The sequence below is a fragment of the Cornus florida genome, unplaced genomic scaffold, assembly GCF_030987335.1.
Source record: "Cornus florida cultivar Cherokee Brave unplaced genomic scaffold, ASM3098733v1 CherokeeBrave_3.0.0_Hap2_Chr04, whole genome shotgun sequence".
Taxonomy (NCBI): Eukaryota; Viridiplantae; Streptophyta; class Magnoliopsida; order Cornales; family Cornaceae; genus Cornus; species Cornus florida.
The window spans coordinates 60050108-60122196 of record NW_026775574.1 but is presented as its reverse complement, the minus strand read 5'-3'; the positions used below and the strand labels follow the sequence as shown (position 1 = coordinate 60122196).

The 72089-nt window shown below is 35.3% G+C and overlaps 1 pseudogene; it reads left to right on the top strand.

The window, feature by feature from the left end:
* Positions 1-25311: 25311 nt before the first annotated feature.
* LOC132305022 (coiled-coil domain-containing protein SCD2-like) lies at positions 25312-64854 on the top strand (annotated as a pseudogene).
* Positions 64855-72089: the final 7235 nt, after the last annotated feature.

The following is a 72089-nucleotide window of genomic DNA, read 5'->3' as shown; positions in this document are numbered from 1 at the left end:
AGGTAACCCCAAGTAGCTTCTCCCTGAAAATAGGGTCTTAAAGGCAACCACACCTTAAAAAATATGGATTACTCACTGAGATCCATCACTCAGATTGAAGAAAACCAATCTTTACACAAAAATACACATGCATATATATAAAAACACAAGCAACATATATATGTACATATACAAACACAAACACATGTAATTAGACTTTGAATTGAAAATTTAGAAAAGTAAAATGGCTTAAAGAAAAAACTTTTTTTCTCTATCAAGAACTTTTTGAAGCAGAACTGGCATTTTAGCTATGCAATCGTCACTGCCATTATGGAAATTAAATACAATAATTAAATTTAGATCATTAAAAAAATTGGTCATAAACAAAGACCGCAATATGTTTAGAAGATGGTCTCATATCAAGAAATTCAATCAAAGATTGTACGAAGAGTGAAATTGACCTTGAGCTACAATTACATGAAGTAGAATGTTACAGGTGAATACATATGTAACTTAAGTCAGTTGTAATCAAGTGCATGAGCACATCAGACAAACAATAAGTCCGTATCCCATCTTCCTTCAGGACCTCTATAATGAGCTTGCAATCCAGTCTTAGGCAATCTTTCTGTACATAGAAGCAAGCTTTAGCCTCTGCACCAGTACACATCAAACTTCTCAATGTGGCAATTTTTCTCGTACAATATTAAAGAATGGCTTGATTACAATATACAATAGCAAACTTCTCTATGGCAGCTATTTGGGTTTAAAACATATGCAAGGATCTCTCCCTCTTCTATATCAATCACCTTATCGTCCTCGTAGAAATCATCCTTCTTAAGGAACAAACCAAACTCCTCCAATGGTTTAGTTGATCCAAATACACTTAGATTCTCAAATTAGTTGACAATTTGCAGATTGTCCTCAAACTGAACAGTCTTCTTCATCTGAAATGAGGAGGGGGAAGACGAGTTAATTTCTTTTTAAGAAGCTCAAAACCAGATTTAGAGGTGTACATGAGGAAGCACAAAAAAAATAGAATATAAAATAAAATAAGATAAGCACAAACCTTCTGCAGAGAAAGTCGGGTTGCTTCTCTATTCCTCTCCTGCAACATTTGTCATGCTTCTGCTATCATTTGTGAAGCAGCTTCATCAACTCTAATTTGGGCTTCAATTCTGCCCTTGTTTGTAAACAATAAATTTACTAATTCAAATATACATTAGAAACATTTTGATATTTCGTTTTAGTTAGAGGAAGAGAAAAATGAACCTATTGTGATATAACAGAAACTTATTTATCTAAACCGAAAAATTAATACCAAGTTTGTCCATGGAATAGTAAAGAATTTATAATCACCTTTATCCTGCAGCATTTCCCTGTCTTTCCTTTTCCTGCTGCATTTTAATCCGAGTAGCTTTACCAGCCCGAAGGAATAAACAACAAGCTTAATGAGAACATCTCAAACTTGATTATTATGTAGTATACAAACTCTTAATCACTAGATGATAGCATCATATTTTTGCACTCTGAAATTTATATGAAAAGTTGATGTACATACCTGATTTAGCAATATCTCGTGTTGTGCTTTCAAGATAATGCCAGCAAACTATTTCTTTAGCATTACAACATAGATAACCGCATTTGGGGACAATTGAACATCTATAAGGGGAGCCCAATCAAAACCAAATAATCAAACGGAAGAATAAAATTTCATAAATATTAAAAGTGTTGCTACACTATACACATTTGAGTCAAACATTACTGATATACAAGTTATTTGGAGAGCCAAAATGCAGAAATCATGCATCCACCACTTCATACCTTTATAAACGATTTTCTATAAGGACCGGCAGCCACAAGTTTTTGTCATTTTAGTAGGCTTTTTCCTGAGTAAGGAACATATACAATTCAACCAGTTAATATAAAGAAACCTAAAAATTCAACTAGCTTTAAGAGAGTGGATTTCTCACTGGCAATCTATAAGAGCATTACGAATTCTGGAGCATTTGGTTGAACCAGATAGCCAACGCCTATATGATTTATATCCATTTCAGGGTCAGTCATACCTATATACTAAATGTTAATCACTATGTATTCCTTCTATATGTTACATGATTCCTAGCATATACCAGTATCTTCTGGTTTTTGATTATCACAGCCTTAACCTACAAACTTCAAAAATTTCAAAATAAGTGTGTTCCTGATTAATTGCTCTGGGATTAATGAGGCCATTACCTATTATAAGAAGGCTAAATTGGTTTGCTATACTTGGCTGGGGAGGTTCAGAAATTAAATAAATTGCTCTTCAAGAGTGGCAACAAATTTGATTTCTAAATCAAATCAAGAGTCTTACAGTGTGCGTAGCGTTAATTTTTTTATTCACCAAAAACCTGATTTTCTGAATGGTGATTTTGAAATTAAGGTGAGAATCCATCATAGCCTTGTATAGAAGATTCTGTTAGAACAAAATCATCTTGAAAGTATCCGAGTGAGGTTTTATTGATTCTTGAATTGCAACTTCAAAAACTCAAGAAACATCTCAGTTCTGCTCTAACAGGAACTAGCTTGTACCTCCGACAGGGACAATAGTAATAATTTATGAAAACTGAACAAAGTAGATGTGAAGTTTAAAATTTTGAATTATGGTTACATTTTTTTCCCCCTTTTTCTTAGACTATGTATTTTATCGGAAAAAATAACCCAAGTAACATAATGCAAATAACATATATATATACTGATCTATAACGACAATCTCATCCATAAAAGTATTCAACCATACATGATTAATCCAATCAACAGAATGTCATAACAATATAAGAAAAAGAGAGATAAACAGATAAAAGGTAAAATGAAGTGTTAGAATGAAAGAGTAAATCATTATAATTTTCTTAAAGAACATACAACTAAATCAAATATTAAATTTAAATATAGAGAAAAACATAGGTAATAAAATTATATATATATATATATATATATATATATATATATATATAGCTCCCAATAATGTAAGCAAGTATATACTTTCATAGCCGTTGCATCTAAACAACTTCTGATCAGTCCTTTCAGCTCGCACAAAGTTTTATCATCTCATTCTTCAATATTCACTTTGATTTTTCGTGCTTTCTGGTAGCTGAAACCAACCTTTTGAAGGAAACCCAGACAGAGAGCTTCGCTAAGTGCAAGAGATTATGGTTTTATAGTATCACTGATTCACCACGTTTTTTCTTTCTATGGATTTTATTATTTTGGCAAGTAATCCCAGCAAGCAGTTCTTTGGCGCTATTTATTCAAAATAAATCTTGCTTCAAGTTAAAGCTAATAATACAAAAATGACCGTGTTACCCTTCTATAACTGTTAATGCTTCTTTATTATTTTAATTTTTATTTATCATTCATTTTATTTTATTATGAGTAAGTTTGAGAATGAATCAAAATATATTCTAAAACATAAAAAAATATATTCCCTCTGTCCCAATAAAAAAAATATATCCACCTTTTTATTTTTGGTTGTGCAAAAATAAATGTCACAATTGAAGAGTCAAAGTACTTTTTTTTTTTAAACATTGTTAATTTAATCTTCTTGTATTAAACTTATAAAAGGTAAACCATTATAGGATGGACCATTATGGATAGATTCAGTAATACATTTACTACTAATACAATAAAAAAATACTATAATTCATCCACTTAAAAAGTTAGATTCCCAAAAAAGAACCTTTTTTTTTTTTTTTTTTTTTCTGGTACAAATTTGATATATGTGTGCACGTGTTTTACCATACCTTATACCTATTTCATTTTTCGTTGTCACTCTCTCCAATCTATCTACCGAGGCCGCCGCTTAGGTTATGGCTACTCAGCCTTTGCACGGCCGACAATGATGAAGACGAGGACGAGGACTAGGACGATCAAGATTTAGGGTTTTGATTCACTGCTGCTCTGTGCATGCAAACTACAAGAATTTAGGGTACTAGGGACAAAAAAAATAGTCCCAAAAGGTGCCTATTTTTTATTTTTTTTATATGGAAAGATTTTATGGTTTGACAGTGCACATATATATATATATACACACTATATATATATAATCAAAAGCTCGTTCACAGTTTTACACTTCCCCACAAAATATAATATTTTTTCTACTTTCCTAAAATATTATATTCTACTTTCCCAAATAATATGATATTTTTTTGACTTTTTCAAAATATAATATTATTTCCCACTTTTTCCAAAAAAATACAAGATATTATCACATTTTTAACTTTACCATAAGCAAATGCATTGTTTCCATTGCATTTTCAATTTTTCACTCTTCAATATTTTTTTTTCCGCGAGCCTTCAACATTTCACAAATTCACAATCCAAAAAAGCAAGCGGAGCAAGCATACTACTTTACCAGTAGACAGAGACTCAGTAAGTCGTACTATTTTTTTTTTTTATATCATCTAAATTTATAATTGTAATTTGGTATTATTATTTTAATTAGAAAAATTATTAGTTATTTCTATCAAAATTATTTTAGGGCTTGTTCTTTCGAAATTTAGTTTGTGTAATTGTATTTTTTTTTAATTTGCAAGCTTGCAGCCCAAATCAATGAAATCACATATTCACTTACTTTATCAAATTTTTCGATTGATTGGATTATATGGTTTTAACTTATAAGGTTAGTTATCTTCATATCTTTGTTTTTTTATTTTATTTTTAATATGAATGAATTTTTATTATGAGTAGATTGATAGACATGGTAGTTATTACTTATTAAGAATGTTTGTTAACATGAAATTTTTTGGAATGAAATTGGTCATCAATTATCTTGTAATTTTATTTTTAGTTATTTTTACATATGTGATATATAATATATTAGAAAAGTAAGATTTAAGTAACTATGTTATTTTCTTTTTCATATTTTATTCTTCATTCATTGAATATGATTGTTTTTTTTAGTATATTTATTTCATATATTATTTTGGTTCAAAAATTATATATATATATATATATATATATATATATATATATATATATATATTATTGCTATTAAAAATTGCCCCCACTGAAGGAATTTCCTGGCTACGCCACTGGATGCAACCGTCCCAATATGTGGCGTCCTAAAAGCCAATTAGGGACGGACCAATTGGGACGGAACAACTTTTCGTCCCAAATAGTCAATTGGGACGAACACTAAACTTCTGTCCCAAATTATCATTTGGGACACAACTTTTTTCTGTCCCAAATACTCATTTAGGACGGAAATCAAATTTTTTTTTTTTAAATATTATTTTATTTTATTGGTAATATGTGTACTTGCTATTTCTATTTTCATTTATCTGCTCCGTCCATTAAAACTAATAAGAAACTAGATATCATGTAAGCGCAAATAAAAAAAGCTAAATTTCACGTCTACACAAATAAAGCTACTAAATTTTATTGGCCATTAATTAAAAAAAACAATGTACAAATCACACTTACATCAATTCTGCTAAAAACATTACCAAATAACATAGTATCTAGACATCAATGTTTGAAATACATTTATCCAATAATAGAAGAGTAAGCATTGATCTATTGGTGAATGTGATACCCCTCGATTCTAGAGCCACGGGTGATCAAGTCCGAGCACAGATCCGAGGGAATATCAAACAATTAATATTTTTAAAGCGAACACAGATGACAAAATGAATTTAATAAATAAAGTTTAAGCTGGAAGAAACTAAAAGTAAAATCTTTTATAATTAAATACTTAGAATCTAATAATCCAAAACTCCATCAGTTTAACAACTCGGGAATCCATCTCTAGTAGACCCCTAATAAAAAAAAAAATCCCAAACTGAATGAAAGTAAAAACTGAAAATAAAATCCAAATCTAATATTTGGAAAGAAGTCCTACGTCGTCGGTAGAATGGAAGATCGTCTCTGCTCAGCACGAACAAACTCTAGACTGGAAATGTCCGATACCTGAAAAATGATGAGTGGGTCAGGCCCACATGCAAGTTCTATACTACTACTACCCAAGCAGAGACGCGATACGCATGTACATCCTAACCAATCCAACAATAGCTAATAGTCCGTAGAAAAATATATATATATAATCACACTACAGGACTCTCACTGGACTACAGGCCCGTCTCAACCTGACTAGTAGGCACCATGCGAAAACGCACCCAAAGGTGGGCATGACTACCTAGTCTTAGCAAGGTACACATCTAACCATCATAGCCAGTTATGCATCCCAATGCATATACGCTCCCTAACTAACGACTCTGAGACTCAGGCTCATATCGTAGCATCATAAAAATATATTTAAATTCCATTCCAAACCAAAGTGTCACTCAATTATTTATTGATCTGACACAGAAGACAGGTATGACTTAACTTTTGTAGTTAATCCATCCCTTATTCCAGAGTAGGTAGGACTTAGCATTTTTAAGCTAATCCCCCTAGTATGTCACCGTCCAATATCGGTGCATACAAAACATCCATCCAGAATTGATAATATATATATGATAGCATATCATATCAATATCAGCATGCCCAATCATAAGCATAACAAGAATGTTTAACCAGCATGCTTGTTCAATATATCCAGTACCTGATTCTCTAACAAATTTTAAATGCAGAGAATAAATATAACCATCCTGTAACTCACAATAAGCATAATAATCACATTAACAGTATCTACATGCTTACTTGTAATTAATCCACAACATCCCACAAGTTAACATAAACAATTGTTTTGGTAACCATCAACTAGTTCCTTATTAAGTATTAACTGAATTTATATTAGTTAATAGGCTTAATCCCATACCCCTGTTATATGATTTACTTATCAAACTCCTAATTCAATTGCTAAACTAAAATTAAACAACTTGAATCATCCGCACAAGGCAACCATGTAAACTTTCTTAATAGTTTCATAACGTCCCTTCTGCTAACCTTCTATAGTATAATATGTATTTTCATGCCTTCTGAAGTTTTAGTAGAATTTAAACATCACTGAGAACCTCTAATTAAACTCTCAGTTGCCCCTGGAAACCCATTAACCCAAGCACAGTAGCTAGCAGTATCGCAGAAAACCAAAAAAATGAAAACCCACAAAGGAGCCAGCTCCACCCAAAGTGGAGCCGCCTCCACTACCAAGTAGAGCCAGCTCTACTACAAAGTAGAGCCTGCTCCACTTTTTAATTGAGCCTGCTCTACTTGAAATAGAGCAGGCTCCTTCCCCTGTGCGTCGTTTTTCCAATTCCGGCGGTGTCCGGCTGTGTTGATCCTCCAAACCAAATTTCTTGCTGATTAAAATTAAGTCCTTGGGTGTTCAAAAGTTAATTAACTTCCTTGATTAATAATCACATTCAGTGGGAACAAGAATTAAATAAAATAATATAAAAACGATTAACATGCACCTAAAAGAAAACATGCTGTTCAACTTCTTCTCCAACTCCGGCAACTTTGTTCCTCTAACCCAAGTTTCTTGTTGATTTAAAACTAAGTCCTAGGGTATTCCAGAGTAATTTAAATTCATCATTCATTAATTGAATTCAATTGGAACAAGAGTTACACAAAACAGCTCCTAAGTGGATTAAAATCCATACAAGAACACATACTGTTTCAGGTATCTAGCCCTGCGTCCCAGATTAATTTTAAGATTTCCCATTATGTTTTAGAACTATTAAAATTCTTAATCCATTAATTGACATCATTAAAATCATGAATTAAGTAAAACAAAACAGTAAAACAACAACACTGTAAAACAAACAATTTAACAGATCATAAACATATGTTTATTAAACAATGCAAGCATGCGAACCAGATTTGTTTTAATCCTTATTTCATCCTGAGATTGTGTTAGGGATGCAAAGTTTACAGGTCAAAAAGGTAGAGCTAGTTATAAAACTTGCCTGTGAGACTCGGTTCAGAAATCTCAACGTCTTTCTTCTAAGTTTTCATGCGAACTAGATTTGTTTTAATCCTTATTTCATCCTGAGATTGTGTTAGGGATACAAAGAACACAGGTCAAAGAGGTAGAGCTAGTTATAAAACTTGCCTGTGAGACTCGGTTCAGAAATCTCAACGTCTTTCTTCTAAGTTTTCCCGGCGCCCCTTTGGTTTTCCTCCTCTCTGTTTCTTCTATCTCCACAACGTGGTTAGGGTTCTAAACCCTTGTTAGCCTTATACAGATATATTTATAGGTTTATAAGTTTACACAAAACCCTAGTTTAATTTAAACCCTAAACTAAATCCTTAGTCAGCCCATATGAAACCTAATTAATGCTTAATTATGTCGGCTACATACGTGACTTCTAAAACCAAAACCCTTAATTAATCCTACTAACATAAAACTCTATTAATAGAAAATCCATTTATACTAAATTAAATCATTTAACAATTAATTCAATTTCAAGAAAAATAATTAATTCTATTTAAAGAAAACAATTACATCCAATAATTAAAACCCAATTAAATAAACAATTAAATAAAATAATCAAACAAAAACAAATCATTTAAATAATTCATAATGAAATCAACAAATTCACAACTAAATCAATAAAACACAATTTAAATAATTAAATAAATTCCAGAATTATCCTTGTTAAATTAGGGGTATTATAGTGAATGAGAGTGAAATGGTGGGTTCAGAGCATACTGGCCATACATCAGTGGCTACGAATTATTGAACAGGCTGCCAAAGGGTCCATAAAGTTACTACTACTGCAAAATGGGGGTCGATATGCGCCGAACTATGTGGACATGAATTGAGAGGACATCCTTTGATACTCAAACATACCACAGTTGCCTTAAATATTCCAATAATGGACTCCCTCGCATCCAAATTATCAAATACCTCTGATGATAATTGGCTCACCATATTGTCCTGCATTATCAAACAAGTGAATGAACGACCATCAAACAGAATAACTGAATGCCCAACCATCAAACAGAACTGCAAAGCTAAAATCTAGACAACAAGCAATACCAACAGATTATGAACATTTAAGCTAAACAGGGCTAAAAATTACAGTGACTTATCATAGAAAATCTGGCTTAGCAGCTAAAGTAAAACAACTAAGCTATATATTATACGTCACTACTAACATTTCTTTATTTCACAAACATTACACAGGCTTAACATCCATTTACACCATTATTAGATCCCAACACCCACCAGAGAGTACAAACTATGCACCTAAAACTTTAAAGCAGAAAATAAACAATCCCAATTGACATTGCCTCCTAAGCTCACATTGACAACCTTTTAGAAATTAGCATTTTCAAGGCAATAATCAGTATCATGTTTGACAATCAATAATGTAAATAGTAATATTTAAATAATCATATATCGGTAAAATACATGTGACGAAAGAAGTAACACATATGCTAGAATGCCAAAGTCAGTGAAAGTTAGAATAACAATGTAATGCAGTATTTGATAGTGGTACTTTAATTCATAAGGCAATTCAAGGAGAATTAATTTATTCATGTATTTTATAGATATTTCCTGTATATTGCATCTACAATATATAGACTTGTATGTTAAACCATGTTCCAAGTCCAAGATCAAGCAATGAATGAGTTAGTTAACAAAATAGCTCCGCCTAATAAACTTCATGCAATTTTGATTGATAATTTTTCTCAATATATTGTAAATCAGCTGAATGTGATTGCATATAGAATTTTTTGCAATCATAATTAACCAGAATGAACTCACAAGATCATTTACTGGAATGAACATAATCAGCATTCAAACCCACTCAAGCGAGTAGCATAACAAAAACTTCACTAGTTTTGAAACAATTAAATTATCACAAGCATGTAGGTCACAACCTGTCATACATAAGAGAAGAGTGAAACCTCTTCCATTTCCCAATTTTACTAAGTTACACATAGGTTTGGCAGATTTAAAAGAAAAGATAAAATTAAAATTGATTATTATCCTTACTTCAATAGAAGTAAATTTTAAAATAATATGACTAAAATAAATGTTAAAAGCATGTAAAACCAAAATATCTCAATTACTTTCTATCAAGTCTCTTTTTCTCTATTTCTCACCATATCAGAATTAAAAAATGATATGTTTATTGCTTTTTTCTGTCACTAGATTAATTCATTATCAATCAGTTGAGTTAGGAGCAATTATAGGTTGGAATGGTAGGAAAATCAAGCATTTAAGCTTTAAATCGGTGTACAAAAGCTACACAGTACACACACAAAATTGAAGACAAAAACACACGGAGACATACAAATACAAATACACACAAAAATCTTTTAAAAGTATGGAAATATTACCTCACGCACAGAAACGCCCAAAAACTAGGTTGGAGAAAACTGGTATGAGTTAACCCAACTGTAGTGGCCAAATACCCCAAATCCCATAGCCAATCACCCCTCTTCTTCGTCACATCCAGTCCCAAACTGCAGCTCAACAATGGCGAGGATACGGTGACCTCAGCAACTCTTTCTCGGCGATAGCAACACCAAACGTAGATACCCACCACAAATTCAGTTACACACGGTGACTAGACAAATGACAATTGGCAACAGCGAACAGAGGGAACGTTGAATCGGTGACCTCACTTCCAGTTCCAGCTTTGTAGAATCGGTGGCCACCACAACTCCTCTGCCTCTATCCACTTAATCCTCTTGTTACTCTGCTTCTTCTTCTTCCTCCGATATCGAAACCCTACACATCTCATCGCCGCCGCACTGGCTCTACGCAGCCTCCGTATATCCCCGCCGCCATCTGATCCACCTCCTGCTCCCTCACTTAGAGTGAATGACCTTCTAAGGCATCATTTGGGTTACACAGAGAGAGGGGAGAAGAAAGATCATGTGTGGTGGTCCACTGGTCGTAGAGAGAGAAGAGAGTGAGCGCAGAGATGGAGATGGGCAAGGTTTTCTAGAGAAATCATAGGTTAACCCAAAACGACGTAGTATTTTTTTTTATATTATTATTATTATTATCAAATTAATTTTATGGGTGTCACGTGGAAATAGAAATCTGGGACGAACAAAATTATGTCCCTAAATATGTAACAACTATACCCAAAGGCCATTTCGCAAAAATTTTCAACAAATTTTTCCCTCCAAAATGTTGGCGAGCGCATTTTTGGGTCATTCGAGACAGTTAGTCTCTTACCGTCCCAAAAACCCTACCTTTTTTGGACAGTTTTAAAACAGTCCCTAATAATCTGTTCCTATTGCCCACAATTCTTGTAGTCGCCATCTCTTCCTCGAATAGTCAACGGCAACAACATGAAGCCGGTGGCTCACTTTCTTAATTATTACCATGAAGATTTTTTTAGTAAGAAACTCACATAGTATTTATTTATTTTTGGCAAAAGAGCAAAAAAAAAATCCCTAAACTACAACATTGTTGCATAATGCACCCCTAAACTGATTTTAGAAGCAAGTTGCCCCCCCTTAACTATTAAAAGGAAGCAAAATGCCCCCTTTAATGCCATCGAAGACAATTTTTCGACCAGTAAAGCAATACAATGACTAATTTACCCTTATTTATTATAAAAAATATATAATTTTATTGTGTAAAATACCAACAATGCCCTCATATATATATATATATATATATATATATATATATATATATTTCTTCTTCAGTCTTCCCCACCTTCACCCTTCTCATCGAGAAGCTTTTTGACTCCATAGGCTGGCTTGTCCAAGGTGAGTCAATGTTCGAATTTTTTGTTGTGTTGACTGGACCTGGATGGTGAATATAATCTATTTCAACCGTCCGATGAAAAGATAGGGATCCATTGGCCAAGTAGCCTAATAAAAACCCGAAAAAGTTACTTAAAAGGCATGTTTGATTTTGTAAGAATTATTCTTGTTTTTAAGGTATGTGTTGTAAATTTGTCCAAAATCTTCCATATATAGATAGTAAGTATACTTATTAATCGGCAAACAAACGAATGCAGTGCCATTAATTTGAATTTTTTTAGAAAACAGTAAGAGAGAAAAGTATTTGTAGAGAATGTCTTCCCTGCAGAGGAAAAAATATTGTGGATGAAACAAAGTCTTTGCTTCACTATAATATTACACCTGAATCGGCTCAATCCTAGTCATCACTTACAACGCAACCTCAATCTCTCTCTCTAAAACTCAGTTTTGTTTCTCAAGGGAAATGGGTCGCCTTCTCTCTCAACCATGACCATACGGTCGCTGCTTAGGTTTTAATCGCCAGACCAAACAAATTGAGTTGCTGCTAAAAGAATGACCTCGCCGCATCAAATCGACCCTTAAGCTCGTCTCCAATGCTTGGTTGTTTGAACCGACTCTCGTCGGCGAGGAATGTGTCAGAGACGGCGAGGATCCATTCGGCGTATTTTAGGCCACTGCTCGGCCTTTGCTTTGTTGCTGCTACTGTCAAGATGCTCCATTCTCTCTCTATTTATCTAGTGGTTTAGAGAGAGCCAATGGTTGTCGGTGGTGGGTTTTGTCTATTGGAGGTTGTGTACAGTGGTTGAAGGTGGGAAGACTGGAAAAAAAAAAAAAAAAATGAGGGCATTGTTGGTATTTCACATTCATGAATTATATATTTTTTTATAATAAATTAATAAATAAGGGTAAATTAGTAATTGTATCGCTTTACCGGTCGAAAAGTTGTCTCTGATGGCCTTAAAGGGGCATTTTGCTTATTCTTAATAGTTGAGGAGACAACTTGCTTCTAAAAATAGTTTAGGGGGCATTATGAAACAATGGTATAATATAAGGGTGTTTTTTTACTCTTTTGCCTTTATTTTTATAGGAATTTAAATTAGTGTGTTCCATTTTAAAAGGTAGATGAAATAGCATTTAATTACACCTCCTTAATAATCAATTAAATCTCCATAATAAAATAGGGTTTTCCATTTTAAAGGTAGATGAAATAGCATTTAATTACACCTCCTTAATAATCAATTAAATCTCCATAATGAGTAAGAAAATGCTTCTTGGAATATTGAATTATAACTTTTTATGATAAATCAATAACTCAGTAATGCATAAGAAAATGCTTCGTGGGCCCAACATAACATTTCGATTTCCATGACTAATAAATACATTAAAATCCCTTTGAGAGAGAAATAAAAAAATGACAAAATTAATCAAACTGGGACCCACTTTTAGAGAGAGAGAGAGATTAATTGTATTGTGGAGTTAACGGCTTTAATGGAATTTCAACCCACTTCATTTTTTGTTTTGTTGGAAGTCAAATTGTTTTCTCAAACAATTCAGCATATTTTCTTCCTTTTCCCAGGATTGTGATAGCTCCGTATAGCAATCTCCATCTTCACAAAACATCCTCCACATTAATTACAACTCTTATCCAAAGCCTATGAATAAAAAAATAAAAAAATAAAAATAAATCTTAATGTCTATATAAATCATTAATCTATTAGGACATTAAGGTCATTTCAGATAATGAAGGTTAATAATGTCTTTACACTCCTTCTAAAGGGAAATTTGGTATTAATACAGTATTCATTTACTGAAATAAGCCCCAAAAAAAACAATTTTAAAAAAATGGCATTGACTATGAACGGAAGGAAGAATTTTTTACCAAATAATGAATCTTCAAAGGAAGCCAATGTTTTTTTTTTTTTTTTTTTCAAAAAAAAGGGTAAGCTAAGGAAGCCAATGTTGTATGAGGATGATCTTTATTCATAGTTATATAAATGTACTATTAATATAATAGAAAGAAAAGTAGATTTTAAGATAAAATACAGTTTTTTTGAGCAAGTTTTTCTTAAATCATAATAAATATAAATAAATTTTCATTTCTTTATGCCTTTTTAACGAAAGGCATTGTGGTCCAATAGTATGTCCACCATCTCCCAAAATGAATAATGCGGGTTCGAGTCTCCAATATGTGAGTTTCTTGGACCAAAAAAGAAAAAAAAATTTAACACCTTTTTACCAAATTCATTGACTTGGTAATAAGAATTTATACTACTATTTTACAAGGGAAAAAAAAGAATAATTTATACTACTATTAGTAGCGTGTAGATGTTATATTTTTTACATACATTTTCTATGCATTTTTTTATCAAATAATTTTTTTGATTTTTTTTTTCACTAGCCCAACAATTCGGGCAGACTAATAAATATTGCAATCGTTACACCTCTTTGAATTACATACTGAATATAATATCAAATAAGATGAAAATAAAATTAGAAGGGAAAAAAATCAAAATAAGATGCATCTACTCAAATGTATAATATTTATAAATTTAATTTATTTATTTATTTATTTATATCTATATCTATAAACACTACTAAAGTGTGCAGATTTATAATTTTTTAATACATTTTCTATGCATTAATTATTTTATCAAACAATCTTTTTGGTATTTTATTCAAGTTGTTGGATAACCCAACAAATTGAATACACCGCTTGAAATTTCCCACTTGCATAAGATGAAAATTATTTTGGGAAAAAAATAAATAAATAACAAAATGTGATGCACATTCTACATTATATACATTATTATATTTTTTTTTTCTTTTTATGTAATAAACTCATGTTTAATAACATTTACATCTTCGAGAGACACAAATAAGCAAATAAAATATTTGGTTGGAGGAGCACAACTCGTCAATACGACTCGAACACGATACGACCCGTCAACACGACACGAGTTAAGCGGATTTGTGTTAACCTTAAATGGGTTCGAGTAGTAAATGGGTTGACACGATTAACCTAATTAGTTAATCGTGTCGTATTTAGGCTTAGAGGTTCAACCCGTGTAACCCGTTTATGTACGTTTAATTATACGTTTAATAAATAAATTTCTATTTACCAAAATTACTATCTAAAATTGTCTCTTATAATTTACTCTTTTGTAAACTAGAGATTATTTAGTAATTTGGTTGAATTGAAACTTATATATTTTCTAGTATTTATTATTTTATTGAGTATTCTTAATAATTTAAATGATATAATATTTTATTTTTGTAAATAGGTCATTAAACGGGTTACACGTGTAATCCGTTTAATAAACAGGTCGGGTTAGTGTTGAGAGTTCATGACACAATTATTAAACAGGTCGTGTTCGGGTTGAGCTATTTAGTAGAACACCCTTAGGTCGACACGATATGATTACGACCCGCGAACACGAATTGCCACCTGTGATACCCCTCAACTCCGAGACGTGGGTTGATCGGGTCCAAGCCCAAACCGAGGGAAATATCAAACAATTAAGATAATAAACAAGCATAGAATACAATATTAAATAAGAATAAATAATAAAGCTAAAAAGAAAACTAAATAATAAATTCTTCATTAAAATCCAAAAGAATAATACTCCAATAATAAATCCAAATCATCTGATACCAATAACCATCTAGATTACAACTCGGGAATTCATCATGTGAACCCCTAATACAATACCAATTAAAAACTAAAGTTAAGAAATCCAACTGAAATAAAAGAAAAATCCTACATAAATGAGTAATGAAGATTGTCTCTACTCGGCACGAATAATTTCTAAGTCTCGAATTGACGAACACCTAAAAAAGAATAGTGGATCAGGCCCACAAATAAGTTATACTCTATTACAGTACAAACAGAGACCCGATACACGTATACATCCTAATTAACTCAATAATAACTAAGTAGTCCCTATATATATATATATAGATACATACTAAATGACTCTCACTGGACTATAGGGTTGTATCAACCTGAATAGTAGACAACATGCAAAACGCACATATAGTGGACATGAGTACCTAAACCTACCAGGGCACACATTTATCTATTATATCCAGCTATACATCTCAGGCAATATACGCACCATATCCACTGATCCTGAGACTCAAGCTCATACCATAGCACATATCTATACATATATAAAATACATCCTATCTAAACATAAAAGTAAACTATTCAACCATATTATTTCAATGGCATGTCATCCAACTAGTTCCGTGTCCTGACACGAATAAGTAAGACTTAATTTTTCTGTTAATCTGTCGCTAGAATGCCCCCATATTATTTTAATGCTGCATTAATCCATAAAATCGACAATTGATGCAACAAAGATAATAATACATCAATTAATCTAGAAATAAGTATAATAAAAATCAGATAAAATACGTGATCATATTATACTACTGTGATACCCCTGGATTTTCGAATGCGGGTTGGTCAGGCCCACGTCCGAATACCTAGGGATATCAAAAACAAATCGGCAATAATCGAACATAGAATACAAATATGATAAATAGGAATAGATAAAATGCTGAAAAGAAAACTAAATGATAATCCAATTATGAAAACTTCAGAGTAAATTTTCATTGATTAATAAATCCTTCTGGTACAATTAATCCTCAAAAATAATACAACTCGGGAATCCATACTATATGGATCTCTAGAAAATCCAAACTAAATAAGTAACTGAAATAATGTCTATATCTAAAAACTAAACCATAAATGAATCTCCTAAGTAGAATTGGAAGAATGAAGTAGACTGATCCCTGCTTAGCACGAACAATCTCGACACCTGGCAAACACCTGAAAAATAATGGTAGGTCAGGCCCACAAACAAGTTCTACTCTACTACAATCCAAGCAGAGATCCGATACACGTATACATCCTAGTCAATCCAACAATAACTAGTAATTTGTATAGATATCTATATATATAGATACATACTATAGGAACCTCACTAAACTATAGGGTCATCTCAACCTAAATAGTAGACAACATACAAAATGCACATATAGTGGGCATGAGTACGTAAATCTACCAGGGTACACAACTACACTATATCTAGCTACACATCCCTGGCAATATACGTACCCTAACCATAATCCTGAGACTCAAGCTCATATCATGCCATCATAACATATATATAAAGATTCGTATAAGCATAAAATAAATGACATCCATCTGATACAGTGGTCTGACACGAATAAGGAGGACTTAACTCCATGATTAATCCATTCCCTTATAAATAAATATGTAGGACTTAACTTTTTTGGTTAATCCGTCCCTAAAATGTCACCATCCCATACCGGTGCATTAAACCATACAGTCCAATAAATGATGCAACAAATAAAATAATACATCAATTAATTCAGAAATAATAAATAAATAAGTAGGACTTAACTTCTTTGGTTAATCCGTCCTTAGAATGCCACCGTCCCATACCAGTGCATTAAGCCATACAGTCTAATCAATGATGTAACAGATAAAATAATACATCAATTAATCCAAAAATAATATGATACACATCATACAGATACCCTTTGCATATATTTTAGCAAATAAAACAATTTAAATAGCATGTGGTTAATTTACATTTCAAGTAATTAACCTACATCTCAATTAAATTATATAAAGGTTCATAGCCATTATTTAAGACTATTTAGACATTAATTTAAATTGTTAGACCAATTAAATTAACTCCTTGATCCAATTAAACAACTTATAGGTAATTTAATTCTTAATTATCCACATCCTTAGCACATATAGGTATATTATGCATTCTGGGATTTTTCAAGTCCATTTAATCATTTAATAATTGATTAAAAATAGATTTAAACAAACCTGGATGCTTAAAACCAAAAATCAAAGGTCGTAGCCCAACTGAGCAGGCTTGGTTGCCAACCGAGTCAGCTCGATTACCAATCAAGTCGGCTCAATTCTAACTGAGTCGACTCAGTTGATGCTAAAGGTTGTCTTCTTCGTTGGTTCAACATCTGTAAACCCTAAAACTTCATTGTTGGCCTCTAAGCTTCAACCTAAGTCCAATAAGTCCATATTAATTTACTTTAGATGTTTTAACATGTAAAGATCAAACTTAAATATCAATTATGCATCAAAAATTCAAGAATCATTCAAAACAAGAATATAAAACTAAAATTGTACAACCCTCTATTTTAGTCTAATTAAGCATGCATAATTATTCAGTTTTAATTGTTTAAGTTTCCTAAAATCTCCTAGGCATGTATAGAACACAAATCAAAGGGAAAGAGATAGAAGAAGAACTTGCATCTTGAGGATTTTGAATAAAGCCCAACTCCCTTCTTCTTCGATAAATCCCTTGATGCCGGTAGCCTTTGGATGCCGTCGTCCTCCTCTGCAGGTTGGTCTATACCCACACGAGCAACCCTTGCCTCATTCTTCCTTGGTTCGGCCCTCTCCTTGGCCGAGACCTCTCTTCTCTCCCTCACATTTTTCCCTTCTTTTCCTTCTCTGTTACTTCTTGTTGCCCAAAGATTGACTCTAGAGGGGGTGAATAGACTCAATGGCCAATTTTCGCAATTTATAAATATGATTACTAACTAGTCTCTTAAAATAATTATGCAATAACCAAATGAACTAGATAATTAATTCAAAGCATAAAAGTAAAAGAGATAGGGAAGAGAAATTGCAAACAATGACTCGGCGATTTTAGCGAGGTTTGAAAACTCCTACTCCTCGGCTCAAGACCCTTCTTGAGACTTCCCAATCCACTATGGCCTCTCCTTACGAGTGGAAAGCAAACATTTACATGAAGCAACTCCTTGTTTCGCCTTGCTAAGAGAACAACCTTCCCTCAGTCTTCCTTTGGGTCACACCAACACGGTGGGTCAAACCAACCCCTTACAATTGATAGTAATAAGAGTAATGAAGTACAAGAAATATCTCTCAAAGATAGATGTACAAGTTTTAGCTCACAACTAGAGTATTGATGAATATAAGTGAAGCTCAAACTTTATGAATGATATGAATAGGAGAGGATGATATAAGTAAAGAATAAAAGCTCTAATGAACTCAATAGGATCTTTCAAGTATAGAATAGAGCAAAAACTCTTTGAATCCTTCGTTGAATCTCTGAAGTATAGTATATGAATGAATGGGAGAGATGAAGAGAAAATGTGAGAACAAAAGCTCTCTTTGATGCCTAATGAGGTCTCTCAAGTATTGGCTATCTTGTATGCCCACAATGTGCATACAATGTGTATTTATAGGCCCTTGGAAGAATATAGCCGTTTGGGGGCATAATGGTAAAGCCCCATGAAGTCAAAGGGTCAAAGAGCCGTTGTAGTTTGAAATCTGCAGATTCGACAAGAACTGGTCGACATGTGGCATAAACCGGTTGACCTCTTTGCATGAACCAGTTAGTGTATGCTACAAACCGGTTGACACTTTCTTCCTAAACCAGTTGATGTATGCTACAAACCAGTCGACATAAATAACCTTCTTTTTGAGATTTTGCTACTGCCTAGATACCGGTTGACATGAGCTTAGTAGGTGTCGACATGAACAAGCTTCCTCTTGAAATTTTGCTACTGGACAGAAAAGAATATGACTTTAAATGGACATAACTCGGTTCATTTAACTCCAAATGAGGTGAAATTTAAGTCTAACTTTATTGCCTTGAAGTCAACTTTCTAATGCCACTGACCTTACTCAAAAACTCCAATCACATAAATGGTTTTGGCCATTTTAGTGCAACCTTGTCAGAAATTTCGCAGACTAGAATCAGGTATCTTGTGATGGTTATATCTCACTCAATTCAAATCCTTTTTAGGTGAAATTTAAGTCTAAATTCAAGGGCTCGAAGTTAGCTTTCCAATGCCACCAGCCTTACTTAAAAATTTCAACTACAAAAATAGTTATAACATTTTTAGTACAGGCTGGTTTGGATATTTTCTAGGTTGAAAATTACTTCTTATGAGATATCCATCTTTCTAGCACATAGGACTTTGATAAATGGTTCAATTTAATTCAAGTCCTGTTTCTAAGAGTCTAAGGGCATATGAAGATGATAAATTTCAAGTGCATTGTGTCCTAGAGTTATTTACTAAATTATGCTAATAAAGGCTTTAAAGATGAAAATTTAATTTCAACGTTTTTTTCCTTTTCTTTCTAGAGACCAAAATAAATACTATGATTAATGTGCATGGTCCTAGAATTTCTAGCTTAAGTGATAAGTTCTTTCAAAACTTAAACAAGCTTGAACTAACTCATTATTTAGCAAAGACTCCACATGTCATATATGATGAAGTTCATAGTCTATTGCTAATGAATATATGAATGATAATGAAGATATGCATGATCCAATAGAGATGAGCTTCAAATAGATTCATAAATACTTTGACATTGAATCCTAAACACTCACGAATCCATCTACCCATTTCTTCAAGCTTTGTCCATGATCGTGTAGGCTTTGAGGTAGTACTGTTTTCTTCCTTCTTTTGAGTTGTTTTCTTACTTATTGTAGTCCAAGCTATCTTTGGATAGACTTTGCATTTTGTTCCTTGCAACTTCAACTCTTCTTTGTATTCATTTCTTTCATTGATGTGATCTTGAATAATGGAATACTTGGAATGATCTTTTGTGCTTCATCGAGGTCATTCTTTGAATGTGAATAATCTATATAACACTCAATGTGAACATTAGTCCTTAAACACCATTAATGGTTTGTTATCATCAAAACCTCTAGATTGTCCTTGAATGAAATCATTATGGTCAACACTTTTTTTCTCTATATATCATATATAACCTAATATGTAATATAGTCTCCCACAAAAATATACTATTATATATATAGGCTATAAAATCTAACCCTAATCCTAATTGTGATACAAGTTAGATAAAAGGGAAAACAATAAAAGAAATTCATATATATACAACTATGTCAGTATGTGATTTCATAAATATAAATATACTATATATTTTTAAACTATATATATATTTATACTTAATATTACTAACTATAAATATTAATAATTATTATTATTATATTCTCCTTATATATATATATATATATATATATATATATATATATATCACCAATCCATAAGTAATTATTTGTACCCTTTTAATCTCCTATTCAAGTAGTCCATGTGACCCAATTAAATGGTCCATTACTACTAACTATATCCATCCTTTAAAATACAAGTAAAATAAAATACATTTAAATCTTAACAAATAAAATTATAATAAATTAAAATCATTTAAGCACACAATACAAATAACACATAGACAAATAGCCAATTAAATCAAGTACCACTTAAATCAACTAAACACATAAGTAATTAGCCAAAAAAATCAATTAAACAATTAAGTCAATTATACATATAACGAATAGCCAAATAATCAATTAATCAAATAAAAATGCAATTAAAACAATTAAATAAATATCGAGACTATCCTTTTAAAATTAGGGGTATTACAACTGCTAATACATGATTAAAATCATATAACATCCATTTAAATTGTTAAAATAATATTAAGCAATTAAATCATCCATTAACAACATATAAATTTAATTAAAATTTCATATTGTTCAAGTTCTTAGCATACGAATATAGATTATGCATTCTAGGTATTTAACATGTTCATCATAGTCATTTAAATCATCTATAACAATCGAAACAACCCTGAAACACCTAAATCATCAAAAACAGAACCTTAAAACAATTTCAGCCCTACTCCCAGCAAAGGAGCCGGCTCTTTCCAAAAGAGAGCCTCCTCTCAGCCTGAGGGAGCCGACTCCCTTCTCCATGGATCCAGCTCTATCCCTAAGAGCTGTACCGAGATTTGCAGAGGGAGCCAGCTCTCTTCCCATGGGAGCCGGCTCTCAACTTGCTAATCTTCATCTTTTTCGTCTCCGACAACCTTTCGACACTCCTATCCCCTCTGTTAAGGTTCCTAAACATCTGCTCTTGGTCTCAAACGATCCCAATTAATTTTATAAAGTCCATATGCATCTTTAATTCGAATTAAAACAAGATTACATATAAGAAAACTCAAGATCAAACAAATACAAATATAAACACATAACATTGTTTTAAATCTGATTTAGCATGCATACATGATCAATTTACTGTCTATTTAAATCCTGGAATTAACTTAGGCATGTATAAAACATGAAATCTATGGGAAAAAGTTAGAAGAAGAACTTGCCTTAAGATTTCAGATTGAAACCTTAAACCTCTTTCTTCCTCTGATTTTTCAGCAATCTTGGTTGTCGTCGAATCCTTTATGTTGCTTGGTCCTAGCCATGAGCAATCCCTCTTCCTTTCTTCCTTGGATCAGCCTTGCTTCCTTGGTCAACCTCTCCTCTTTCTCTCTCTGTTTCTCTCCCTAAAGCTCTCTGTAAAATCTCTCTCTCTATGTATATAATATATCACGTAATATATTTTAAGCCTCCCACAGACTTATACTTATATATATATATATATATATATATATATATATATATATATATATATGTACAACTATCCATGTAGTCCATGCGACCCAATCAGTTGGTCTATTACTACTATCCATATCCATCCTTTAAAATAAAATTACATTTAAATTACTAAATAACTACACAACATCATATAACATTTAAATAAATAATTTCCTACAATAATTAATTAAAATAAATCATTTAAGCACACAATTTTAATTAAACAATTAATTCAATTCAACATATAAACAAATAGCCAAAAAAGTTAAAAATGCAATTAAAATAATTAAATAAATCTTGAGACTATCTTTTAAAATTAGGGATATTGCACCACCCCTAGGTGAGCCTAACCCTAGCAACCCGATTCCCGCCCGATATTTATACGGGAATGGATAAGGTCATTGAGACCATAAGAAGTGACTGGGTTTAAACTTTAAAGTCTAAATTCATTTTGGGCGGAATTTGAGCAAAGATATTAGTAACCCAAGAAACCTAAAGAATCCAAAATAGTTTATAAATTTTATACAAGACTACAAGTAAAATCAAATCAATATTAGATTATTCACTTCGCTTTGTTACTTTAACATGTTTATTTTTGTAAAGTACAAACATATAATAATTGAATTCTAGTTAAGAATACAAAATATTAAAGAATATCAAAATATTGAATTCTTTCCAAATTATTATTATGTAAACTTAGAATGATTGAAATATCTTTTATTAGAAATTATAAATTATTCATATTACACATAATTTGGTTTTTTCTTTAACATGATATGAGAGGTTTTATTTTATGTCAAGTTTATGTTATTATATACTTTAACATTTTATTTTTTACAATTTTATTTATTTATAGGTTATTAAAATTTTGGATGACCCGAGAAACTTGTGTTGTATGGGTGCGGGCTGAGATACAATGAGTTTTTTAGGACTTTGATATGGGGCAGGCTAAGATGTTAGAACCTTGGGTTTGGCGTGGGCTAACCCCTTGGTCCACCTAAGTCCTGTAATGTCCCGGATTTTTTTTGAAGTTATTTTTGTGCCTTGTTTTGCGTGTTACACGAGCCTCGAGGGCCGTTTAGATCATTTTCTTGAGCCAAGAGTTTTATTAATGTATTTTTATTTATTTTAAGTCATTAAGAGGCAATGGGATATTTTTTGAGAATCGGGACGACTTCCGGGTTTGGGAACTCTTTCCGGTTGTGCTGTTTTACATCAGGGGCATTATGGACTTTTCACCAGCATATGCATATATGTGTATTTGTATATTAGGAAGATAGTTTAGGGACCTTGTTGGCATTGCAATAGTTATAGATGAGCAAAAGGGTAAACCAACAAAAAGTGACAATCACCCACATTTTGACAAATAGCAAACTAGGGACCACAAGGTGACCAACTTATTTCCTTCCTCCTTCCCACACTCGGAAGCATCTCTCTCTCCCTCTATGTTTGTATTTTCTCTCTCTATATCTATACACGCAAGTTGGTAAGCTATATTTGAGGGGTTTAAAGGGTGATGTTGAAGAAGGTCGAGAAGGGAGTTTCATTCTACTTGACTAGTGCTTTTATTTGAAACTAATCTTGCTATCATTTGGGGGATTTTGAAATTTGGTGTGGCTTAGGGCTTGTTTGGTTATCTTCCTTTAAGGTAGGAGTTTTCTAAGACTTTCAGCTTTCCCTTTCATTAAGGATTATTGTCTTTTTTTGAATTCTATGTTGAGGCCATACTATGAAAATGTTGTTAGTGAGGTGTTAATGAGATGATTATGTGTTAAAGTATGCTTATGTGAAAGGAATGTACTATTCTATGTTGAATTTAAATGCTAGCTTAATTGTATTACCATGACTCGTGTGAAAAGCATGCTTGTTGTCAAATGATGGAGTAATGTCATGTTTATAGTTGATTTCCTATCAAATATATTGCTTGTGATTATATTATGAGAATGTCATGCTTATATTGAATGTCTTGATAATGCCATGTTATGCCATTATTGTTACATAGGCGAATTGGAAGTTTAATTGATGAAAATGATGCATTAGCATAGCATGATGGGAATGGGGAATAAGAAAGGGTTTGAAATCAAATTTTATAAAAAGAACTGGATTTCGCAAGTCCAGTGCTAACTTTGACCTAGAGGGAGTGTGTGTCGGTTTAGGACGCGTAAAGTTGATTACTATGCCCCAAATGGTCGTTGGTTTAGAAGCCAGGATAGTCATTCAATCTCGCCTCGATAAAGTCAGTTAGCGATTTTCGGTGTGAGTCAGGGTCAGTAGAGACCAAGTTGGGGATATGGTGCATTGCATAGCATTTTTATGCGTATTTATGATAAGTTGAATATTTGATGTGATGAGAAAAATTATATGACATAAATGCTATAGAAACCCCGATGCATGACTTTGGTTCCTTTTTATTCCCGCTATGTGTTTCGTGGCTCAAGAGAGTCCAAAGTTGAAGCCTTAGACAACTTTTACTGAGTCTCTGTGCTCATCCCTTCCTCTAACATTTTTCAAGTCATGGTAAGGAAGTAGTCGACGACGTTCCTCCTCAAGGGTAGTTAGAGTTGAAGAATCCCCTCTTTTGTAATTTTTGTACTAAATGGCATTTTCTGTAAACTTTGGGTCAAACATGTCATTCTTTTGTAATCGCCTAAACGGTAATGTAATTTATTCTTTTGGAGTATGCAATTATTAATCCCAAATGTTATTTTGAAATATTACTCATGGATGAATGCTTGTAAAAGGTGGGCTAGTTAAGGGGCTTTTACATCATTTCTCATCACGAATGGTTATGTATGATGTATTCTATCTTCGTTCTTTGTTCATGTATGTTTTCGGGGTAGGTTTACATCACAAGAATGTCCACAAATGAACCAAAGAAATTGTCAATGGCCTGGACATTCAAAATGCCTTAGAACCAACCCCAACAGAGACTCGGTCAACCGGTATCTCATTAATAGGAACCATCACTGTGCAGCAACCGGTTAACGTGTGGCCTGCAGACGTCGACCAAAACATGTAGTTTCATTGCTTCTTCTTCTGCCTTGTGTTGTCCTGTCCCGACCCATCCAATGGTATTAGGGTGTATTATATTGACTTGTGAGGTGCATGAATCACATTCTAACTATGGAAATGACCATGCTGCCTTAGATGACCTCGGGTTCGGTTAGGAACCCGGATAATGATTCGAACCCCCGGATTCGGGTCGTTACAAGTTTCATCCCTAGCAGAGCAGGTAAAGAGATTGCAAAAACAAGATGCTTACAAGTGTGATGTAGAACTGTAGAAGTTATATTCTTACATGCTTTTCAAAGAAGTAATCATATTCAATGTGCACCAAGGGCATTGTGGTCCAGTGATATCTCCTTTACCTCCCAAAGTGAATGGTGAGGGTTCGAGTTTCCAAATAAGTAAAGTGTGGATGTGAGTGGTGTGAGTGAGTTTGTTGACAATGACAAAAAAATAATAATAATAAATAATAAAAAATAAATATATTCGACATGCCAATCACTTATGAAACCTTGATTTCTAGCACTAGTGTACCATTATTAATTATAATATAGTCAGGGATGGATCTGTGAAGGGCACAATGGGGGCATCTGGCCCCACTGAAAATTTTTATTATTGCATTTTACACCCATAAATTTTATATGTTTTTGCATTTATACCTATAAAATTTTAAAATAGCCCCCGTCGAAATGATGAAAAAATCCCTCTATATAAATTTGACCTCCGCATATGAATTTCTAGATCCGTCCCTGAATATAGTAGACATGATTTAGTAAATTACTTCGTTTATATTTACAAATGTACTATGATCATAAATTCATAATTGATTAACTAAATTAATTCAATTTTGCTTTTATTTCTTTAAAATCAAACAAGATTTAGGAAATAATTTGAATTTCAAATTTCTTATTAAGTTAATCTTTAAGAGGATACAAGAATTCTTCTTTTTCTTTAAAGCCCTATATATGTTTTCAAGATTTGAGAAAAATAATATCTAAGTATTTTTACAAGTTTGTGCATTAATTTTTAATTGTGATTTTTGGTCATGTGCATTTCATCTGAACTTTTTACTCGTTTTTTAATTTTTATTTTTTTTAACTGGTGTGAATTTTTTACTAGGGTTATTAAAAGTACAACAATATTCTAGTTAACTAAAACTACAAAAGAATGATGAGTTTAAGATATTAGGGAATTTTTGTTAATAACTTTAAATTGGGAAAAAAAATACTTTTGAATAAATACAATTGTTGCTTTACTAACATCCTTAATATTAGGATTGTTGCTAACAGCTTACTACAATAAATGAAAATGAAGAATAAAAAATTTACAAGAAATGATTGTAATAGTAGCAATTAAAATTTACAAGTAAACAAAGGAAGAAATGATTGTAATAGGGTTATTAAATATAGTTCTAGTTAAGTAAAACTACAAAAGAATGATGAGTTTAAAATATTGGCGAATTTTTGTTAATAACCTTAAAATGAAAAAAAAAAAAAAAACAAAAATCATTTTGAATAAATACAATTGTTGCTTTACTAAGTTCCTTAATAATAAGATTGTTGCTAACAACTTTCTATAATAAATGAAAATGAAGAATTACAAGTAAACAATGGAAGAAATGATTGTCATTGCCTTATTAGTGCGTCACGTGATCAGTATATTAGTGTCTTCTGTAAATTTTGAAGTTATTGATTTTGACTCCAAACATCTATACTAATCTAACAACTAAACACTTCTTGTCTCGGAAAAAAAAAAAAGAAAAAGAAAGAATTAATTTCGGAGTACCATGTTTAGACTATTAGCATCTCTACAAATCTAACAACTAACAATTCTTCTCTTGAAAAAAAAAATAAAAAGGGAAGACACGATTGTAATAGTAACAATTAAAATACGCATCAATGATTATTCTTTTTGTAATTTTCCTGGCAATAAATTATTATTTATTTATTTTAACAACTTGACAATAAATTTATAAGTTTGTTTGTGACATTTGAACTCACTCACCTTTTATTTTTTAAAAAAATAGATGAAATACAAATCTCTTTTTAATTTTAATTAAAAATGTGTAATCGTAATTAATGATTACTTATCATTAGTCGATATTATACTTCCTAATTTCTTTCCTAAAATTACATAAATGTATAGTAGAGTATTAACTTATTCCCAACGGTGATGTAATGACCTCTTACAACACCACCAACCACGTCCCCCACTAACATAACATAACGTACATACAAACATCTGTATATACATATCTCTCCCCCTCACTCTACTAGAAAAGTAGAAAAGCCACAATATCTCCGTCAATCTCTCTCATCACACTCCGAAAATCACAAACATTGCGATCCAATGTCACACTCTATATACAAAGATCTAGGCCCTGAGAATTTCTAGTATTCTCTCTCCTCATTAATTTTCTCTCCGGTTTACGCACGCCAATGGAGCAGCGAATCGAGCGTTACCGCCGGCTCTTCTTCTCCGGCAATGTAGCCAGTGCGTCGCCACCACTCGCGGTCGTCGTCCACCACCAGCATTTCCAACATCGAGCGGAATCAGAACTTCGCCGCCAAGGCCGCCGCTCAGCGGCTCGCTCAGGTCATGGCTACTCAGGCGGCCGACAATGATGACGACGAGGACGAGGACGATGAAGATTTAGGGTTTCGATTCACTGCTCCTCTGCCGCCGTCTCTTCCCCGAACAGTCAACGGCAACAACAACAGGCCGGCGATTCCGTCTTCAAAGATCAATAGATCTTCACCAGCAGTAATTTCGATTCTCTTTAGTTTTGCCTCTCACTTCATTTTTAATTATTTGGTTTATTGCAATGAAGTCGAGTTTGAATTCAATTTTCAACAATGATAGTAACAGATTCAAAATTTGGTGCTGCATTCGGTTCTTGACTCTGTTCTTGCGCATTAAGCGGTTTGATGTTGATTGTTTACTGAACTCAAGTTTCAACTATTTTTTCAGTATAATGTAATGATTCTAATGAACGATTCATGTCATAGGTCTTAGTGAATTGTAATCAGGTGTAGGATCATCATAATGTGGATTGTATCTGTGGATGTTGCTTTAACTGCATTAATAATTGTCAAAAGAAAAATAAAAAAATAGAAGAAAAGTTTGATGACAATCATCTATCTGGAATTTATTCTGGTTTGGGAAAGATTTTGAGTTTTTTGACATGCAATATAATTGATGCAGCTATATATATGTGTGTGTGGTGTTTAAATGGGTTTGAGTAGATGGTTTAAACTAGAATGCTAATTGTTTTATCTGTTATTTTAATCAGTTAGCCCGGAACTTTGTAGAAGAAACTCCATCAGTTCGCTCAACATCAGCTGGAAGGCCATCAATGTCTATTCGTACAACTCCATCATTACCACCAGCCAGAACATCTCTAAGGACTCAAATTTCTATGCCACCAATTGATCCTCCTAGGCAACGAGAGAAATGGTAAAGAAAATTCTCTGTTATTACTTTCTCAAGTACCATTAGTCTCACAAGTCAACATTAAAAAGGAAAAAAGAATTTGGGAAAAATTTGGTTACATGCAATTGGCACATTGGATATGTCTTAAGGTGTAACACCTCTAAAATTATATCATGCTGAAAAGGGAAAGGAGAAAAATATTTCACAAAAAGTTGAATGGACTTGAAGAATTACTCCTCTCTTTCGTTTTTGCTTATTTGTTATTTAGGCTCAGTTATTCAGAATGAAGAAAAAAAAAAAATGGAGATAATGTTAAACATACCTTTTAGGAAGGATGGGTTAAATGGAGGGGTGCACGTAATATGTTGTGTGATTGGCATGTTCCGTTAAGATTGAAAAGCTAGTTATATGAATAGTTATTTGAACAACCGTTCCTTATTGGACAAAATGTTGGATAGAAAAGCTAAGAATAACATATGCATAAAGTGAGTATGGAGGGAGTGCGAATGTTGAGATGGATTTGCAGCAAGATAAGAAATGAGGCCTAGTTTGGTGCGGTGGAATGGAATGCAAAGAAAGTGGAATGGAATGGTTTTTATTCCATTCTTGTGTTTGGTGTCCAATTTTAAACTTGGAATCGTCATTCTCCACCATTCTTGGAGAATGGTCATTCCATCAAAATCATTCCACCTTTTCACAAAAGGAATGACCATTCCATTCCAACTTTAGAAAAATACAAACTAAAAAAATATTAAAGAATAAAACCTAACAAATTACAAACCCACGCATCACCATCTCCTCCATCAAACAAACCGTCGGCATCATCACATCCTCTGTCAAACCCACCGCCGGCATCATCACCTCTATCAAACCCACAGCCGGCATCATCACATCCTCTGTCAAACCCACCGCCGGCATTATCACCTCTATCAAACCCATCGCCGGCATCATCATCTCCCCTATCAAACCCACCGCCGGCATCATCACCTCCTCCATCAAACCGCCGGCGTCATCATCTCCTCCATCAAACCCACCACCGGCATCATCATCTCCTCCATCAAACCCACTGCCTGATCTTGAACTTCAAAGTGATGGACCAAGACACAATAAAAAATCAAAAGTAGATCTGAAGCTTTTTTGTTTTTTTGTAAGTTAAAAAAAATAAATAAAAAAAATAAAAAAAGAAGATCTGAAGCTTTTTCGTGATATTTTCCAAATCTGTTTACATAAGCTTTTTCATTGATTTTGTGAAAGAATTGCTGAAACCATTCTTTCCAAATCAGATCCGTCCTCACCCGATCGAAGTTTGTAAATCGGATCACCATTCTTTCCAAATCGGATCACCATTCTTTCCATCGCCTTTTCTCGCCCCAATCTCCAACGCCTCACTTGCCCAGTTTCTACTTTCTCTCTCTATCTATTGCCCCAATTTCATTCTTACATACCTATTTCTATCCACTGTTTCTACTTTCTCTCTCTATCTATTGCCCCAATTTCATTCTTACATACCTATTTCTATCCACTGGATTGGAAAAAAATTTGATATTAATTTTTTAGTTAATTTTTTTTTTTATTAATGATAAAGATAATTTGGAGAAAACAATATAAATGATGAATAAGGTAAAACATTATAAATTTAATCCATTTTTATTTTTAGTCCAACCAAACAAATAAATGGAAATTATTATTTTACTTTTATACATTCCATTCTATGTTTGCAATCAAACAAGAGAATGGGAATCATAAATCCCACTCTATTCCATTTCCATTCCATTCCTACCTCTATTTCCATTCCATTCCAATTCATTCCACCACACCAAACTATCCTTGATAGAATTAGAAACGAACACATTCTTGAGATGTTTGAAGTAACACCAATTAGAGATAAAATAAGTGAAAATTGATTATGATGGTTTGGACATGTGCAAAGAAGACCATCTAGTGTGCTAATTAGGAAAAATGACACTGTCCATAGCTGTGTTATGTGGATTCTTCAAAAGTATGTGAAATACTCGTATCGGATGCATGACACTCGGAAAAGGGAATGAAATATGGTTTGGTTGGACATGTGCCTAAAATGTATTACTCAGTATAATATACCTTCAAAATGATTTAAATGCCTATTTTGAACATTATGTTATTGTATATATATATATATATTTTACTCTATAAGATAAAAGAATAATATAAATAGTATGAATATTTACTAGTATACCTATTTCCTTCTATTTGGGGATTTGATACACCCGACACTTGCACACATACCTGCACCTGACACATTTATCCGAGTCGAGGTAACATAGGTCCACATTGAGGGCAATGCAGGGAAGGGGAAGATCAAATTTAACTTTGGTAGAGCTAGTAAGCAAGGAAATGGAAACATGTGGTTTGACTAAGGTTAGGGCCCTATATAGAGTAAAATAGGAAAATAGGATTCATGTAGTTGACTCCAAGTAGTTAGGAAAAAAGGCTTTGCTGAGTTTAGTTAAATTGGAGAGAAATATATACAAGCTGGCTGTAGGCGCTGGAAATCAAATCTCTCATTACAGTTACACCTGACTGTAACAAACCAAACAAAAACAAAAAATCTAAGCTGAATTGGTGATGAAGAAAATGTTCAAAATTGTTGAAAAGACAAGGAGACTATGACCATTACTCCCAGTCTTTGATTTCCGAAGATTTGGAGCTTCTTTGTTTGTTTAAAACATGGCTTCTTAGGCCTACAAAATAAGTTAGCAACCTAAGAAGCACGGAAACGGATACGACACGGACACGGACACGGACACGGCGACACGGTAAATCCTAAAAAATTAGGACACGGATACGGCGGGGACATAAATCCTATGGACCTCCACAAATTCTTAGAAAATTGAAGCCCAACTTTAGCCCTCTTTGAGCATCTGTTCTTGTTTCTGTTGTTGAAGTATACGCTTCCCCTTTGAACTATTCACAGGATGAGCATTAGTTCGATTGAAGCAGTATTAACCAAGGTTGTTAAAATCAGGATTCTATGTAGGATCGTTGGGGGTTCCGTAGAATCGGAATCGTAGAATTGGGTTGAGAATCGTAAGATTCTACCAAACTAGTAGAAAAACGTTTCAAACTAATATCTCTAAGATATAGCAAAGATAAGTCCAAAACACAAAACTTGTATAGAAGTACCACTCCAAATATAATGTATAAGAGAATGTAGTGCTACTAATATATCCAAATAATTCAACTAATCAAGTTTCAAACTTTCAACATCAATTCAATTAGATGTGAATTATATATATATATGTATATATATAAAGAATTATTACCAACTTAGATGCTAGTGCCACTAACTATATGAATTACTGAATTATGAACACAAAGTTATAAACATTATACACTGACCAAAATTATCAAATTTATATCCAAAAAAATAAATAGAACAGAAACATAACAGATTAACAAAGGTGCAATTGAACAAGAAATACCCATGCTTATCAATTAGGAACATCCGAACAAGAAAAAGGCCTGATGTCGAAGACCAACTGAATTTGGAGTCTTCAATGTTCACCAAATTCAGAATTTCTCTTTATCTTTACTGTTTTGGGCCCAAGATCGTTGGGATTTCTTATTAAAAGAGCCCAACCCATCAAGACAGTGTGTCAGTGCAAAAATACAGGGCCAAACAAGGCACAAAATAAAATCTTATAGAATCAGTAGAATCTTTCGAATCTTACGATTCTACGGTGAGATTCTACCCCGATTCTACCCAAAGGAGCAATTTTCATGCGATTTAACTCGTTTTGGGGGTCTAGGATCGTAGAATCGCGATCTTAACAACTTTGGTAACAGGAACTTCACAGTGGAAAGAAAAGCAGGAACGCCTTGAGTCTTCCTCTTTGGCTTTGAAGCTGTTTTTGATGGTAACGAGTTACCTTACCATCTTTCCTTTTACAGAGGCTTTGCTAAAGGAATTGCATTGTTCTTGCATTTCTTGACTGGTGGCTTCTTTTTCTTTCTTTTTGAGAGCTTTCCAAGCTTGAAACGTAAACTTGAACTCAGGCTAGGCTCTCCTCTTGAAACAAATAAGGATGAAGTTTTAATTTTACTTATCAAAAAAAAAAAATAAAGATGAAGTTTAAGGGGAGACGAACAATGATGAATCCATAAGAAGAGAAGAAATTCATGGAAACAACTGAAAATATTGTTGTGAAAGGAAAAAAAGAAGTATCAAGGGTTTATGAAGAAAGAAAATAAGAAGAAGAGGAGAGAGAGGACCATCCCCAATTAAAAGGCCAATGGCCTAGCAGTACCAGGCCCTTACTTCCCAAAGGGAGGTCAAGGGTTTAAGCCTCCATGGAGGCATGTGTGTGTGAGTATCAACTATGAAAAAAAAAAAAAAAAAAAAAAAACAGAGAGGACCATCCATTGGCAATAAAGCTTGGTCGGTGGGAGAACAAGAGAGAGCCAAAGTTGATTGTGCAAGAGTTTGAATCTTTGAACTAAAATATAAGCCTAAATATATGATTATTTTAATATAAAATGGTTTCATAAATATTAACTTTTAAGTAATTATGTAATGACTACCGTATTATGGGAATTTATTAAACAATTCCTCATACTTACACTTCAACACAACTTTCTTAAAAGTCACCAAGAATGCACTTATCAAAAAAAAAAAAAAAAAAACCCTAAGAATGTGACATGCATGTTGGAGGCGTGTCCGAATATTCAAAAAAAATATATATATATCAGACACGTATTTTGGAGTGCCCGACACTTGTCGGGACATGTTTGGCGCGTTTCGGTGTCCGACACGGATTCTTTGCCCTTTTAGGTGTGTTAGTGCTTCCTAGTTAGCAACTAATCTTTTTGTATCTTCTTAGGCCTTTTTACCCAATGGATCTCTCCACTCTAGAACTCTCCAATTCCCTTAAACTTCTTTTGGTTCCTATATTTCTTTGGAATGAATATGTTAGTATTGCTCTGAGTCTCCTTGAGGTTTCCTTCCTCTTTTTGAGGAGTTACCAAGCAATCGTAGTCAAAGAGAGGAGTTCCCAAGCAAGCATTATTATGAGTCTCCTTAATTGGAGCACAAGAATCAAGGACATCAAATATGTTAGAGCAACTAACAGTTCCCTTCCTCTTTACCTTTTGAAAATGAAGAGTGAACTATCTTTTTACCTTCTTTTAAGGAACCTAAATCTGCTCATTGGGTTGATTTTTTTCTCACAATCCATTGTTATTTAGGGGGAGGTTTTGCTTTGTTTGGAACCAAATTCCTTTGGGATTTGAAATTGGAAATGGAAAAGGAATTGGACTGTAATTAAATAAAATTCTATTTTAATGTTTGGAAGAAACTGGAATTTGTAAAAAGGAATTTAGTGCCGATGAGGCTGGTGTGGGATTAGATAAGAAGGTCTTTCGTCATCTACAGTGTTGCGCTCATGGTTCAAACAAATCCCTACCAGCTATTACTCGGTTAATGGGAAGCACCTCTAGACTTTCATCTCGGGATTCTCATAGAAACATCCATGTTTATAGATGGTCGAGAAAAATAAACAGAAATGGACCTCCACTGACCCAGCTATGTCCTCTGTTATTCATCCCCAGAGCTCCCTTACAGCACCTTCTTCTTCTTCCTCTCTTTCTTATGGGGTGGTGAGGGACGATGTTGAGATGTCAATGGAGAAGAGCAGTGTTTTGTCTGTTGTGCCTTCGGCACCTGCAGACGAGTATGGGCTGGTTACAGACAGAATGATTGCCAGCGGATTTGTCAATTCAGAGCAATCTGATCCACTTAATTGTGCAGTTCAGGACTTATCGGATGGGGTTTCGGTCCGTTTAGGGAGAGACCTTCACTTTCAGCTGTCTAATGAGTCAGCGATGGCTCTGCTCAAAGAACTCCGCCTTTATGTAGCCTTGAAAGGCCTTAATTGCATGCCGTCTGGAGGGGTTGAGGAGAATAAATTGGTTAGTATCCTGAGTAGTGGAATAGGAGACTACAATACAGATTCTGACTCGTTTACAGAGTCTTTTGATTTTGGAAGGGATTGTGATGAGGAGGTGGCTACTGATCTGGTTTCCATCCAACTAGTCTGTTCCAACGAGTTTGTTCCTTGGTTGGAGAATGATTTTTCTGAAGTGATAGAGAGGAACCTTTGGCAATTGAGAGACCTGGTTGTTCAGAAACAAATGTTGACTTGGGTAAGGACTGGATGATTGAAAACATAGGAGCTGCTAGTGAGTTGTTGGGTGTTTCTTCAGAGGGGAACAATGACCATACACTATCCATTCTTCAAGCAATAGTGGAAGGAAGAGAGGTCGTTGTGACTGAAGAGGTTGTGAACCCGAGGCCTATATCATCCTGGAAAGGGGCACAGGAGATCAAGAATCTTATCTCTGCAGTCAATTATGAAGGAAAGAAAGGGGTGGTGAGGGAGTGGGGAAGGACTAGGAGTCGGAGTTCGACGAAAGGAGGAGGGGAGATCATTTTATCTGGTTTTTAATGAAGCTACGAATTATTTCTTAGAATGTTCGTGGTCTCAACGACCCAAAGTTGGCATCCATTTCTGATGCGGTGGTTAGGAGTTTGTGGGGAGGAAGGTTTGTGGAATGGGAGGCCTTGAATGCTACAAGTACTTTGGGCGGTATCTTAGTTAGGTGGGATTGTAGATGATTGTCTCGGTTGGATGTGTGGGTAGGGAGATTTTTAGTGTCTTGCAAGTTCAAATTGGAAGAGGATAATTTCAAATGGGTTTTCACTGGGTTCTATGGACCAGTTGTTGATATGGATAGGCTTTTTTTCTGGGAGGAGCTAAACTATGTTCAAGAAATGTGGTCTCTTCCTTGGTGTTTGGGTGGGGATTTCAATTCTATTAGATTCCCATTAGAGAGGTCCACAGGAGGGAGGAGGTCTTCTGAAATGGATCAGTTTTCTGATTTCATTGACGAGCATCTTCTCATTGATTTACCAATGGAAGGCGCAGCCTATACATGGTTGAATGGCGGGGACCCAGTCACTTTTTCAAGGCTGGATCATTTCTTGATTCCTGGCGAGTGGGAAGAGAAATTTCCGGATGTCGTTCAAGCAGTTTTAGCACGGGTCATATCTGATCATGTTCCTTTGGTTTAAGATTGTGGAGGTTTGTGTTCTCAAAGGTCTTCGTTTCGATTTGAGAATATGCGGCTAAGAGCGGAGGATTTCCAAGGGAAAGTTTAGTCTTGGTGGGGAGGGTGTTGTTGTCACAGGCTCATCTAGCTTCATTTTAACTACAAAGTTGAAGGCTCTCAAATTCGATCTTAAGAAGTGGAATAAAGACCTTTTTGGGAATCTTGAATGGAGGAAGCATAGAATCCTTGCTGATTTTTATGAGATTGATCGCCTAGAAGAGGCGGGTGGGGATGTGGAGTTTTTGCGTTCTAGAAGAGCCTCTTGTCAGGCAGCTCTTGCTGAGATTGCTAGTATGGAGGAGATATCATGGTGACAAAAATCTCGGGTTCTTTGCTAAAAGAGGGAGATCGTAATACAAATTTTTTTCACAGACTCGCTAACGCTCATAGAAGAAGTAATCATATAGGACGTATTCGGGTGGAAGGTGTAGAGATGTGGAGGGAAGAAGATGTGCGAGATGGGATTGCTTCTAAGCTTTATACCGAACCGCTTGCTTGGACACCTAAACTTGATGGTCTTCATTTTGAGGCTATTTCTGAGATTGATAGGGAGCGGCTTGAGATTCCCTTTACTGAAGAAGAAGTTCTAAAGGCTTTATCAAGTTGTAGCGGGGACAAAGCTCCTAGGCCAGGGTTCACTATGCGGTTTCTTATGGAAAGTTGGGCAGTTGTGAAAAACGATGTGATGGGCACTTTTCAGGAGTTTTATTCTACTGGTGCCTTTGAGAAGTTGCTAAATGCAACCTTCATTGCCCTTATCCCTAAGAAGGGAGGTGCTTCTGACATTAAAGACTTCCGTCCTATCAGCTTAGTGGGTTGTATCTACAAGCTTATGGCTAAGGTCTTTGCTCTTAGGATGAGGGGAGTGATGGATGGGATTATATCGGACTCGTAGAATGCTTTTGTTGGAGGAAGGCAAATTCTTGACTCAGTTCTTATTGCAGGCGAATGTGTGGACTCTGGATTGAGAAGTGGTGTTCCCGGAGTCTTGTGCAAACTTGACATTGAGAAAGCGTATGATCATGTGAATTGGAATTTCCTGCTTTATTTGCTTCAGAGAATGGGGTTTGGAAGTAAATGGAGGAAATGGATAGAGACATGCCTTTCGTTTGTCAAATTCTCTGTTCTTGTGAACGGGTCTCCTGCTGGTTTCTTTGGGTGTTCTCGGGGTTTAAATTAGGAGATCCCCTGTCATCTTTCCTCTTTCTTATTGTTATGGAGGGATTAAGCAGACTTATGCAAAGGGCAGAGGATCTTGATCTTATTTAGGGCTTTATGGTGGGAAGAGATCCTGTCCGTCAGATAGAAGTCTCTCATTTACTTTTTGCGGATGACACCCTGATGCTGATGTGCCTTAGCTTAGATACTTGAGGCGCATCTTGGCCTGTTTTCAGGCTGTCTCTGGTCTGAAGGTTAATGTGGCTAAAAGTGTGCTAGTTCCGATTGGAGATGTTCAGGATATCTTGTCTTTAGCGGCAGTCCTTGGGTGTAGGGTGAGTTCTTTTCCAATTCTGTATTTGGGTTTGCCTTTAGGGGTTTCCTCTAGAACGGTGGGGAGTTGGGACCCTGTGATTGATAAGTATGCGAAGAGATTAGCAGGATGGAAAAAGCAAAGGGGGGGAAAGTTACGCTTATAAAGAGCACTTTATCGAGCCTTCCCACATATTTTTTTATCTATGTTCCAAATTCCATGCTCTGTTGCTGCTAGGACTGGAAAATTCAAAGGGATTTCCTTTGGGGTGGAAGAGGAGAGGAATTTAAGTATCACCTAGTCAATTGGGAACAAGTTTGCAAGCCAATGAAGTTTGGTGGTCTTGGTATCAGAAGACTAGTCCCCTTTAACCAAGCTCTTCTGGGAAAATGGCTGTGGAGGTACGGGAGGGAAAGACATCGCCCTTGGCGAAGGCTTGTTTCATGCCAATATGGGGAAGAGAGTGGTGGTTGGTCTACTCGTCTTGTTTCTCTCGTGGGAGGAGTTGGGGTGTGGAAATTCATTAGGAAGGGATGGGACGCTTTTTCTACTCATATCAGATTCCAAGTTTGTGATGGCAAATGTGTACGCTTTTGGGAGGATCTTTGGTGTGGAGACCGGGCTTTATCTTGTTTATTTCTAAGTTATACATTATTGTAGTTGATAGACATGCCTACGTAGCCAACTGTTATTGGCTTGATAGCAGTGGGATTACTTGGGACGTGCACTTTCGACGCTCTTTTCAGGATTGGGAGGTGGACAAAGTATGTGTTTTTTTGAATTTGCTGTATCGATAGGAGGCAGTTGGTAGAGGTAGTGATGACATGACATGGATTCCCTCTTCCTATAGTCGCTTCGAAGTTCGATCCTTATTCTTATGTCTTTCTGATTTTGATATCATTGATATTCTGTGGAAGACTATCTGGCGTTCTATGGCTCCAACTAGGGTGGCATTCTTTGTTTGGACCGCTGTATGGGGTAAGATCCTAACGATTGATAATCTAAGGAAAAGGGGCAATTGTCTTGTTAACTGGTGTTGCCTTTGCAAACAAGATGGTGAGTCAGTTGCTCACACTCTCATGCATTGTCCTATGGCGAGGGATTGTTGGGATCTTATCTTTTGTCTGTTTGGTATGCGTTGGGTTATGCCTCGTTATCCTAAGGATTTGATTCGTATTTAGAGAGGATGCCGTGTGAGAAGCGCTATTCACAATTATTGGAGAGTTGTACCACATTGTGTCTAGTGGTGTATCTAGAAGGAGAGGAATAGTAGAATGTTCGAAGGGAAAGAATCGTCCACGACGATTCTGAAATTTCACATCATACGCTCTATTTTCAGTTATGTGAAGAGGAAGTCCTGTTCTTCTCCCGAAGATTTAATTATTTTTTTGGCTTCTTTGGGGCCTTAAACCCTTATTCCACTTTTGTATAAGGGATGCGTTCCCCTCTTGAACGCCTTTTTATTTCAATTATTACTTATCAAAAAAATAATAATAATAAAATAAAATAAAATTTGTATCAGTTTGGGATAAAGAGACGTGAAAGTTATGAAGGAGGTTTGTAGAATTAGAGACCAGAAAACAGTTAATAAAAGGATAATTTTGTAATTACATTTCAAATCCCATCAAATCCTATAATTTTTCCTCCGATTTCTCCACCTTCCCAATTTTCCTTTAGAATCCCATCAAATCCCTTTCCCTTATAAAATCCCATCATTTCAAACAAGTGATTATATATTTTTTTAATTCCAATTCCTATGAAATCCCAAGGTTCCAAACACAATGTTAGGAGTGCCCAAAGGTCTCAAATATTCTATAATTTTTGAGATCTTCAAGAGAACTCCACTGTAATTTCAAGAGGTTCACCATAGTGGCATAGCCAAGATTTAAGTTAAAACCTGTTGTGATTTTTTGATTGGCTAGTATCCCCACACAAATTAGGGCAAAATTAAGTCTAGCTTTTTTGTCGAGTTTGGTCATTCACGTATAAAGTTATATTTTTTTAAACTAAAACAATCTTCAGTCAATGATTTAGAGTAGCGTTGTAAAATTTGACCAAACAGAAATGCAACAGAAATAACTGCATTGGGTTACCGTATCTTAGGTACAATAAGATTGCCACCAAAATAATAGGGGCCACCATCAATGATTCTCTGAAGGGCAATTGCACCCTTGCACTTGAACAAGGGGTCAATGACCCATTATCAGTGCTACACACGAAGTGGAAAGGAACATTTTGTCTAAAAGTACCCGGCTAATTTGATAATTTGGGAGATCTTGGAGGGACATGAACAGTTGGTTCTTGTACCCAAGGTCAGTTTTATGGCCTTTGCTTAGGCTTGAGGGAAGAATCCTTTTCTGAATGCTACACTAAGCTGTTGCATGTAATTGGGGAATTCTAGGCTTACCCAGCATTTTTGGATTGTATCCATCTTAGCTAGACTGGTGGATGGTCCAGACGGTTACTGGTCATGTTGGCTGGATCAGCTAGTTGGATGCTTTGGTCATGTCGGCCAATTCATTTAAGTAACTGAACCCACCAGGTTGGGAGCCAAGCCAGTAGGGCGAGCAGCATAGTGGTGAATGTGCATCCATTGTACTAAAGCAGTTGGAACCAGTTTCAAATTTGAATCCAAATCCAAATCCAAATCCAAATATTGCTTTTGATACCAAGAGTTAGTGCCACTTGTCATTGTGGTTGCACGTGCCCAGATTAGCTGGAGTTCTACTCGGTAAGCAAACTAACAGCCTCCAGGATCAGGAGAGGAACACACCTCTAGAGAAGCATTATCTGTTACCATATGGAAAAGATGACTATGTACATATATATATATGTGCTTACTCATATGCTCTTGTGAATTCATTATCCTGTGTGTTTGTTTGTGTATGTGTATGATGTGCATGTACATGTATCAACTGCCTAGCTTGTCCTGCATCAAATGGACGGCAGTTCTTGAGCAATATTTTCTACTCTGTTCATTTGATATGTAACCACACGGAGAAGTTCATATAGTTCACTTTTTGCAATAAGATGAGAACAATTACTAACATGCATTGCAGATTCTCATCAGATATGGGGCAAATAAACTCGAAAGAGACGGGAGATCAACGCGAGGCTTCTGCTCTTTGTGACGAAGTATGTTGATTACATACATTGAGTTTTCGTCTTTGTGTCTGTGTATTTTATGGTCAACATCTGAATATGCATCTGGAGTTTTTAATCTAGAGATGTAAGACGAGGGTGTTATATTGTTATGTTTTCATATGCTTGAAGATTCACTTTTAGGCTAATGTCTAATTGTTGTGCAGCTTGATATGCTACAAGAAGAGAATGAGAATATTGTTGAGAAGGTGCATCTCCCTCTCTCTCTCCACACACACACACACACACACACACACACACAAACACAATCCTCAACCCGGAAGGTGGGGTAGGGGGCCAAAATTTTCTGGCTTAATGTGATATTTATAGTTTGTGATCTGTTGTATGGCTCAGAGCTGTGGAAGAAGGTTGTGAAGAAGCACAAGCTAGAGTTTGTTGAGAAACAGGTCATATCTTTATTATTGTTTGTTGTACAGTAGAATGTAAAAGGATGTGCTTGGCTTCTAATTAGAATCTCTTGTTTAGGTCTTTTTACATGGATGAGGCCTCCATATCTTGTCTGGCTTGCTTGTAATTTTTCCTGATTGATTCCAAAGGGGATACTATAACTATAAACTGACATTTCGGGTTATGTAATGCTAGGCTTCTTGTGGTGATAAATTATACCCAACACTGGCATGTGTGAAAGATTATGTAAAACTCATTGATGTGGTTTTCCTACTTTTTCCCCAGGGAAATTAAGATTTCATAACATTGCCTAGGAGTAGGTGCATTACCAGCCTACCCCTCCCAACACCCTGCATTGGTGGATGAACAGTGGGTGAAGTTAAGCCACAAATATACTTCTGTCAATTACTTAGGGCTTTGTTTGGAAATATTTTGCATGAATAAAATTTTTGTTTGCATGTTGTATATGCCCGACAACAATGTGCTTCCAACCTATCTTAATACTTTTTTTTTTGATAAGTAACTTATCTTAATACTAAAACAACAACAACATACAAAGACCTTTTCTAACTATTTGGAGTCGGTTACACGAACCCCTATCTAAGGTCAAGAACTCAGTCAAACCACATGTTATTACATCTTCTCTTACTAACTCTACCCAAGTTAATTTTGTCTATCCCTCCTCTAGCATTATCATCAATGTGAACTATGTCATTGTTTTTAACCGGTGCACTTAATGGTCTTCTTTGTACATTCCAAGCCATCTTGATCAATTTCTTTCACTTTATCTACAATGAGTTTTACTTTAACCATCTCACGAACTGGTTCATTTCATTGTATCCTTTCTTGTCTTGACGCACATCCATCTCAACATTCGCATTTCCTGCACTCTCACTTTGTGCATATGTTAATTCTTAGTTGCCCATCATTCCGTCCCATAAATAATGGCTAGTCTAGTAGCTGTTTTATAGTCGATCACACTATTCCTGACACACTACTCCATTTAACCTACCCTGCCTTGATTCTACAATTAAAATCGTATACAATTTCTCTCCTTCATTGTGAAAAATTGAGCGTAATTGTGGAAATGTTCACTTTTTGGTATCTTTTGAATCTTCACTGCATCCCTCTTTGTATTTCTAGATTTACTAAAGTTTGCTAAACTTCTGTTATTGTGATAATGAAATCTTGCTGCTTGCTTTTGTTTTCTCAGGTAGCTGCTCTTGGAGAAGGGATATATTTGGAAGCTAAATTATTGAGCAGGTATGTTGTTAGAAAATGCCTCCAAGTCCACCATTTTTCATAGATTGTTCTGTTTATGGTAGTTTTTATGTCATGTTCTGATCATGATGTCTCCTGTCATTCATTTGCAGAAAGGAAGCCGCATTGCGACAAAGAGAGGTAATTTGGGAAATTTGAGTTATTCGTTGAGTTAATAAATGACTCATATAATAGTTAACTAGTGGTCTGTACATCCCTTTGCTTGAGTTTGACTTGGATGAGTGACGTCTTGGACTTAGGCCATGGAATGGCCTAAGTGAAACAATTCCTTGTGTTCGTTACAGAAATAAAGTTTTGGAATACATGAACAGATTGGAGTATGCCATTTTTATACATGGCATGGTATTTGAATTTTTTCCTATCTGCCATTCAAGTATGTTGAAATAATATTTATTATCACAGGTTGCACTTAGAGATGCAAAACAAACGAAAGATGGGGCGGATGAGGAAATTGCATCCCTTCGATCTGAAGTTAAGGTAAAGTATGATACTAACTGGACATTAATGTGTCTCTATTTTTTAGTTTTATATTACTGCTTAACTTAATGTTTATCGTTCTGCTGTTGGTGCTGCTGTTGCGTTATTATGGTTTGATATTTTTGCTTGATTCAGAATGCAAAAAGTGAGGCTGCAGTTGCTGTGGATCAGCTGCAGGGAACTGAATCTGAAGTTAAAGCTCTTCGTTCAATGACACAAAGAATGGTTTTGACTCAGAGTGAAATGTTATGTATTTATATAGTTGCACAGAGCTTAGAAATTTCATATGTGGATTAATTGTATTCACCTATCTGCATTGCAGGAGGAAGTTGTGCTTAAGAGGTGGTGGCTTGCGCGCTATTGGGGCTTAGCTGCCCGGCATGGTAATCTACATGTTACAACTATGATGTGCTTAAGAAGGTCTTTTTTATTTTTATGATTTTTTATTTGATTAAATTACACTTGCACCCCCTGAGTCTTGCCCTAATTACACACGGTGGTTGAAAATGGCCTTCATTACACTTGCCTCCCTTACTGCCATCAAGCAGCTAATGGGCATCTAAAATGATATGGAAATGTCATTACCTCTCGTATATATTATGAACTTTTCTTTTCTTTTCTTCTTTCTCGTTTCTTTTTCTTATCTCTGTCTCTCTTTTTTCTCTCTCATCAATCATTATCCTCATAGTTTTTCCCTGATAAAGATTGAACCATACGAACCACAGTGAGGACACAACCTGCTTGACTCCATCCGATAGTTACTCGTTTATGTGATTGGACACAACGAGGTTCACACTGATGGCACTGTGCGCTATCCCTTACCGAGTACCCTGGCAGCTCAGTGAGGAGCCTATTTGTTTTTCTCGGGCTGTTCGGTTTCCCGAATGGCGCGCTGCTATGACTGATGAGTTTAATGCTCTCCTTAAATATCATACTTGGGCCTTGGTTCCTCCTTTGCCGCATCACAACACAGTGGTTTTCAAGTGGGTTTTTAAGGTTGAGCACCTAGCGGATGGCATGGTTGAACGTCACAAAGCCCGCCTTGTGGCTGAGGGCTTCTATCAACAACATGGTCTGGATTATGATGGGACTTTCAGCCCCGTGGTTAAGCCTACCACTATTCGTACTATTCTCAACATGGCAGTGTCTTCTGGATGGGATGACAGTTAGATGCCAAGAATGCCTTCTTGCATGGTTTTCTCCATGAGATAGTTTTTATGACTCCGCTCACAAGGTTTGTTGGTCCCCAGTGCCCTCTCCATGTTTATCAGCTTCAGAAGGCCACCTACGGGCTCAAACAGGCATCTCGTGCATGGTTCCAACGATTTAGTTCCTTCCTCGTCCGGTTTGGATTTACACAGTTGCGTCGACTACTCTATGTTTGTATTTCAACGCTCTTCTTAGATGATGATACTATTGGTGTATGTGGACAACATTGTGCACATTAGGAACACACCTTCATTGATCTCATCCTTTATCTCCACTCTTGGTATAGAGTTTGAGATAAAGAAGGATCTCTGTCCTCTTCATTACTTTCTTAGCTTTGAGGTGTCCCCCTTTGCGCTCTGGTCTGCATCTTTTCAGACTCGATACGCTGTTGATCTCTTACGCCGCAATTCTATGGTCGAGCGCAAACCATATAGAACCCTTATGAATGCCGCGACATAGCTCTCAGCCCTAGAGGGTGATCCACTTTTGGAATCTATTGAGTATCGCCGCTTGGTTAGATCTCTTCTCTAACCTGTCCAGACATTGCCTTTGTGGTTCATCACGTTGCTCAGTTCATGAGTGCCCATTGGACCACTCATCCTCCTATTGTTAAGTGCATTATGCGCTATCTCAATGGCACTTTGGATTTTGGATTGGTCTTTCACCCTTCCTTTTTCACCCTTCCTCTGGTGCTTTAGTCCTTCATGTCTTCTCTGATATTGATTGTGCCGGTTTTTCCTTATAGTCGGCGTTCCACTTCTGGGTACTATGTTTTCTTGGGTCCGAATCTCATTTCTTGGAGTGCTAAGAAACAACCTACTGTTTCTCATTCGAGTTTTGAGTCCAGTACTGCACACTCACTCATGTCGACACCTTTAACGTGAGCTTCATGTGCCCTTGTCCACACCTATCATTCTCTACTATGACAACCTCAGCACTACACACATGGCATCCATTCTTGACTTTCGTGCTCGTACCAGGCATATTGAGCTTGATTACTACTTCATTCGGGAACTAGTTCTCTCTGATAGCCATCGTGTTCAATTTGTTCCTTCTGCCAACCTATGTTACCTGGACTCGGGTACGGGTGTTGGACACGGGTGCGTGTCTAGAAGTCGGATCCTTTCATCTTTGAAATTATTGGATACGGAGACTTTGCTAAAAAGGGTCCAAAAGTTGGACACGGACACTTGGACATGGTTATAATTATTATATAGGGTTACAAAGTATAGGCCATTTGTGTATTATTTGAGGGTAGGATGGTATTTTGAAATAAAAACAAGACAATCTTGTAACATTTATTATTTATTTGAAAAGCAAGTAGTTGGAGTAAAAAGTAAATGTAAAAGTTAAAAAGTTAAGTAAAGGTAAAAGTTAAAAAAGTTAGGAGTCAAATGTAGATGTACAAGTTGCTAAGTAAAACAATCACAATGTGATAAGATTTATATTTTATAAGAAGACAACTGTCAGCCACAAATAAAAAGTGAAGACAGCTGGCAGCAGCAATCTATTAAATACTCTTTTAGATCTGAAAGGTTGCGTAAAAAACCATACCTCGGTCAGAAGAACAAGACTTGTGCATGAAGAACCCATCATCTTCAACCTTAAAAAACCCTAATGTCGAACCGGCAACCTCTATCAGTATAAACATACCAGAAGGCATTCGATTTAATAAAGAGACACGAAAAAAAAGTTCAGATCTTTGCCAGCCGTGTCCGATGGTGTGAAAGGTATGTCGGTGTCCGTGTCGTGTTGTGTCGACACGGACACCCTGGCCTGGTTAGGCGAGTCCAGGTAACATAGCCGCCAACCAAACTACAGATATCTTCACTAAGCTTCACAAACATTGCTTTGAGCTTCAGCGTTCCAAACTCCGCCTCCCTAGACCGTTGAGTTTGTGGGGGAGTATTAGACAACCCCCTTAGATTTAGGCTTAATATTAGCTTTTATAGTTGCATATATTCTATTACATATGTCTTAGGTTAACATTCATTTAGCATTAGATTTGGACTTACCTTTTATGTAAAACATATAAATACCAATATTAGGATGAATACAATGGTGTTAATTTTCCAGTTATTTAACTCTCACAGAAAAAGAAAGGGATGACTGAAAATCGCAGGTTTTGCCAGACTTATGTTAATAGGAATGTGGAGACTTACCTGATCGGGAATTCACTAGACAGTCATCGGGTCAGTGATCGGAGATGTTACTACAAATTTTGCGAACCAAAAACAAATCAATAAACACAATAGAAAAGGAAACACACCACACAAAGAATACAAATATTTCCGTGGTTTGCCAAAGCCTACGGGCCACAGTGTCAATTCGGTGAATGATCTCAATAGAAATATAAAAAGAAGAAAAATGAGAGAATTGTGTAAAGGCTTGAATGAGATAAATCACTCATTCACAGCTCTAGTATTTATAGATAAAAAGAGCCCATGCTCATATTATAAGAAAGGAAACTAAATCAAATTGAAATCAAATCACAACATATTCTATAGCATAATCTCTGCTAATATGGTAAGTCATTTCATAAATCGTGGCTATCATATATGCTAACACTCCTCCTTAAGTTGGTGGGTGGATATCTGAAACACCCAACTTGAACAATGCATTCTCAAACACAATCTTGCTGATACCCTCTGTAAGAATGTCTACAAGTTGTTGAGAGCTTATGACAAATGGAGTGCAAATATGACCAAAGTGACGGTCCACCTCTATATGCTTAGTCCTGTCATGCTGAACGAGATTTGCTGCTATGCTAATGGCAGACTTGTTGTCGCAGTAGAGTGAGAATGGAAGCGACACTGGAAGGCACAAGTCTGTTTTTAAGGTTTTCAGTCATAGCAACTCACATACCCCAAGAGCCATAGCCCTATACTCTTACCTCTGCACTAGATCGAGAGACAACATCCTGCTTCTTACTGCGCCAAGTAACCAAGTTACCACCAGTAGTAGTACAATAACCCGAAGTTGACCTCCTATCTGAAACTGGTCCCGCATAATCAACATTTGTCCAAGCCTCAACATGTAACTGACCATGATTGGCAAACAAAATACCACGACCCAGACACCCTTTTAAGTAGCGAAGGATCCGAATAGCTGCATCAAGGTGAGAGGTACGAAAAGAGTTCATGAATTGACTCACGACCCTAACGACATAAGCAATGTCAGGTCGAGTCAAGGATAAATAGATGAACTTCACCACAAGTTGTTGATACTGACCAACATTTGACAACAAATCCCCCTCATAATCAGCCAACCGATGATTTTGCTCAATCGGAGTATCAGCAGGACGAGCGCTAAGCTGACCAGAAGTAGAAATCAAGTCAAGAACACACTTGCGTTGAGAGATGCTAATTCTAGCCTTGGAGCGAGCCACCTCAATGCCCAAGAAGTATTGTAGGGGACTAAGATCCTTAATCTCAAACCGACGGCCAAGATAGCTCTTAATCTCAGTAATTCCGGTTGTATCATTTCCGGTAAGAACAATATCATCGACATACACAATGAGAGCAACTGTCTTATCGCCTGAATAACGTAAAAACAAGGTATGATCAGCTGCACTTTGATGGAAACCAAACTTGAGCATGGCAGTGCCAAAGCGATCAGACCAAGCTTGAGGAGACTACTTGCGGCTATACAAAGAACGACGAAGACGACATACCATACCAGAATGAGCAGGAGAACGAAAGCTCGGAGGAGGAACCATGTACACTTCCTCCTACAAACACCATTGAGAAAGGTATTTTTGACATCTATCTAAAATAGAGGCCAAGATCGAATCGCAGCAACAGAAAATGATACACGGATGGTATTCATCTTGGTAGTAGGGGCAAAAGTCTCTTGATAATCTATGCCATAAGTCTGAGCATAACCCTTGGCAACCAACTGGGCCTTGTAACGAGCAACTAACCCATCTGGATTATGCTTAACTGTAAACACTCAATGACAACCCACAACCTTTCGTCCAGTAGGAAGCGGAACCATGTCCCAAGTTTGATTTTTCTCAAGTGCTTGTAGTTCTTTGGCCGTAGCATCACGCCATTGAGGTTGTGCTAGTGCATCTGCAACAGTAGAAGGAAGAGGAACCGAGGCAACAAAAACAAGAAAACTCCGATAGGAGGGTGAGAGAGCACAATCAGAAACAAAATTAGAAATAGGGTATATACAAGAACGTTTACCCTTTCGAAGAGCAATGGAGCGATCATCAAGCGAAACAATAGCTTGAGAAGGCGGAGCTGGTGCCGAAAGAATAGGGCAGTCGATCATGGGAATAGAAGCTTGTACCTATTGTCTCCGACTATAAATCTGTGGAAAAGGAACAATTCCCTCTGCTAGAGGGGTATCACGTGGAGGAATCATAGAAGACGAAACAGGTAACGAAAGAGGAGTTGAAGACGGAAGAAGGTGATCATCCATTATATTCAACGGAAACCATTCACTTTGAGAACCAACTGAACCACTATAGTATAGTGTATGCTTAAAGAAAGAAACATCCATGGATATAAACTGCTGACGACTGGGAGGATGGTAATACCTATAACCTTTTTGAGAGTGAGAATAGCCCAAAAACACACACTTCAAAGACTTGGGGTCAAGCTTTGTACGAGTCTACCCCAATTGCTGAGCAAAGCACTCACACCCGAAGACTCTCGAAGGAATAAAAAAAAGAGATGAATTGGGATGTAAGATTGAGAGTGGGGCTGCAAAGTTAAGAACTCTAGAAGGAGTCCTATTAATGATGTAAACAGATGTAAGAACTGCATCTCCCCAAAATGACTGGGGAACATTTATGCCAATGCAGATTGCTTTGGCTAAGTCAAGGATGTGACGATTCTTTCTCTCAGAACGACCATTCTGTTGAGGAGTTTTAACATTAGCCATTTGATACTCAATTCCAAATTTTATACATAACCGTTGAGTGTACTCCGTACCATGGTCAGATCTGAATTTTTTAATGGTACAACCATATTGAGTCTGAACTATTGTCATAAAATTTTTAAAAATGGTGTACACCTCATTTTTGGTTTTCATAAGATAAACCCATGTAACATGACTATGATCATCAATGAACAACACAAAATATCGAAATCCAAGACTAGAAGTAACTGGGCAAGGACGCCACACATCTGAATGAACAAGATCAAAAGGTGTTAAAGCAAATTTATTACTACTAGCAGGATAATTGGAACGAACATGTTTAGCCATATAACATGTCTCACAGGATAAATATGTCACTGCCATGTTACAAAATAAGGAAGGAAATAAATGTTTTAAATAACCGAAAGAAATATGTCCTAAATGCATGTGCCAACGCATAAGTTGGGCTTTATTAGATGAAATAAAATTAGAAAATGAAGCTGAATTTGCTTGAGGTGACAAAGGAGCATCCAACATGTATAGACTGTCCACTTTATGCCCACTGCCAATTGTCCGTTTCGACACCAGATCCTGAAAAATACAATGAGAGGGAAAGAATGTTACACTATAATTTAATTGTTTGGTAACGCTACTAACAAAAATAAGATTTGTAGTCAACTGTGGAATAGGAATTGTATCTGACAAAGTAAATGAAGGAGTAACTGATATGTGACCTTCCCCAGCAATGGAAGATGGAGAGCTATCCATAAGGCGTATCTTGTGATGGCCAGAGCAGATACTATAAGATTGGAAGAATGAGGACATACTAGCATATTGTCTGAAGCACCAGAATCAATGATCTATGGTGTCGAAGACATAGATATGCTATGTGCAGACGCAATAGTACCTGAGTGGGCATAAGTGGAGGTTGGCTGAGAGAGTTGCAAGGAGTTGACAACAAGACTGGTTGTGTAACAGAATGTGTAGAGGATCGAGGTTGTTGTTTCTGTTGCGGTGGGCGTCTATATGGAGCATAATAATGAGATTTGATGTGACCAAATTTTCCGCAATGGTCACACCGTCCATGTTGTCATCCCAGAGGAGGACTGGTGGTAGAGATCTGCACTGACTAGAATGGTGCAGTTCCTGAAAGGTTTGGAACCCGAACTGTCATAGTAGAACAATCAACAGAAGCAACACTTAATGGATTAGTCCAACGGCTCTCATCTGACAACATATAGGAGTATGCATCCTCAAGAGTAGGGAATGAAGATAAGCCCAATAAATGAACACGAGCATACTCAAACTCGTCGTTCAACCCAGCAAGAAACTGAAACACTCGATTCTTCTCCACAATCCCTGCATATAAAACTGCATCATCTGGATCCTTCCAAGAGAGAAAGGAATCATAATGTGACATCTCCTCCCAAATAGCACAAAGCTTGGCGATGTAACCTGAAACTGTCAAGTCACCCTGAGAAATCCTGGTGATATCTCACCCCAACTGGAAAATTTGTGCATTATTCTGCCTCTAAGAATAAGTGCGTTGAACTAAATCCCAAATCTACTTAGCAGTCTTCATAAGCATATAGCCAACAACTATGTTTGGTTGCATCGAATTGAGTAGCCAAGACATAACTGTAGTGTTATCTGCAAACCACTGTGGATATGCCTTCTCTTACTCAACTGGCTCCTTTTCAGAACCAGTAATATAGTCAATCTTGCCTTTGCCACCAATGAACATTTTGGTAGACTGTGCCCTAATCAAATAGTTGGAACCATCCAACTTCACTGTGGTGATTTGAAGTCCTGATGAGTTGGTGGGAAAAATGGCACTATCACCCACAGAACTTGAGCCAAGAGAATTAACAGTCGAGGACCCTGAATTTGCCATAATCTGTCACACGACAATAAAAAACACCACCACAAATTCTGTTAATAAATCAAAGAGTCTCCCTCCTCAGTCCATTCCCGAAAAACCCAAATACATACTTTTTTTAAGGAGCGCTGCCCGCTTACATATAGCCTGACAACCTCCTTCTTAATATCCGGAACCTCTTTGTAGACTAATTTTTTTTTTTTACCCAAGCCCTTCTAGGTGTTGAAGACCAATTATCCCAATTTTTCCAACCCTAGAAGAGTAAAAAAGAAATTGTAAAACTTTGAAATACCTGTTTTTGATCACAAAATAGCAACACAGAAAAACATGTGTAGGCAAACAGCCTAAGGTGGCTGTCGCACAAATAGCAAGGCTGCTCAAAGGTGTGGAAAGGTGTTGGCTCTGATACGAAGTCGAAATATAAAAAGAAGAAAAATGAGATAATTGTGTAAAGGCTTGAATGAGATAAATCACTCATTCACAGCTTTAGTATTTATAGATAAAAAAATCACATGTTCATATTACAAGAAAGGAAACTAAATCAAACTTAAATCAAATTACAACATATTCTAAAGCATATTTTATAGCATAATCAAATCTCTGCTAATATGATAAGTCATTCCATAACTCGTGGCTATCATATATGCTAACAATCTCATTATGCAAAAAACAGGACATTACAAGTTTCAGCCCCCAAACCCTAACTTTGGCTCTCTCTTTCCAACGATTTTCAGTGTTCTCACGTTACCCATTCCAAACTCTAATGCCCTTGTATACTGGGCTACAAGAGAGTTCTAAATAGGGACCACGAACCGCAAGAGAAAACAAGACACATTTTTGGGTCGAAACTGAGTGGCAATGTGACCCGGGCTGAACAAAATTCGGACCACAACATCACAGGAGACTTACCTGACTTTTGTGAAAGTATATATATCTGGTAGGGATATAGCCCTTGTCCAACGTATTTGGAAATTATTAAAATATCCTTCACTCGCAAAAACCAAATTATTTATTTATTTTTTTAAAAACTAGACCTTTCACATACTATTCTGAAATAAACACTATAACACTTGAATCAACCCAAATTTTAATTGCAAAAGATCCAAATCATGCTTCATATTGCCCCTCAGTTTACAGTGTCACCATCCGGAACTTAATAGATTCTATAAAAAAACAAAAAAAACAAAAAAGTCAAAATTTCTGGATTCTAATTATTTTGAGTTTTTATTTTCTATTTTTGTTCAGATTCACGCACTCCGCTACCCTGACTTTATGATATCTAGGACTTCAAATAAATCTGCTCGCTGCTTTACTTGATTGTGTCATGTACTCTGTTTGATATTGTTTTATTATAGTTCTGTTTGGTTTTGATTTGTTTGAGTTATTGAGGTTACTTTCAAGCTTACTTGGGTTTTGGTTCAATGTGTCAATTTCTGCAGCTGACCCTCTCACACCAGATTAGTTCGATAATGATGTTCTGTTTGCTTTTTTAGGCATCTGTGCAGATATTGCAGTGTCGAAGCATGAGTACTGGTCTTCCTTAGCACCTCTTCCTTTTGAAGTAGTCATTTCTGCCGGACAAAAAGCTAAAGAGGAATGCTGGGAAAAAGGCTAGTAACAACTCTTTGAAAATTTATGTCATATCTATTTGTGTTTCCGGCATCCGGAAATTGTTGCCCCTGTGGTCATTTGGTTTAGGCAATATTTTTGTATTATTTGCAGTCCTTTTTTTTTTTTTTTTTTTTTTAATCAAACTGTGAAGCCTTTACATCTGCAACATCGAGCAGGTGAGGACAATCCTGAGAGGACGAACAAACTTGTTCTGGACTTGAGCGATCTAACTGGAGAAGGAAATATTGAGAGTATGCTTTCAGTTGAAATGGGCTTGAAAGAGCTTGCTTCTTGAAGGTTCCTCTTTAAATTTAAAGATCAAACTTTGTTTTATTTACATCAACATCTATCTTCGATCTTTCTCATGGTTATCCTCATTAGTCTTATCATTCAAACTGATGCAATCCTGCAATATTCTCTTAAATTTTCATCATCTTCATGCTCTTTAACTGCAGTTGCTTTATCAGTGATTTGGTATCTATTTCTTGGAAAGTGTTGCTCTATTTAACACTATAATTGCTGTTTTTCAGGTTGAAGGTGCAATTGTGCTTGCATTGGCCCAACAGCGACGTGCAAATGCTCTTCGACTATCCATCTCAGGTTTATTTTGTTTAGCTTCTTTTGGCTTGATTCCAATCTTTAGCTGCTTTAATTTAGAAATTTCCTTCTTGAATATATTTTGCCTTCTTTGAGATTACCAATGATTCCCATGATTTTGATGAATATTGTTTTCCCTCTTATACGGGGCACTCAAAAGTCATAAATATTATGTATGTATTATGAAGTCCAAGTTTTTGCATGAATGGTGATTTTTATGTTTACTCATTGGGATATCCCTTTTATCATAACTGGTTGTATCAAAATAAGTGGCCTCTTGAAATTAAGTGGGATTTTTTTGACCTGGTGCCCTACCTGTTTGCATTCATTTCCTAGGGTATAGCATTTTGCATTTACCTCCTTTTGTTGTCCTAATGACTCTGTTTATAAGACTATCATTGTCTTTTGAAAAAACCATCAATCTAAGTTATTGAAGGACAAAAGTTCTTGTGTCCAATAAAAACTCTCCTACTAACCTGGTTAACTAGATATGGTATGGTATGTGATGAGCCAATTGGCGTACTATTGATTTTTAAAAGCAGTGAGTATGAAAATTACTGGTGGAGACACATCCGAAAAAGTTGAATAATATGTGGGACTATCGTGATGTAGTTGATGGACAACAGGTGAAAATTCTTGTTGGTCCAATGCTTCAAGTTTGCCTAGCCACCGATTGGACCAGCATTTCGTTGAAGGCTTCTGCCTATTCTAAGCATTTTTCTTGTTTGGATGCTGAAGTCTTCTAGATTATATTTAAGGTTTGGTAATAGCTATTGGCAAAAATGGTTTTCTTCCTAAGCATATTTTGTTATTTAGCAGTTGTGGCATGGAAATAATCTTTGGCCTGAGACAAGTGGTGTTCTAATATTGAGGAACTTGGTTCTGGGAGGTCTTAGTTCAAGTCTTTCCATTTGCAACTGTTCTCTCGATTTGCACTCTATATGTTATCTCAAATTGCATTCTATATATTCTCACTGAGACGGATTGTACGTAAGGGAGGGTGTGAGGGCATGGGATAAATATGGGGTTCATTCCTTTTCAGCTTAAGTTTTTAGATTAATTAGTTATAAATATGGTATCAAAATGGGTAAGGTCTTGAGTTCGAATCTCACCATCATCCCTACTATATTTGATGAACATGTTTGGACAATTCATAACTGTGAGTCCGGTGTTAGAGGATATAAATACTTTATTAACATCTTTTCTAACAGAAGAATTTTTGGGTTTAGTGGTGTTCGAACATGATAGTAGAGTTTCGTTGTGTGAGGTTCGGGTACAAATCTTCCTATCTAACAGAAGCTGTTCACCTATACTGCAAGTTCGTACTTCACATCTGTTTGCCTCTCCACGTGCAAGATGCGGTCACAAGTAAGGGGGGATGTGAGAGAATGATTTACATTGTTATCCTATTCCTTAAGTATTATTAAATGAATAAAAAAGGAAAGAAAATTGTCAGGTTCAGTAATATGCACAAGAGTACTTATGTAATTCTGTTTATTTTGTGTGCAGATATTAAATCACCTGGAGATCCAAAGTATATTGACTCATTTGGTACGTTCCATTTGGATATTTTATTGCATTTTGCTTCAGGCTGATGCCAGATAGGTGGAATGAGAATTTGTTGTTGTTTTAGTATTGGCTATTAATTTAGAATCTATAATTGCACAAATTGCATTAGACTACTACTAAATTCAAAAGTGAGATGCAATTGCAAACCACAGGTTTTATCTAATGATGTTTAGTCGTCGAAGGTATATCTGATAGTGACCGCAGAGAGATTTGTTGATGTACCCCCCAAAAATCATATTTTGTATCCGTCATCTGTTTGCAGTTTGTTAGCTTCATTTCACTGTTTTGTGAGGAAAAGGATCCTCTCCTTGAGAATCTTTCTGCTGGACTCTGCAGTGCTCATCCCGCGGCTCAGATTTTAGCCACGTCATCCTCGATGTTCAAATCTACAACTTGCAATTTCAATTTTAAAAGAAATTTCAACACGGAGGATGACGTGGCTGAATTTGGGCCACACGATTGAACCCTGCGGAGTCCAAGAGAGAGATACTCAAGGAGAGGACCCGTTTCTGTTTTGTGATATTATATATATATATATTGGTTACTCTAATTTTTCTTGTAGATTGGTTCTGGACAAATTTTATTCGTATGGGTTGCAATCTTTCACTGCATTGAGGTCTTCTTTCAGCTAATCAAAACACCTACAATATTTAGAGCAAAGCTTCAACTATTTTTATAGGGTAAAGTGCAAGAAACCCCCTTCAACTATTACCCTATTAGCAAATAACCCCCCTCAATTATAAACGTGGCAACAAACCCCCTGAACTAACCATTTGGTTGCAATTTACCCAATCCGACGACCGGTGAATTGAATTTGACCATGAAGTTGTGCATGCTTGGTCACGTGATGACCCAATTTTATTTAAATGACCAAACTGCCCTTATGAAAACTAAAAGACCACAGTGCCCATCGTATAACACTCAAACGCACCCTACCCTAATTTCCTAAAAATCCCCAAATTCAAATGCGACTGAATCCTAATGGTATCAACTAATGTTTTATTGCAACAATGGCACTGCCCAGAAAAGCATATGCACTTAGCATCGTCCATGGAGTTCGCTTCCTCTTCAACGATGATGACAACTGGCGGAAGAGCGGTCGATGGCACCTGCGACAGATTCGTCATCTGAAACCCATCGCCATCGACTGTTGTAGACTGTTTGTCTGTAGTTAACGATGACGTGAATGAATTGGCGGACGACGTTTACTATCGTCTTTGGAAACTCAAGTAATTCATACTCAACCACACACCACCCCCAACATACATGCGTGATAAAACCAATTTAACTCTGCAAATCCACTGCCACCACCTGAACGTCAACAAATCAAACCACGACATTCTACTCTTAGAAACTCTAAACAATTTATACTGGATCACCCACAGCTATCCCAACATATAAACCCAATTGAAAGTGAGTTGTTTGGGTCTCTTTTTTGCTTTTCCTAATATTATTCAAACTGGAATCTCTTCGATTCTGAATAACAATAGATACTGATCCGAAACACAATTTCGAATTCAATATTAAATTTTTAATCGTTTTAAAAACGTCGAAGACATTGAACAGCCACTCCGACGCCTTCCAATCGGCATTGTGTTCTTCCCTGTTGATACCTTCCCCAGAAGTTGCAACTCATATTTATTTATTATTTTTAGATAGGTCTGTGGATAACTGATAAGGTTGGGCGAGTTGGCTGAGTTCTGTTGAGTTGTCTCATTTTGATTGATTGTTGAGATTGTTAGCTGCCACGTCATCAATTTAGTTGTATAACCCTTAAAACTACGTAGTTTTAAATAAGGGCAAATATGTCTTTTGATTTTTCTGACCAAGTCAACTGTCGGATTGTCCTTAAATTAAACAAAACCAATAGTTCAAGGGGGTTATTTGTAATTTCAGCGGGTTAGTTGCACTTGAGTAAGAGTTGGGGGTTTCTTGCACTTTACCCATTTTTATATAACATGTGCATTTATTTACACAGCAACTCCCAAATTTTGTTACTGTTCCATCTTTTTTTCTTTTTCTTTTTTTTTTTCGGTGTTCCATCTTATGTTTAAGCAGCCAGACAGTTGAAGCTTATTTGAAGCTTCTTATGTTTGTAGCATTATAGTTATCGATGTCTTGTTTATTGCAGAACTGAGTGCAGAGGAGTCTGAGGATGTTCTTTTCAAGGAGGTCTGGCTTTTCTTTCTTAGTTACCTCTACTTGTATCCATGTCACTCTTGATTTATGACATTTAACCAGTGAGTCTTATATATTTTATACATACACACACACACACACACACACACTCACACACACACACACACACATATATATATATCATGTTAGTTTATAGCTAATGGTAGCTGTTAGTCATATTTTCTTTTTCTGAAATTTTGTACAAAAACTGGGTTGGTGCACTTTTTCATGATTTTTATTAATGACATCATTACTTAGAAAACCCAACGAAAAATGATTAAGTAAACAAATTATCAACTTAATTAGTGATTTTCATTCAATTGTGCTCCACTGACTTCCAGTTTCGTCAAAGATCTGGAAAGTCTTTGTCCCTTGTTGGGAAGGTAACATGGCGCACATGGGGATTTTTTCTTTTCTTTTCATTTCTATTTTTATTCTTTGCCTCGATTTAACTTCATAGTAGAATTATGTCGTTTATTTATTTATTTATAGTGATGGTTAAAAATCACATCCATTCGCAGTACTCGGTAGTGGTTCTTTATAACTAGTTTTTTTAATCTTAAAGTGACCTGTTCATATCCTAATTATTTGATTTTTATTTACATCACATAACTTTAACAGGCATGGCTTACATATTTTTGGGGAAGAGCCAAAGCCAATTGTATAGAAGAGGAGATTGCCAAAAAACGACTTCAATTTTGGATTAGCCATAGCCGACAGTCACCAACTTCGCATGATGCTGTGGATGGTAATTTTTGCTTATTATAGTCCTCATGATTAACATAGAAATACCAATCCTTATTTCAGGAATACCATTTGGTAAGTTGATATTTGATATTGAATGATACTATGACAGAAATATATATATATATATTTTTTTGACCCTTAGATATCTTTGAGCATGTATTCATCAGTCATAACTAATAAAAAGGTAAACTTATACATAGGTGAATCTTATGTGAGACTGTATAAAAAGAGCAAACCCAATACACGAGGCTCCTGCCATTGTGGGGTCTGGGGAGGGTTAGATGTACGGTCTTATCTTCGCATGCGAAGAGACCGTTTCCTTGTGTCAAACCAGTCATAATGTGAAACTGAATATGATATCTAAAAGTTTATAAGAATACCCTCGATATATTAAGAGGGACAATTGTGCCGCCTCAGTAATTTTGAAAGAAAATTGTTAACAAATTGGGATTCATTTTTTTTGTTACTGATTTGTGCAATTAGTCTTAGCCTTGCTATTTTTCTTTCTGTTACTTGCTTTCAAGTGTATTGGAAGTGGCCTTTTTCAGTTTGCTATGGTGCTATGATGTATATTCCCCCTCTTTATCCATTGTACTAAGCACTTGGTTTTTTTCAATGGAAACAACCTCATTCATGAAAAAATAATAAATTTGGGATTCATATATCGACACCTTTTTTTTTCTTCCATTTGAACTCATTTCTATAATTCTTTTAGTTGCTTTAATAGGTGCAGTTGTAGCCCGTAAAAAATTTGTAGAACTAGGAATCGAAATCCAATTTTGTTCTAGGTTACACATTCATTTCCCTTCAATTCTATTTGAATTCGTGTATAAAATAGAAATGCTTTTAGGAAACTAGCACTCGAAAGTGTTTCTATAACATATACTTGTCCATTTTAATTGCGGAATCCCTAATTATGGCAGGCTTTGATTATTGTAGACTTGTAGTCATACACCAAGTATCCTAGCATTAGCAGCTCAATTCAGAGTTGCATGTTATGGTCTGTGTATCCGCTTTTTTTGTTTGTAGTTTAATCCATTATTTGCTCATTTATTTGGCAGACCAAATTTGAATTCAAGGACCATCGGATCACGTGTGTCTTGTTCTTTTAGTAAATTAAGTATTTTGGAAGTAATAAATTGTCCGTCGAGATATCTCTTCTCCGCCGCCGCAGCAAGAGGCCTTCTGCAACTCCAAGAATTAACTATATTTCACTGTGAAAACTTGGAAGAAATAGTTGGAGATGACAATGAAATCATGGATACAGTTACTTTTCATCAATTAAAGAAGTCTTCCAAAACTGAGAAGCTTCAATGCCAATACGAAGAAGACGTCAGCTGAAGAATGCAATGTGTCCGGCCTTGCACAACTGTTTAATGATAAGGTATGCTCCGCATTATCTATCCGCATTCCACCCTTATTTTTAATGATTTTGATGTGATTTCATCTTCTTTTTTTCTTTCTTCTTATTTTGTATATATAAGTATAATTTCATCTATTTCACACGAAAGTTTTTAACTTTTTGTATATACTTTTTATTTATCTTTCTATTTTATCAGATAAGAATTCAATTGAATAACTCTTACATGAATAGTCACGTGTAAGACGAAATCTCCACCCACACGTGCGAGTGGAGAAGGGAATAATATTGCAAGTTACAGCAATAGCGTGGTTCTTTCACAACATGGACGAAATCTAGTTTGATCTTATTTTATATATATATATAATTCTACAAATTATCAGAATTAAGCAGACTGCGTTTGTTATTGAAATGACAAAACATTCATGATCAAGATGATTGTATCACTTGTTAATTTAGATGATGATATCTATCTAAATTACAATTTATTATACAAAACATGCTCATCATAACTAGACAAGCATTGAAATTTATTAATATTATCTATTCTACCTTCACCGTTCAAAGTGAAAAACATAAGTTTGGTTATAATCTATATATATATATTTTAATCATGAGAATTGAATTTGGTTAGACAACTTGGGGTTGATTGGTACTGAATTTTCCAGATCCGAAGTTTGATGAAATAAGATGAATTGAAACGTTTGAATATACAAACTAATTTTTTTTTTTTTTTAAATTTTCGGTTTCCTAGAACAAATCAAGTAGAATATCTGAATGAAAATATTAGGAAACATACCTAAGATTGAATGAATTCTCCAGATAAAATTATTCCTGCTTGAAAACTAACATATCATAAATGGATCTTGACATTATTCTGTATAAAGTGGTCTAAAGTGTCTTTTTCAATTATTATTATTATTTTTTTGTAACTTCACTTTCCTACGTCTTTGACCCGAGAGTAGAGAACAAAGTTCAATGGGCACCTTTTTTGTTCATGACATTAACTATTTTCAACAATTATTTTTATTTTTATATCTGTTTTGGCTCTGCACAGATACACCATATAAATTCTCTCCGTGCGGCCAAAGAGCCACATTACCGGTCACATGTAGGGGTGCAACTTGGGCGGGCTAGCCCAGCCCAACCCGAGTCCAGCCCATAAATTTTAAAATCTGGACATATAAATTCACAATTCGGGTTTAAGTCGGGTTGGGTTTTTTCAAAATCCAATCTTATTCGGTTTGGGCTGGGTTCAACCCGAAAGCCCAAATTAAACATTTCATTAAAAAAAAAAAATCCACGAGGAAGATGAGGGTCAGGCGGTTGAGGAGCTCTTTGACCGGAACGGTCACTTCTCTAACGTCTTTGTCGCCAAGGGTACGCTCGCAACGGAGGTTGAAGACGAGGGTCAGGCTGTTTTGTCGGGCAGCCGACTCGTCTATGGTGAATTTCACGGGGAAGTTCCAAGTGGGGTTGTCGTCGCCGTCTCTGTCGACGATGGTCTTCTGCTTGGTGCTGTGGTCGCCGGCGATCGAAACGACGACGTACACGTCCATCTTGGTGATAAAGTTGACTTTCTTGAGGTCTTTTGTGGAGATCGACAACCTTGATTTCTAAGGTACGGTACTCCACATTGATTAGAAACAACAGATCGACGGAGAGAGATATACTAGAAGATATATACAGAGAGAGAAAGAGAGTTTTAGAGAGAGAGAGAGAGGCAGGCGGATGTAGCAGAGACGTAAACCATGTGGTCCGATTAATGCAATGAGACGTAAACCATGGTTGGGTTAACTTGATTGGTGGTTAATTACTAAGTTTTAACCATGGTTAAGGACTTCAAAGAATATTTAATTCGAAGTTTGAACAATTCTAATGAATTTAGGTACTAGAAACCTAATAGTCTAGACTAGACGTCGTTATATATATATATATATATATATATATACTTGATTTATATATATAAATCAAATATATATATATCATTACACTATTAAATTTATATATATATAAATCAAATATATATATATAAAATTACAAAATATATATCAACCCGTGAACTCGACCAGATCCGCCCGAACATATTTGGTTCGGGTTATAACCCAACCCATGTTGGGTGCAATTCGGGTTGAATCAACCCAACCTGATTCGGGTTGAGGTTGGGTTGGGGCTGGGCTGGGTTGGGCCAACCCAAGTTGCACCCCTAGTCACATGTCAAAATCTCATCTTGCAAAGCAATCTAATACTAATATATTGTTGATAAGTGAAAAAATATTTTAATGTTTATAATAGAGAAAACTTATCAGAAATCTGTCACCATAAGGAAATTTAAAATTTAACTCTCAAATTACTAAAAATAAAAAATAATAATAATAATAATTAAAAAAAAAAAAAGCATAATTACCTCCTCATAGTATAATTTGGATGGCTGGTTTTATTATCTTGATACACTTTTTTGTACAATTTTAATTAAATTATGAATTTCATTTGTTTTTCTTAAAACAATATAATTATGTATTTAAATCCTTCAATTGTATTAGCTTTTTCTGTTCCTGTGTTTTGGTGGAGCTTGTTACCTACAAATTCTTTCAATAAACTAAAAGCATCAACACTGACAGTTTTGAAGTACAACATTTCTTTATTAAAATGAGATTTCAGATCATCAACAATATTACAGTTTTTTTGAAGTATAGTATTTCTTTTTTAAAATGTGATTTCAGATTATCAACATTAATAAATATGTTAAGTGCAATAATATTAAAGCATCAACCCATAAATTTTTGAAGGACAATAAACTAAAAGCATTCTAGTAAGTCTAATATCTATTCTAACCTTTTTTTGACCTTGTGCTATTTTTCCTTAAAAAATGTTAATGAATTTCAATTAGATTTCAACTGAGCCTTCCATTGAATGTTGTGTTTTGGTGGCTTTTTGTTATTGCATCCACATGTCCTTGAAATCAGTAATAAACTTTATTATTGTTTTCCTTAAAAAATGTTAAACCATTAATTTGGCAGATTGCGTTATTTTCAAGAGAAAGAAAGGAATATTATCAGCAGCAAGCTGATGTTTTGCAGGTTAAATTTCCTTGCTTGGAGGAGTTGGTTATTGATGGAATGAACAAGTTATTAAATGTTGCTTCAACAGAATCACTTACAAGTTTCCAGAACCTAAAAGAGCTCCATGTGAGACGGTGTGACTCCCTGCAAGAGGTATTTAAAGTTGAAGGGTCAAAAGGAGCAGAAGAAACAGGTGCAAGCAATAAAGCTATGGGAAAAGAAGTGGAGAACAATCTTGTGTTCACTCGATTAAATAAAGTGAACTTTTGCGGTCTCTGCTGCAGTGGAGGGTCCAAAGAAGAAGAAGAAGCCAGTGATAAAGCACCAAATATCACATCTGGATTGCAGTCAAAGGGAAAAGAAGTGGAGAACAATATTGTGTTCCCTCAATTAAATAAACTGGTCTTAGAAAAGCTACCGTCCCTGATGAGCTTTTGCGGAAGGAATTGCATTTCTGAATTGCCATCCGTAATAAAAATAACAGTAGGATGTTGTCCCAAATTGGAGATGTTTCCTTGCCGATACCGAACAGTACTGAACCATTGCGGAACCTGAACATTGTGGAGCTAAATCTAGTGGATGCCCCATTACAACCATTGCCAAATGAAATGGTAAGTCCATTATTTCCTATTACAGTTATGAGGAAACTATTATTCCAGTTTTCTCTGGTGTTATTGAAAATTTGCACACCAATTTAAATCCATCTATTTATATACCAGAGCCTCAAAAATCATAACCAGATGGAGCCTCAAATGAATGCCACTAGCTGTGAGCAGGACGGGGGTTTTTCTTGTCAACAACCTAATATGCAGTTATATGTCTATAATTTGAGAAGAAATTGATGAATTTGTAGAGCATAAAAATGGATTTAGTACTGAAAATTAGAAGGTTCATTATTGCTTGGTTTGCTTTATTTTTTTAATCAGAATATTGTGGAGCTAAATACGGTGAGTGATTTCTGTGCGCAAGTTGAATTTCCTATCTTGGATACATTGATACTGAGTGATGAGAGCATCTTCGAAGGTACTTGCCATGTCCTTCCCTTTTGCAAAGTAATAAGATTCTTGGAGGTGCACTTCTGCAGCAACTTAGTAAATGCTTCTACTCTACTACAACGGTTTGAGAATATCCAAAAGCTCACTCTGCAACATTGTTTCTCATTGGAGGTTATCTTCAAACCTTGAAGGACTTTCGGTGTTTCACAGCCTAACATCTTTGACAGTTCGAAATTGCAACAGGCTGAAGTATCTATTCTCACTCTCAATAGCAAGAAGTCTCACACAACTCAGGGATCTAAGAATTGAATATTGTGATGTGATGGAAGAAATACTTAAAAACGAAGGAGGAGGAGGAGAAGATGCCACGGGTGAAATTGTGTTCTCTCGGCTAGGGTATCTGAAACTTTTTTCTGTACCAAACCTCACATGTTTTTGTCGGGCAAACGATGTTTTTCAATTCCCATCCTTGACAATGGTTAATATACACGAATGTCCGGAATTGAAGACTTTCACATTTGGATACTTAAGCACACTGGATGTAAAAGTAAGCACAGATTTGATGTCTAGCCGTGCAAGTGACCTTAATAATCATGTGCAGCAATCTCGGAAAGGAAAGGTAACTATATACACGTGCCTTTGTCCTTATTACAAGACATCACTTAGCGAATGCTTTTCATTTAATCCGTTCACCTTCTGTTTAATTTAGGGACTAGCGGTGGAGGAATATAATGATGAAAAAACAAGTTAAGAAGAAGAAGAAACCACGATGATCATATTCCACTAAATCAGTAAATAAGGTACCGACTGCTGCGTTTTCTTTTTCTTTACGTTTTTTTTTTTTTTCATCATCTAGTAATTTGTTTGGGGGTGGTGGTAGGGGTTGAGTAGATATTCCATAAGTTATGTTCGACCAATCAAAATATAATAATTAAGTTAGATGAGGGAAATTTAAATATTTAAGTATGACTTATTTAATTGAATTGTGTATTTTGATTGAAGAGCATACCAATGATATACTCTAATTACTCAATTTCTTCTAAGCTGTCCAATTTGTTAGTAGGATGTGAATTCTTTGTATTATTTATTTATTTATTTCCGTTTTCAATAACTATAACTAATTGTTTCTTTTCTCTGTTTCAAATTTCCTGTCTCAAAAGGCATTTACAAATATCTCTCCACAATTCAAAGTATGTTCATCTTTGTCTAACTTTTAGTCAATTTATTGACCCTAAGCCCCTCTTTTCACCAATTGTTGATCCTTTTGCAAAATTGAAATTTCCTTCAAAGAAAGCGGAAAAACGAGAGCAGAATTTCCTTAATATATTGTTGTAATGAGAAACATTTCTGGAAAATTATAAATGTATTAGTAATTTATTATCTATCAATATTTAAGTTTTTGCTTATATTATTTTGGTTAAGTTTTCCTATTATATACATTCTCATTTTTCAACATTGTCTACCCCTCTGACTGCCACCATGTGTGTATATATACGTATATATAATTTCATTAAATCAGTTATTTTTTATTTTATTCTTTCATGTATATCTTACGTAACCTTCATATTGGTGGTCCTGATTGTAGTAGGATGGAAGAGGTTTTCAATTTATAACAATTCTCATTTGGGTATTCCAGTCCACAAAAATAAAAGATACAAAAGTGTTAGGTTAGAATAAAAACACTTAACCATTTGGGGTTATTAAACTTCATAGCTTAAAGTTCATATGATTTAAAGAGACGTCGGTTTGATGATGATCCGTATAGCAAGTGGTTAGTAAAATTTAATTTTTTTCATTTTTATGGGAAAGAAAAAAAGTAATGGATGAAACAAATGCAAAATAGTGATGCTATCACTCATGGTGGCAATTGCAGTGCTGCCTTTGATGGTTGTGGTGAAAATGGAATTGAGATTTAAAACTCTTAATTAAAGGCTCTTTCTCATACTTAAATATAAATATATAGATATATATATATAAATTTTCCCCCTTCTCAATAATTCATTAGTTATAGTTTCCATTTTGAATTTCTGACCAATCAGCCTCTATTATTTGCAGGTGGATCTAAATTCTCATGGGACCCAATCTAAATCAATGGGAGGTGATTGAAACGTTCCAATAAAATGTGTTTTGTCTCTTACAATTCCTAAGAACATACTGCGACTTTTCATTATTATTATTATTATTATTGACAACTCTTAGCAGCACGAAAAAATGAAAAACGCCTAAAAGACAACAAAATCTAATAATACGTAAGCATAAACCAGTATGCAGGTATTGATAGTATTGCTCTTTCTTTTTTTCTTTTTTTTCTTCTTTGTCTCTCAGCCATTCCTTCCATGGAGGAAATACAAGAGTGTTTTTTCTCATTGAGATCAAATAAATCCCCTGGGCCTGATGGATACTTTAAGAAGGCATGGCCAATAAGAGAGTTCTTTATTAATGGACAACTTCTTAAGGAAATTAGTTGCACATACCTTGCTTTGGTCCCCAAGTCCTCAAATCCTACTTGTATGGATTATTTTAGGCCCATAGTATGGCATGTTGTAACACAATTTATAAGATTATTTCAAAATTAATTGCTAAGAAGCTCCAATCAGTCCTCCCTAGTATCATTAGAGGCAACAAACTGCCTTCATCAAAAATAGAAGAATAGGTGATGGGATTTTCATTGCTCGGGAGCTCTTGAAGGGTTACTCCCAAGTGCGCTATGAAGGTTGACTTACAAAAGGCTTACGACTCTGTTAATCGTACCTTCTCTGGTAAGAGAGCTACCGTTGAGATGGTTCAGTGATGGAAGATCTCGAGGGAAATTGCGGCCGATTGGAGCCTCTCAAGCTGTCTTCACCACTGATCCCACGAATTTTCATTAGCCCTTTCTTCTTCCTCTCTGTTGATGGTTGCCCAGCTTCGTTTTGGTGTGATGCTGGTTCAACGATCTATAGTGGTGAATGGGCTGGGCTTGTGTTTTTTGGGTTGCCTTCGGGCTTCTTGATTGGACCTTTTGGCCTTGTGTTGCTTTGTACATTTTTTTTGTTTAATGAAATTGATTTACCCAAAAAAAAAATGATTCTTTAAAAAAAGGTTTAATAAGGTTTAAAATCAAGATCACCACACCTACCTTTAAAAAAGTTGTATTACCACATTTTGAAATAGAATAATGTTTGTCCACTTGTCGGTGAGTAAAAACTTTTTCATCATCATTGACTTAACACAATGATTAGCAAACCTATTTAGCCCATTTTTTTTTGTTCCAAATTGTTGTTCAGTTAAAATTAAGCTTTAAAAATCAAGATCAATATTATTCTGCTCTGTAGCTCCCACATTGATGATGGTGTTTTGTTGTGTTTGTTGTATTCTATCCCAAAAGAATATGTCTTTTTAAGCTTTGTTTGAGAGAGAATGCCGAGTTAGAGATATAAAAATTTATTTATTTTTTATCATAAACCAAACACGCATCCTTTTACCTGAACCCTACTTTTCCATTTTGAGAATGAAAAAGTTAAACGCTAAAGATGTTTTAATATTAGAAGGTTATTCTTTCGGCCCAAGGACATTCTTAAAAAAACTTTAATTATACGAGAATTAAAAAGTTCATTGGTCTTTCACCAGAAGCTAACAACAAGAAGAACTCGATGTAATTCTTAAATACTAGAAATTCACAAGATTTCAAAATTAGTTATTATCACCAATTTTTTTCATTTTGTGAGATTCTCTAATCAAAATTTTGAGGTTAAATATATCATCTTAAGAAATTGGGTCAAGTGCAAAAAATACTCATAATGTATATTTTACGTAGCACTTTCACCACTTATTTGAAAAAGTGTGCTAAAAATAATCATATTCTTTTAAAATTGTGCGAAAACATCCCTCAATCAGAAAATCTGACATCTAAAAATGTCTAAGGGGTGTGTATGCTAATATTCTCATAATATGTAGGTGTTATGTGCACATTAATTATAATTAACCAACTTTTAAAGATTTTCTCTCACCTTTTTGAAAAAAAAAATTATCCTTATATATTTCCGCTAACAGTGTATTTATCTCTCTTTTAAAAAAGAAAAAAAAAATATTATCACAATTGTTAGATTAATGTACATTATATCATATGGAATGAAAACTTCAATTCCTTTTTATAATTATAAAAAAAAAAAAAAAAAAAAAAATTTATTTCCAATTAAATTATAGGGTTAATTACAATGACCCCCTGAGGTTTGCCATATTAACAGCTATATACAAGTTGGAGCTTTTTTGAACAATGACACCCCCTTATAAAAAAATTGCATCCAAACAACCCCTAAAAGGTTATGAAAAGTCGAAATTGTCCTTTAATATTTTATTACTATTAATGATAAAATATCAAAACTCTTTAAAGACCAAATTGCCCTTTGTGTAAGATCAATACCAGCCACCCATTTTTTCTTCCCTCATCACCTTCTGTCTACCCAAACCCACTAAATCACTCACCATCACAGCCACCACCGGACCACCACCTCTTCACCCACAACCTTTGGATTCAAAATTTTGATGGAAACATTCGTAGTTCATGAGATCGGTCGACATGAGAGAAGATTAGATCGTTTAGAACTTCTGCAAGTCTTTCTTTTGGGCTCCCGTGATGGTGATGACCAGGGCGACGAGATTGGGTTCTGATGAGGTGACTAGCTAGCAACGGGGATGACACGGCGGTGATGCATTTGCGACGTCGACGGAAACTAGGGTTATAAATATATATATGTGTGTGTGTGTGTGTGTGTGTGTGTGTGTGTGTGTGTGTAAAGAGAAGTGGTGGATGTGGCTGTGGGTAGCGGTGGAATGGTAGGTGCTTTTGGGAGGATGGAGAGAACAGGGTGAACTTAGGAAGAAAGGGAAAAAATTATTTGGTCACTTAATACACCTGTGGTATGGACGAGGGTGGCGCTGCCGAGGCCGATGCACTCGAGGCGGCCGCCAGTGTTTCAGGATAAGCGGTTGTTGGAGTTTTTGCAGCTAGTGCTAGGTCGGCATCGAGAAGGATCTCGTTCTTCGACTCACCGGATCTATTAGCGATGACTTTCGTCTCCGTGACGACCTCTTGATCTGCCATGGGTAACCACGCCTCAATTTGGGGTTTCACTGCCGCCGCCAACAACTCGACCTTTGCCTACGCAGACACGAGCGAAGCAATAACTTCTGTTGAAGATGATTCGCGAGATGCCGCTGGCGTTAACGACGTCAGGGAACCACCGGACCTGCGGTGAATGTGTCGGTGAAGAGGCAGTCGAGGCGGCAACTAAGGAGGAGCTACTTGATGGGTTCTTAGAGGATGGAGATGATGGAAAGCTGATGTGGTCGACGACGGGGATGTGACTGAGATTCCAATGGAGAATCCATGATCGCAGAGCTGATTGAATCTGTGTAGGGCTTCTCAGCTTTAGTGGTGGTTTGAGGGCTAAATTGGTCAATTGAAATGATTAGAAAGGTTTAAAAGGTAATTTTATAATTCAAATGGGTTAATTCACAAGTGAAAAGGCATTAAGGTCATTTTAGCTTGTGTAGGGGTGTCCTTGTTAATTTTATCAAACTTAAATGGGTCTTATTGTTCAAAAAGAGGTTAACTTGTATATGACTGTCATTAAGACAAATCTCAGGAGGTGTCATTGTAATTAACCCTAAATTATAATATAGTTATAAGTCTTCATTAAATATGTAATTACAAAATTTAAATTAAAGATACTTATTCATTATATATAAATAATATATATTTAATTTTTTAAACTTTAGAATTTATAATAAATTTTCTTAAAATATATATATATATATATATATATATATATATATATATATTCAATACATAACAAGAAATGGGTACTGACCGTCTCATACCCATTCAAATCGCAATAAAATTCCGTTACTACGACAAATTTGCCGCTCTAGTATTATTTCACTTTTATATTTCTAACCTTATCTCATCCGAGCCCTAGTTTCTCTTCAGCCTCCCCAATCGCCTCCATCTCTATTCTCGTTCTCAACTCTGAACTTGCCCCCATCTCCCTCTCTGCAACTCCCCAATCGCCTCCTTCTCTATTCTCGTTCTCAACTCTGAACTTGCCCTCCTCTCTCTCTCTGCAACTCTCCAATCGCGCGCCTGCATCTCTATTCTCGTTCTCAACTCTGAACTTGCCCTCCTCTCTCTCTCTGCAACTCTCCAATCGCGCGCCTGCATCTCTATTCTCGTTCTCAACTCTGAACTTGCCCCCTCTCTCTCTCTGCAACTCCCCAATCGCCTCCATCTCTATTAACTCTGAACTTACCCCATCTCTATCTCTGCAACTCACCAATTGCCTCCATCTCTATTCTCTTTTCTCAACTCTGAACTTGCCCCCTCTCTTTCTGTGCAACTGCTAACTAGAAAATCTACAAGAATCAGAAGTTCAAAACCCATATACTTCAGTTTATCTATCTGTCTGCAAGAATCAAAAGTTCAAAACCTATTACCTACTCAAAACCCATATCTGATATGCCAGATTGTTCAAAAAATCAAAACCCATATCTTTCAGTTTCCGTCGCCAGCTGTTCCAGTTCGGTTTCGCCGTTCGCATGCTTAAGCCGCTGTCTCTCAACTCTCAAGCTTGCCCCCCTCTCTCTCTCTGCAACTGCTAACTTTAACTTGTATGTATGGGTTTTGTTTTAATTTTTTTGATATTTATTATTGTTTGTGCCTATTGTGTTTTTCAGCGAGGAAGAAGCAAGGATGAAAATCTACTGTGTCTAAACTAGACACTATTATGCATTTGGAGCCCTTGTATCTGAAGAACTTTCATACAAGATCAAAGGTACTTCATGCACTTGATGCTTGGTTTCTGCTATTGTTTATTGAAATTGGGATTTCTAAGCATTGGTATGTATTCCTATTTCCTATCAATCTCGTTTTCTTTTGCAATGCGTTTCTTATGAATGTGTTTGATTTTCAGCTATGTGGAGTTCTAGTGAATTTGATGATAATCTAGTTTTGTTCTGTAATTCTGATTCAGAATGTTGTGAAATTTTATATCAAATTGGAGAATTTGCATTACCAAAAGAACCTTTTTCTGTGTTTATTAATTTGCCTAAACTTAATTGATATGCGAGTATATTTATTTTTTATGTCCTTCTCTTTCATGTCCACAATATGTTTGAATCTAGTTTTCTTTGAAAGTGGAGTTTTACTAAATTTTGCATATGGAAATTGTATGCTCCTATTCACAATTAAGATTCATTCAATTGTTGGCTACCAGAAGTGTGTGTGTGTTTTCTGCATATCAACATTGCTATAAAAAGAGAGGATCTTCATTACCCATTTCAAAAGCAATCAATTGTAGAAAAAGTGAAAGGTTATATTCCTGTAGTCCCAACCCTCTTTCTGTGTTTACTTGTCCTTTGATGTCTTACCTGTTATTTTGTTCTGTTCAGTGAGATGCTTGATGGTTGCCGTGCACTTCTGTCAATAGCAACTGTAACTAATCCCCTTGTATTTGACCAACTCTTGAAATCTATATGGTCAGCTTTGTAATATTCTCTTGTGGCCCTTCAATATATATCTTTAATTTAATGTTTTTTTGTTAATTATAGTTGCATTCACATTACAATGTCCTTTTATGACATAATTTATTTTGTTCACAATTTTACACAAGTCGACTCTTCACCTTGATGTTCAGCCCTTTTGGCCCTCTTAGCCTTGTTGTCTGGCTTTATGTGTGAAGTCATAAAAGTTCTTATGGTAAATTACACTGAAGAGGAGGAGACATGGAGTTGGGTGGCACGTGATATTTTATTAGATATCTGGACGGCACTTCTTGTGTTATATATTCCATTATTTACTTTTTCAGTATCTTGTCACGTGCATGAAATTCTAAAAGCACTCTCATTCCTTCATTTATCTGTATATTTAGAAAGAATCGTAGGGTAGCTTGATGGTTATTTTTTTCCAAATCCTCATTTTGCGTTAGAAGCATTGTTATTATAGGTAAATATTATCAAAATGTAAATGTAATGAGTACTAATGTCAAATAGCTAAGGTTGTATTGTAATTAACAGCCTTTCAACTTTCTGATATATAGATTAGGAGCATTCTTGAATAAACACATAGTGACATTTGGAAACAGATCATCTTCCTATTGTATACTGTATTAGCATGTGTTTTGCTGCCTCATATTTGGTCCAACAAAGTGTAGTTGATGTTATAGTCAACTCAACTTCGCTCCTGCTCCCACCTTTTTGTTACCTTGTGTTATTGAAATTATTATTATGGCAAGTGGACTTGTAGGGCTCTGAGAATCATCTAATGCCAAGGACTGACTCTTGATTACTTCATGACAACTTCATTTACATCCCCATCTGTGTACTTGAAAGCCTTGACTTTAATGTGTTTTAAGTACTATTTCCTTAATTTGTTGCATGTATTTTGTTTGTATTTTGTTCACAAATATTAGAAAAAAGAAAGTTTGAAGTTTGATGAGTTCTTTTGAAGAAACTTGTGATTGTGTTGCCTTTGGAATTGTATGGCTACATTTGTGAAAAATTCTTTTGATTGTACAATTTGGATGGTATTTTTAATTTGAACACGGATGCTACAATTTGGTGGTTGCCTAAATTTATTAGCACACATTTGTAGTTTTATAAATAAAATAAAAAACCCCTACCGGCATCATAACTGTTGTAGTGCGTTTTCAATTAGTAACCGTCATCATATTATACAAATCGCAATAAAACTATGTTTTTAATTAAATTTGACCGTTAATATCAAAATAACAATAGTTTATAGAGTGCTTCCTATAACGCTTATAATGCGTATCGCATCCCTCATATACTAAATGACCGATTTTACCATTTCATAAAATGATGCATTTTTAAATAATATGCTTCATATAGTTTTGTACTCCTTAGATCTTTGAATGAAGTGGGCATCCAAGTACGTTTTTACTTCTTAAAAGAATCATTTGTCAATTTGATTTCAATTATGATGTAACCATTAAAATTGGTAACTGCAATCCACGATTTTGTTTCAGTTTCATCTACTTTGAGTCTACTTTGCAGTGGACGGTGACCATTTTTTATTATTTTTTTTTTGGGATCAATGAAGGGTAAATATCATCATTTCATGTTTTATTTACACATGTCAGCAATGACATAAACCGGAGCATTAAATAAAGCTAAGAGAAAGATAATAAAATCATTTTTTTAATTTGAGAACAATAAATCAAAATATGAGGAAGTGTTACCCTTATTAAAAAGTTTTTCCTCTAAGCTTAATATCTTACACTTTAAAGTATTTAATTTAAAATTACACTAAATAGCTAATCACTGTTGATGAGAATAACTCTCTGCTAGGATTGAATTGTTGAGTCTTATCCAAAGAGTCAATAGCACACACCAACACCACATCTCAAATGGTTTCTTTTCAACATATATATGTAACTTTAGTCCACTACTTTGTGATAATAGTGTTTTTATTTTAAATTAATAAATATTATTTAATATTTCGCTTGTAATTATATGTGTAT